Source organism: Monomorium pharaonis, chromosome 6 (assembly GCF_013373865.1).
Source record: "Monomorium pharaonis isolate MP-MQ-018 chromosome 6, ASM1337386v2, whole genome shotgun sequence".
NCBI classification, from domain to species: domain Eukaryota; kingdom Metazoa; phylum Arthropoda; class Insecta; order Hymenoptera; family Formicidae; genus Monomorium; species Monomorium pharaonis.
Window position 1 is genome coordinate 6,899,575 of NC_050472.1, and position 66,714 is coordinate 6,966,288.

Below are 66,714 nucleotides of genomic sequence, written 5' to 3' on the forward strand. Positions count from 1 at the left end.
AATACTCTCGACAATTAGCGCAATGCTCCTTAGACAGTACTTGCTGTCTAAGCAATAATTTACTGACCGATTTACGCCCTCACGCAATCCTCCTTTTCTTTCGATCCAACTACCGAATTATCGGATATATAAACCGGCGAAAGAAGGTGAGGAACGGGTCAATCCAAAGTAGACAAACTAAGATAACACACGACACTCTACTTTGCGGGGTCGTGTATCGCCGATATAAATCATTGTAAATACACAAACACGACACTCTGCTTTGCGGGGTAGTGGACAGCGAGCTCATAGACGCTACACTCTGCCTTGCGGGGTCGCGATCTATTCACTGTAAACGAATACTATAATAAAATTGTTCAAGACGAATAACCGTGTAAGTGACCAAATACCTTCCTCGCGAGATCTCTGGCATCGATCCCCAATCGTACTCACAACGAGGGGTACAACAAAGTTATCTTATTGCGGACTGCCAACAAGAGATGTACTTAATATAATATTTGCAACTATTAATGCAAGTACAACAGTCTCGATTGGATCATAATATTTGTGATATTGCAGCAACATAAATTATTGTATTAAGGAACCTGTTTAAAAGAAGATAAAAAAGATACCAAGTGTGTGTGTGTGTGCGTGCGTGCGTGCGTGCGTGTGTATGTGTGTGTCTAAAAAAAACTATTATATTACGTAAATTGTCTTATTATTTTATTGTATTGTCTTATTGGTTTTTTTTACAAAAGGATTCATATGAAGTAAATGCACCCACTAATGGTAACATGTGCATGGCTGCTATTTACCCACTGTAAATGTACCCGTTGGTTGATTTTAATCATTTAATCATCAAGCCCGTTTAAGCAATTTTTTAATTAAAAAGATGTTTATTAAACTTCTTTAAGTCTTTTAAAATATACTTGGTTTACTGTATTAATCTCAAATTTATTTTGAAAAGCACGCGTTTATGTACTTGGCGTATCTTTTTTACCTTTTTAAGGTTTTTTTAAGGGATTTTACTCCTTTTTGTAAAAATTAAAGAATTACTTCTTTTTTTAATTACATTAAGTTTTATTATACATATTTTTAAATGTTTAGCATTATATGAAATTAAAATTATAAAATATAAAATTATTTGCTTTCTCTCTTTCTTTCTTTCTTTCTTTCTTTGTTGTCCTCTTTCTTTTCTCTTTTCTCTTTTACCCACTTTTTCTCTTCTTCAAAAATTTGTAATTCTATAAATTAAAAAAAAAAATTTTTATTAATATTTTGAATATTTATTACATATATATTATGTATATTATTTGTTTATGTTATTATTATTTATTTATTTTATTTTTATTTATTTTATTAAATTTTTTCGTGTACTAATATTATCACTTACATTATTCACATTCAGACGTTTGTTGTAATTTTATTATTAATTTTTATATTAATATTTTTGACATTTACATATCTATCATGTATTTGTTTATGTTATATATTTATTTTACTTTTGTTAACTTATTATACTTTTCTCGCATACCAAATTCACTATTTATATTATAAAATAATATTTTATATGTTTTAGTTTTATAAAATTATATGTAGGCACATTGTGAAGCCCCTTGAACGACAAACCGGCTTTGCGTGTGTGTGTGTGCATGTACATGTGAATCTGTAGAAAATAACTCAAATAAGCTTTTTCGCGCAAGAAATCTCAAGATCACAGAATTATTAAGTTTATTATATTTTTTCGCGTACCAATATTCACCACTTACATTACAAAATAATTTTATTTTAATTTTATAAAATTGTATGTAGGAACATTGCGAAGCCCTTTGAACGACAAACTGGCTTTACGTGTGTGTGTACATGTGATCTGTGGAAAATATCCAAGTGATCCAAGTGAGCTTTTTCGCGCAAGAGATTACGATAGCTCAGAAATGAGTGTACCAATTTTAATCGGAGTGGTCGCAATCGAAAGCTCACATCAATATTATATAACAAAATTGCCATTAGATTTTTGATTATGATTTTAGTTTCTGAGATATTTTAACTGAAAGTGAATTTGACATCTAAATTCCAGATAAAGCTTAGTAGCGGCGTGACATTTGCGCAGTGAAGTTTGCGTCATTTGCATCATCCAGCAAAATTCTTTATGTATTTGGCGTCGCGCCGCTACCGCGTCGCTTGATGTTTTAATTTTAATATAATTTAAAAGAATCTTTGATATTAATAATTACATTTGGACAAAATTGTTTCTTTTCTTGTATTTTTATTAATTCTTTGTTATTCTATCTTTATCAATCTTTAAAGCTTTTTAATATACTAAAATTTGATTTACTAAATTTCATCATATATGTATTGATTTCAATTTATTAAACAACTAATTCTTAACGGATGTGATCTTACAACTTTTATAATTTACATTTCTCGAGATATCTATCTGTACATCAACGGATGATTTTCGATAACGACATAACACCCATCTGACGATCGTAAAACTTGTTTAGTCACTTTCCGGTCGCATCTATCTCTGACGTTAAATTATCGATCGATCGATCGACGTATGTTCCTATCACGGATATTTTGCATCCGTAAAATACGAATAATTCCCATTTTAATCTTCTAATTCTAATCTTCTAATCTTTATTGGCAGTAACAGTACATAGTTACAGGCTTCAGAGCCTACATGCGGTAGCTCCACGCTTCCTTTGCGAACTGCGTGTGACAATAAACGCGGAATAGAGTTGCGAAACAGTCGCCTATGGAATGTGCGTAAATTATATATATAACGCGAGTTATATATATCAGCAGCAGCGAATTCTACCTTCTTTTTAGCGGCTTTCTTTCCGGGATCCCACACTCAACACCGGGAGATTCCCGTTGCGAAGACCTTTCGTGTCTACGATTTCGTGAGGTGTCCCTGTTTTCTAACGGTGTCGGGACACATCGAGCGAATCCAATCACGAATACCGAAAAGCGCTGCCGCCGCCGCCGTCGACAGTCTCAGCCCAATTTCATTGACCATAAAGGGGGTCGGTCGGTCGGTCGAGCGAGTCGTCGCGTCGTCAGCCTCGCATCGCGGACCCGATCGACGCTCGTGCCATTCGTACAGAGGTACGGCATTCTTTTTCCGAGCGTCCTGGAACGACAGGCATGGAACGCGATTCGCGGCGGCGCGGAACGAATCGTCTTGACTCGAACCGGCAAAAAGTCCTCCTCGCCGCGATAGGAAGCACGCCGACGTCGCTCCTTTCGATTATTCGCGGCTCTCCCCCCATTAGCGAAAGAACGCGCAGACGCGTTCTATCGCGTCCAACGTCCTTCTCGTCTATGTGCCTAGGTGCGCGCGAGCGTGAGAATTCAGGCTTGGCAGGTGGGTATATGGTTTAACGGTGATCGATTGTTATCGGACCGCGATGTTATATTCGATTACTCGATTACGCGGCCAAGGCATCTGGCGGCTCGCAACACTTCCGGGAACACTTCTTGCGGCAACGCTCCTTTTTGCGTCCCGTTTTCTATCAGTCGGCGATGCAGCCTCGCGCCGACCGCGACCGAATTTTGCGCCGCGTGAAAATAAAAAGATTACCTTAATGTTAATTAATTTGTGCAAACTAAGAGATTTTTCTCGGCGCCGAGGCGACCAGTCAAAACGCGAAATAGCCCCCTGAAAATTCAATTATCGCCGTGGTTCCTGTTCTCGTAGCGCGATGATCTAGAAGTGCTCTCTAATAATTCCAAACGCGAACCCGGCGCGCGATAAATCGTATTAGTTAGACCCATTCCAAGGCAGGGCGACTTTATTACCTCGCTAGACACTCTAGTTAATCAGCCGTAACTCCTGATCAGGCTGTGTGCACATCTATCCTGTTATAGACGTCAAGACGATAGAAGGCGCTCGAATGAAGGTATTCGACGGACACCTCATCTAGCTAGAGACGTCTCATTAGATCAGATTGTTCTTTTTTATCAAACTATGATAAATTTAGTTAGCTCGATCTCTTCTTAAGTTTCGGCTGTAGAGGATAAGCGTCAGGCACAGAGAGAATTTCCTTTCAGAATTTCACCATCCGCGCGAGTCATTTAGAACTTTATTATAATTTTGTATCAAACCATACCGAACGTTGTAATAATTTTATAATCCTCTCCGGGAAGAAGTTTCTTACAAGTTTTGCTTTAATTACAGTTGCAAATAAACCAAATGCGCCGGGTTACACTATCATCATTTACTCGATAAACATCTAGTTCGAATTCAAGTTGTATCGCTTCCGTATATCGTTAAACTGCACCGGTATTACCGGTAAGAAGCAGCAGCGGCAACATAAATTGCAAAAAAAAAAAAATGGCGGATAAGAAGCGGATAAGTAGACACAATGAATGTAATAACTCGAGATCACATTCTGCAACCGATGGCCGAGACGTCGCGGGTGAATCTCGCGCCTCGCGGTGCGTGAGTATTTGAGGATTAAAGCGTCTCGCGGATCGCGGAACCGTGACTGAAGGGTCCCTTCGGCTTCTTCGTTTCTTCTTGACTCCTCGCTTCCTCAATGTAGCACGTCGGCCGCGTAACGAACGATCAAGCGAATCAAATGTATATACCCGGAGTTCTAACAACAATGGTGTAACGTCTTCGATCTTAACGAGCGTGGCGGAGATCGGGGCTGTTGCACTCGCGCTACGGTGCACCCGCTCAAGGTGACGCTTCGCGAGTATTATGCAGTTTTTGCCGTAATACGTCTAACGACTGCGGTGCGCCGCTGCCGCGATGAGAGGAGCAACGCGCGTCTCTAATATCTTCTAACGCTAACAACGCGTAAACGTAGTGTTTCGCTTTTGAAGCGGACGCATGTGCGAGGCGAAGGATACAAATGCGTTTGATAGAACGCATCAGTCTACATCCACACACATCTTCACTCCGCGCGATTGCGCAGCGCATAATTAATCGAGGATCGGGGAAACTCGCGGAGGAGGGAAGGTCGCCCCGTCAAGTGCGGTCGCCTGGTAGACAAACGATCGTAAAATCCCGACGGGCACCACAGTTAGGCAGTTAGTTGACCCCGCGACGACCCCCTGCACACACACGCTCCTTTCGTGACCCCCGCACGCCTGATCAGCCGCGTTTTCCACGCCCACGCACACGCGGCAGACTCGTAAAGAGTAATACCCGAACACACGCCACAGTTAGACGCCTCTCTCGGCCTGCCGTTCGCCGATGCGGAATAACTTCGCACGATCGGCACCTCGTCGACACCGCCGAGGGAACGATGCTGAGAAAGACGTAACACGGCCGCCTGATCCCTTTCGCCGAAGTAAATGCGCGTAACACTTTCGCGCGGCTAGATATAATGGTCGCGTGCAGGTAAACGCGGCTTTGTATTCGTATATGGCCGTCTTAAAGATGCAATTGCACAATGAGCTATTAATATAGTTTATCGCTCCGGCCGAAAGGGTCTACTTGCACGCCACCGCGCGAGCATCGAGGGATAAGATAATACCAAGTGCATATACGAGAAAGAGGAGAAAAGAGAGCAATATTCGCTACGATAATTTGTACAAAGAAAATCCTCCGTGTGTTTTCCTTGGAGAAATGCGTGACCCACAACCCTCGTCCTGTGCACCTTTGACACGGATCTCGATGCGGATCTTATGGTTGCATAAAATAGGAAGTTTTAGTTGAGGAACTGCAAACGCTCTCGCGGATTTTGTGCGAAAGGGTAATTTCAGCTACGCTCTAACGGTCGTAGCTTCTTTTGCCCGTTCGAGTCAAACGCCCCTACGACAAGCCACGCACATTCATTACATCGTTAACAACAGTGTTATACATTTTCTCTGTACCGTTGCAATATTTATGGCGCAAGCTTCGCGAAAACGGTAGTCGTAGTTTATTGCATCCCGTAGTTCCGTCGTGATTCCGCGCGCCTCTTCTTCGGCATTTCATTGTCCGATTCCGTACGTGGGGACTAAAACCGCGCCGCGCGAGGAGGTTTTACGATCGCGGCTCGCGAAAATTGTATAGCAAGCTAGAAGAGATATGTGTCTTGCGTCGCCAAAACGCGCTGGGACAGTTAAGTGGCTTATATACGATTATTATCGTAATCAAAAGGCTTGCGTGAGATGACCCATATGCGCATTTACGTCGTTTTAAGTGTTAAGAGATAAAATAGCGAATCGGCGAATCTGAACGCGGAAACGGGCGCATACGCGCCCATTCTTGAGCGGGACTAGCAAACCATAAAGCTCTACAGTTAGACACCTAACTTGATTTATAGGAACGCCCATTTGCATAGTACCATATGGACATCGCCGCTAATGTGCGCATTAGATCACCGAGCATAAAATTCTACAGTTAGGCACTTAGACTGACCAACCTTGCTGCTGATTTCGGTTGTCCGGTGTATTATACGTTTCTCTTCATGGTCGATGCCCGCGCTGGCGGCCGTGTAACTCGTCCTAGGTCGCGCGATTGTCCAGTCGGGCCATCGAGTCGATTTGCATGGATCAAAAAGAGCTTCGCTAAACTTCGTCAAATTGATTATTTCTGTGTTAAATTCAATTTTCCAATTAATTTCGTAACCGAAGTACATCGGAAGCAATTCCCGGATTCCAAGCGTAACGATATGATTTTATCATTTGTACAAATTGCTTTCGACAATGCTCTTTGCCATTTAAGTACATCTCGGGGTATGATCTTCGCTGAGAATCACCGCGAAGACTCGTTAGCGAAGAGAGCCGAGTACGAATACCCGAGAAGAAGAGAAAGGGAATAATACGAAAATCACTACTAGGAAGGGATCAGCCGTAAAGGGATTCTGCCTCTAATGGTTACACAGTCAGCACAGCATCTACTATTATATACCTAGGCCTAAGCGAAAAGAGCCGAGATAGAAACAAAAGAAAGAAGAAACAAACAGAACCTTCTAAGTTGGAAGGCGGGCGGGCGGGCGGACGGACGGACGGACGGACGGACGGGAGGGCGGGCGGCACGGGGGGAAGGGAGAGGACAAAACGAAGAGCCCAGTGACGGTACGCAGAACAGAGACCCGTTGAATAATCAACGATGGTAGCTATCCAAGGTTAGCGGTAACCGCCGTCGGTTGAACCGCCTTGGCTACGTGCTCTTCATTGTAACCCGATTTGTTCGCCGACGAAAGTGCCATTCACTTCTTTTCACACAGTGGCAGTGACGCACTTACATTTCTTTTTTTATGAATGACATGAACTTCACGCGGATCTATTATGGCGGAGGTGCGTTCATCACGTTGCCCCTTTACCTCGCTGCAACGTGTTCATTTCGCGTCCCATGCGATACTTTTCCGCACGGGGAATAAAAGTGAATTGATATTTATCTTGCGTCTTCGTGAGATCTTTTCCTTAAAATCCGCGTCATTAACTTTTTGTCCTGCTTAGGCAATTAGAACGGGCGTCCCGGGTGAATGTGGGGGCCGACCTCCCGTGGAAACGTTGATGAACTCGCGTTTCCCTCGGAGGAGGGAATTTTCCTTTGACAATTCCCGCGCGAACGCCGGTAACGATGCTTGCGTGTGTATAACGACTGGCATTAGAGCGAGAATCTTCAATTTGCTCCTCGGGTTTTTCTTAGAAAAAAAGAATTCTGTGGGCAACGGGGTAACGAGTCTGCGATATTGTTCACAGGGTTTCCTTGTTTTTAACAACATCCTCAAAGCGCACCGCCCCGCAAGTATAGCCACGAGACTATATTTAGCTTCGTCAAACGCATCGTAATTTCGTTCGTCCAATTAATCGATACGTAAGTGAAAATTATTCAATATATACACGCGAGCGTCTACGTTGCATGAACGTTGAAACGTAACGAAGGCTATTTCCTTGCGGATTTCATTGCGGGGAATCCTAAAGACCGAGAATCCTTTACGTGCGCCCCCCGAGATACGACGATTGCATCGTTGTGGAAGTTAATGAGGCTTCAGTTTCAATTAAATTTACCCGGGTTTAATCTTAATCGTAACAACATTGAGCAACAACATATGGCATAGTTTTATGGCGGTATTAGCGGCGAGCGCTTTCTCGATTGATATCAGGCTTCACAGTTATTTCGAGCATGAAATCGACCGCTTTTAACAGCGAGACCGTTCGGAACGATCGTGAGGCGCGCGGCGAAGCGATGCGGTGCTTCCTTTTATTTATAAAAATCGATCTCTTGCGTGTTATTGATATCGCTCATAATGTTCGTAACTCTTGCACGGCGATATAAATATCCGGTTAACGATTGGCTATTTATTCCCGACGATCGGAATGGTGTATGTTCTGGTGAACCAGATGTGTCGCTCAATGATGGCTCGTAAATTCAGATCGTCCTGCTATTAATTAGATCAATGGCATAAACGAGACAATGTTAATCTGAAAGGACAAGCTCGGTTTCTACATATAAATAAATATATAACACGATTTTCTATCTTTTAAATATACATTATTCTTCCACGAATAACCGACACTTAAAGTTACATTCTTAAATGCTAATAATTTGTTTTATGAATATAAATACGTATATTCAATATACAACAGATTATGTACCGTTTGTAAGTTTAGAAGCGCTTGCAATTTTCTAGTATCTCAAAAAACTAGTATTTTCGTAAAAAAAAGTCGTAAGAACATTTATAAAAGAAAAAAGCTAAAATTTTAGATCAGTCTTTTTGTTTTGACCACACGATATTCTGTTTCTAAATTAAAATATAAAATTGAAAATATGGTGTTTTTTTTTACTTTGAAATGTGTAGTTTGATGAAACACTATTTAATAATATATATTATATTTGATTATATAAAAATAACCAAAAAATTATATTAATGTAGGTTTTATAAATGCTTTCTTTAAAAGCTTAATTTCATGATTTTTTGAATTAATAAACAAATTTTTTTTATAAAAGCTAATTATAAAATATTTTTCAACTTTGAAATTATAAAGTTTACAGAAAATAGAGAGAAATTTCCGTTATTACATAAAAGGTTTGATATTATTTTAAAAAATTATAATATTAATTTTTTAAAAAAAGAACTTATAAATGATATAAAGTGTAGATCACAAAAGTTTTATGTCAATCTAACGACAATTTCTAAGAGTGTATGTATATACATACATATATACACTGACGTATTACATAGCTTAGAGTTTGGGAAGTTTATTAGCGAAAATTACGTCGACTCTGAGATTCTGAGAGAATGGATTGTTATGTCGGTCGAATGCTGGCATTCCATCTGAAGCTATTGGCTCCTTCGCATCGCTCAAGTTCGTGGATAACAGTTTCACGGCTGACGGTCCGCGGCGACCGCCATTATGTTTACGGTGCTGCATAGATGCCAAAGTTACGATCTAGCATCTCGATCCTCTCTCTCGTGACGCCTCACAAAAATCGCCGGTTGGTACCCCGTATACTGTCTTGAACTCTGCGTCGCTCTTTAGCTCGATGCTTGAAATTACACGTTTGCGGCACCGACAGTGGCTTACCGGCCACGTTTACGTTTATTTAACGTCGGATTTACATTAATGCGAATCGTTTCTTGTACGCTGCATGTCGTGATTGGAGGTAATGCATGAGATGAGCTATTCGTCGTGTTAAACGTGGCATTAATGAACAATAAAAAGTATTATCATAATTATAAGCAAGTGTCATTATGGCTAATCGATATGTCATCCACGGTGTCATTCAAGCTTTCTGAAAACTGTTCGTCATAATGCACAAACCATTAAGATCCGGCAAACATGCTAACTGCAATATTTATCTCAGGGGGCGGAGACAATTAAAGGGAGAGGCTTTAATTAAATGCAAAACAGGAACAAAGAGGGATAGTTAAACTCTCAGGGTTTAACTTGTTGTTTTAATTCGTTTCTACTTTATCTCCTTTCTATCTTTATTACCCTGAAAAAAAAAATGCGAAGAGCACTTTACCGGCATTATAATTTAAAATCAACTTCGTGTTCGTGTCACACTTCCACTGTCAATACGCTTAATCCATATGCCTGACGCGCAAATTTTTCTTTCTTCGCGTATCGGTCCACCGATAACGAACGATCGAGGGGTAGGGGGAGGAGGGCCTTGGACTACGCGGAACAGGACAGAGCGAGGGGGAAAGGGGGGGAGGGAGAAACGGTAAAATGTCACTGTTCCCTAATTACGCCGGGTAACTAGCCGGGCCGTAGGAAGAGAGACGACGCATGGAAGCATCGCGGCTCTGGCGCGGAGGCAGTCTCGCGATCCCCCGGGACGGAGCCGCTCGGTACCGCTAGTTCCGCGGCCAATCCGCGGGCGCCTTTAACCGGCGTTCTCCAATCGTTCTCCAGTTATAGCCGGCAAGCAGCCGCGACCACCACTCGACCCGCTCGGTTTATAAAGTCAGGCGGATGCGCTGCCTCGAAGACAGAGCCGTGCCGACAGTCCAGCCAACAGGAGCGTCTCTTTTTTTTTTCGCCTTTACGTCGAGTGCTGAAGTCGCGTGTGATCGGCCCGGTGTCGAGAAACTTTGGCGGAGAGATCGCCATCGATTATCGCCGGTATCTCCGCCAACTCTCGCTCGCTCGTGAGAGAGAGAGAAAGAGAGAAAGAGACAGAGGGACACTTGAATTTCCGCGGGCCAAGTTCTTGGAAAAAAAACAAACCGGTACCAGTGATTAGAACTATCGAGTGATTAGAGACCGGGGTGAAGTCTAGGGATCGAAGTGGATAGCCAGCTAAGGTACGTGGGATTTTGCAGTGCTAACACTGGTGTTCCGACACTGGTGCGAAAAGTGTCGCGTCTCGTTCGTCGCGCGGAAGGCACGGCCGATGAGAGGCACCTCGACGTACGTGAGTAAAAAGTGTCAACGACCAAACCGGGTTCGTTGGATGCGAGACGTCTTTGCGAAGGATCGCCGCTGCAGAGGATCGCTTAACGATTCCATCTACCTATCTATCTATCTCTTTCTCTCTTTCTTTCTTTCTCGGTCCCGCGGGATATCGAAAGGTGATCGAAAAGGCGCGCGTGCTGCTGAGAAAGAGAGAGAGAGAGATAAAGATAGAGAGAGAGAGAGAGAGAGAGAAAGAGAGAGAACGTGCAGAAGTTCACGGCGAAGGTCCTCCTCGGCGGTGCCTTAGGTGAACGTTCGTCGAGTCGATCGACCTCGAATTGCGCGATGCGGCGTACCGATATATCCCGTATATAGCAGTCAGTGGAGAATTATCTTACGCTCTCGCAGTGCATTGGAAAAGAGAGGAGGGAAGAGCAGTAACGCGTAACTTGCGCTCGACGAAAGTAGGACTGCCCTTTGCAGACAATATCGGAAGTAAAACGTTTCGCTTCTGACGCGGGTATGAGAGCCTCTCGTCTATGTAAAATATGAGTTCCTCGTCGATCGCCGGCGCTTCTCGGCAGCCGCCATTCCCACGGTGAGAGAGAGAGAGAGAGAGAGAGAGAGAGAAAGAGTGAACTCCTCGGTTCAAAGTCAGGGCCGTAGCTGTTGAGCAACCGCGCGGACGTAATAGCATGCGGACGTTACAAAAGCGCACGAGCTACGCCCTGAGAGAGAAAGAGAGAAGGTCCTCTCGTGTCTCTCAAGGATGAGGTGATTAATCCTCTTGTGCAAAGATGCATCCTCCATCGCCGGGCTCGCGTATATCTTAATGATAATCGCTGAAATCTCTCTTAACATTCGATAACAGACGCGTTTTCTGCGACGCTTCGCACTTGTATTTCCTAGCGGAAAGGAGTACTGTTAATTTTTATTAGTGTCCCTTGTAGGCGTCTACGAGATGCGGTTATACGATGTGACCACAGCGCTTCAAAGGGTTATTGTTACATACCAGCCATACACGTTAGGTTTCTTTAAAATGCCAGACGAAGTGCGCGCTGCAGCTGGGGGCGCGAAAACGAAACTCATTTCTCTTAAGCGGCGTGTGACGCGTACGCGCCGCTCAATTCTCGGTCTCGTTCGTGGCGTTGATTTGCCTCGCGCGTTCATGGATTAACCCCGCGCTCGCGTAACGAATGAGAGAGGGGGGAGAAAGAGAGAGAGAGAGAGAGAGAGAGAGAGAGAGAGAGAGAGAGAGAGGGAGGGAGAGAGAGTTTGATGCCGCGAATGGAATAGCCCTTCAAGGTCGAAGAGATTATTCTTAGTTGATCGCGAGGAAAAATGGACGCCTATAACAGGAGACTTTGATGCCGCAATACGATCGTTTCTACGTCGGGCCTCATCTGCAATTTTATTCAACATTTTTCAATGCTCTTCCGAACCTTACGATCTAACAAAGCCGTGCGATGTCTGCGCTCAGCAGGGAATAAGCGTAGTTTAAAAAAAAAAACGAACTTTCAAGATAAGCGTCCAATTTCGTTCTACGTGTCTCGAATGTTCATGCTGGTACCTTTGGTTACTCATTCGGGTATCGGGCCAGACCATCGACCTCCAACTTGAGTCGGACACTTGCTTGCAGAATCGAGAACGTAACGTTTTTTATGTAGATTATTAAAAGGTACTTCGGGTACTTAAAACATTACTACAAATGAATTTCTATGATTTGTGATCGAGAAAATAAAGCGTATGAATAAATAAATCTGAAACGTTATAGCTGGATATAGCAACAGTTAGTAAAATCTCGTTAAACTCTACTTATTTGTTTGCTGAGCAATTGTGCCGCGAGAATTTTATCGTCAGCTGTACTCTTAGCGACGACGCAGTTCTCGATCCGGAGAGTTCAACGCCAGGGAAGCGTAACGTCTTCCGATACCCACCGCGCTACAGAGAGATTCTTCCACGAAGTTTATGAATCATTGGTTTCTGGAAGTAGTACAGCGCTCTCTTTAGTATCATTTATATTTATATTTATAACATTGTTTAATGAGGTCTCTCTTTTATAATTCCAAGTATATGGATGTACGCTTTCATTTTTTCCCTCTATTTAATATTGCCAAAAGAATGTGAAGATGAAGACATTTGTCATATAATACGTATAGATTTAACATTTACTATTTTCAAAGTAGTTGTAACATTCGCTCAAGAATCACACACGTGGGCTGGGAATCCGATGAATTATGCAGACGTTTATGTTACACGTGTGCGAGCGACGTGACGAGAGTATCTAAATTTTGCTGCTTTGCACCGCTCCGGCATTCCATGCGAAGGAAGAAGTTGTGAGATTTTTTTGTGGCTCACGCGGAGAAAAAATTAATATCAAATTATAATTAACATGTTTTATTTTACAATTATTGTTTTAATTACTTGTCAGCAATTTAATTCTTCAAAGAATTCGATAATCTTGAACTTACAATATATTATATTTTTATTATTTTAATATTATAATAGTTATCAAAGGAGCACAATATAATTTTTGATAATAACTTTCTTCTCTCAATTTATAAAAATTATTGAATATATTTTTTGGATGAAACTGTGTATATAAAATTTCTTCATGCAAGAAAATATTTAACATAATTCTTTTTTTATATTTTAATAGTTTTGAAAATAATGGTATTCTCAGAACAAAAATGTTTTTTTTTTCAGAGTAATCTTTAAGAGCTAATAATAGAAGTTAATAGGAACGTCCAGCATAATTAATAAGACTAGTTGTAGCCACATTTTTATTTTTTTATACTGTTTGTAATATATACATATAGTAATAAGTTTATGATGAATAATATATTCAGCAGAAAGAACAATTTTATTGGAACAATCTGAGATTAAAATTATATACAATAGAACGATGTGTGAACTTGGGCCACTTGTAATTATAAATTTACTCTCATTGCGTAGTTTTATGTAGCTGCAGCTACTTATGAAATGTGCTTTAATTACTCACGAAATGCGTTTTAATTATCCACGCGTAGTATATTCGCAGCTTGTGATTAAATCTCTAGGGGAGGATGAAAATTGCTAGACACATTTTCCAACTAGTCTCGTTACGCGTAGCAATTTTGATCGCGTACCACATTCACTTCTCACATTTTGCTGCCGGGTTATCGTCAAATGCTTTGCAAGTTACTGATTAAAAAACTGTTATTATGCTGGTATATGTAATTACTAGGTTCACTAATTAGTAACTTCTTACAACGCAGTGTTTTCTTATATAATTTAGATTCTACTAGTGACTCCAACCATAAAATTCATGCTTAACTACTCAGCGCGAAATATCGCTCGTGAAATTAAAAATGGACGACGATAGAAGATAAATGTCTAGTTGTGTACACGCTAATTTATTCCATATTTATAATATACATAAATCAATGTCCTGTCGCTGTATCCAGATTTTCATCACTACGCTCTTTCGAAAAGTAACTCCTATCATCGTAGCGTATATTTATATTAAGTTGATTCAGCTCCCCTTTAATTATTAGCGCATCGTAATTCGTGCAATATAACTACTCCCTTTTATTCCGCAACCATCTTATTGATACTTGGATCTTTCGCGTTCTCCCCCGTGGTTTCTTCTTTTTTTTCGCTACCGTGCGCTTATTAGTACGCCTCAATTTACTCCGGTTATTACGCTTTGCTCCGCGATCGTATAACGTCTTTAGAGAACCCCATTTGCCTCGCAATAGTAGCGCTCGGTTTTATTGGCCGACTGCCCCGAATGATTCCCTGCAATTCCGTCCAATGTTGCACCGCGAGCGACCTTCGCGTAGTGCGCGCGCTTGAGCGATGCGATCGCTGGCCGTTCGATGCACTTGCACGGTATCGGTTTCACGGAACATCGCCGTGTACATCGCCACGTGGGGGCACCCAGTATCAAAATCCCATTAGCGTACACGAGAGATCGCGACAATAGACAATTTAAACGAGGAAAGGGAGGATCCTCTGGGACAAACTACCTCGTCCCCCCCTTCCCCCCCAGGTGCAAAATCACCGCGGCGTGACCAGCTCGCTCCTCTTTTCCTCGTCATCGTCGTCGCTTGAACGACGCTTCGATCAGAGCGCCAACCACCGATCGGTTTTTGCCTTATCGCCGCGGCGAGATTCATAACTGCGTTCGGCCTTAAGTATTAAGGAGAGACGAGGATATCCCTTTAATCCTTGCGCGCGTATAACATCTTTCCCCGCGCTTTGATGACGCTCGCAAAAGGGATTTTTTTTTAATCAGCTTTACGATGAGTCGACGACGATCGTTCGTCCAACAAAGTCGCATCTTTATGGGGTGATACCGGCCGTGGAAGGGGGAAACGTGAGTCTTGCGATTAAAGGCTCTCAAAGATGTCATTACGCCGGCAATGAAACGGCGGATTAAATGAGAGGAAGTGGGTTACGGGCGAAGCCCGTGAGTTTTCACTTGTTGCGATTTCGTTTACATATCAGTTGAGAAATACGAAACAACGGTGCCTAGGGGGAACTTGTTTTTTTTCCTCGGAATTTATCCTCGAAATTATATAGCGGTCGCGAAACCACGTGACATTTCGCGAAAATTTTGTAAAATTTAAGCAAACACATTTTATACTTTATCGCGATGGATGTTAATAAATCAAAGGAGATTACGTATGCGAGAGAAAATTCTCTTCGCGCATGGGAAGAAACAGTAGGTCCGTTCTATTCAGCTGGATGACTTGCGTGGTTACGTCTCTCCTCTTTTTCTCTTCAACGCGTGAAAAAAATTCGCGTCAAAAAGAACAGAGGCTTAATATTCGCAAATGAAGTACACGCGGAACCGCGCGCGCAAATGCGACAATAATAATAATAATAATCCTCCTCCACGCCGGGATGCAAATATACACGGACGTCATTACGCCACGTCGCGCGGAAGATTAATTTCGCAGGCTTTGCTCACGCGCGTTTGAGGTCTATTCGCGAATCGTTTATCTCGTCAAGGAGGATTTCGCTCGGGAGACGCGTCTCCGAAGGGGGCGGCAAGAACGGTTTCTCGCGCATCCGAGTGTGTTTTTCGTTCGCCTCCCTCTATATACCATACCTTCGTTTTCCTTTTTCCCCCCTCCCCTCCCCCCCCCCGACGTCGTTGCAAGCGCGACCTGCCCCACTATCTCTCGCGCTCGAGCTCGACGTGGAGGATCCTCGCCAGGCGCCGCCTGGCCGTTGACCCCGGGCTGCCAACGGCCCTGACCAAGACTCCGTTTAGCTCGCACACGCTCCTTCCCCGTCTCCAGCCGCCACTCTCGCGCAAACAGAACGATACGCGGCCGAGCGTACGCCGTGTGTGATTTCATATGATTTTTCACTCCCCCCCCCCCTCTCCCCCGTTACCTCTCCTCTCGAGGTGGTGGCGAGTCAAAGCGGCCGTGCTCCACCTTGTAGCGTGATCGCGCGCGATTCCGAGCTCTCGCTCAAAAAGACGACTTTGCGTTATCGGCGGAAGGAAATCGCCGTTTACTTCTTGCCTACATCTTGTTGCACCTTGAAGAAGAGATATCCTGTCTTATTAAGGAAATTACAGGTATAGGCGCCGGAGCGCCTCTTTCTTTCCTTATTCATAATTTTGAGATTTCCTGGCGTGTATTTTTGACTCCTCGCCGGCAAAAAGACGAGGGGGAAGGGCTTCTCTCACACGTGCTCAACCTCACGTGCTCCTCACGGGCAGGCCCGTGGAATGGGACCAATAACCGTAAAAAGAAGCGCGCCCGGAACGCACCGGCCGGCGGCGAGGCGTTGCGTCGTTCGAGCAGGTTACATCTCGGTTGACTACCTACGTCTCTCTACGCAGGTGCTCGTCCATCTGGCTCTGCAGGAAGTATCGCATATAGATACCCGAGCGTAGCTTGAAATTAGCTCCCCGCAGTGGCACGCGAAACGTATTGGGAATAATAAACTATCGCGGGAATGATCGCACCACACTCGTTTCCGGACGAGTAATTCCGACAGAAGTGGAATATGGACCCAACGACTGGGATTTCAATGCGATACTCTTATCTCGGCAATCTTGTATTAGGAGACCTCGATCTTCCGCGCGTGACGAGAGCATCAACATCATCATCATCATCATCATCATCATCATCCTCGGATTTATCGGTAATCCGTAAATGGCTCTGCCCACTCTCTCGGCTTATTGCTTTATGAAAATTCAATCTCGGAGACAATCGCACCCGCGCCCCTCGCACCGTTAATCTTAATCGGCTTAAACGCTTCGCCTCGCGTCGGAGGCAGATATGTCATCCCTGGTCCCGCGGTGATGATGCATCGCGCGGATGCGGCGGCGTCGTCCTTTTCTAAGGAGTTGGCATAACGGTTGGCGCAAATGAATTCGCGAGTGAATTCCCTTCTCTTCCCTCCCTCCGTCCGCTTAACAATGACGGCGGCGGTGGCGCGATGGTAATCCCGCGCGGATCGTGAACCTCGAGCGCGCACATGCGAGGCCGGTGTGTGTCGGGTCAAGGCTCTCCCGCGTAAGACGGTGCGAACGAACCCGAACAGTGTACGGCGACAGTTCGACGCTCGTTATTAAAGCGCTCAGCACGTTTCAGAGTCACTTCCTGGCGAGATACCCGACGCAACGCAACGCAACGCAATGCACCGCTTACATATGTGTCTGCCTGTGTGTGTGTGTGTGTGTGTGTGTGTGTGGGTATCCCGTAGAATTAACTCGGACCGTAATAATTTCGTCTTATCTCTGGCCGTTTCTTCTCACTGGCCGATGCGCTTTTCGCTTAAATACTAATTGCCCTCGCGCGCTTTAAAAATAACACACGCGACTGTTCCGCGTAGCGCAAAGTGCAATTCGACGTATACGCCGGTTGGTGTGCTACTGAAAACGGAAACGGACACGCACGAGAACCTCGGGGGGCCGATGTCGGACTTCTCGTTCGTTGCACGGGCCGTCGTCGTCGTCGTCGTCGTCATCGTCATTCCGCTCACCGTAAAGTCCGCCGGCCAAACTGGCGAATGCTAATTTATCCGGTTAATTCATCCGGCTATTCCTTCGCCGTTCGTATTACTCCTGAAACGAATTACTTTACGCGTAAAACTCTTAAAGCTCCTCCGTGTCCATTGTCCATATCTCCGGTGTTACGGTGCTCTATCGCTCCACCAGTCTGTAAAATGCCTGCTTCACACACACACACGCACACACATGCATGCATACAAATAAACGCAAATCACACGTACAATACGTGCGCGCGCGCGAAGGATGCATATGGCACACCACGCGGCTCGTGGAAACGTCATTTGGTCGACTCGCCAAAGGAACTAATCGCCGCTGCGCCTCGTAGCGGATAATAAACCGTGCTAGTGGGTCATCAATATCGAACCCTCGCTCGCTCGCTCGGGGCTATTAGGCGGACACGTAATAATCAGCGGGCCCCGCGCGCACGCGGGATCAGGTCGTGCAATCTGGCAAGCCAGACAACGTGCCCGGCTACACGGCGGCGCAGGAGAGAGAGAGAGAGAAAGAGATAGAAGCGCCGATCGAAACGTGCGCTTTGCAAATTGATCGATTAACGGTACGGGGGAACGAGACACACGACGTGAAAGGGGGTCATCGACGCCGCGGTGGAGATATATTATCGGGATGCGCGTGAAACGCGGGGACAGGAATCTCATTCCGAATGGTCGGTTCGGGTCGACTGATTTTTCAGGGCTACAAATAAAAGAAGGGACGCCCTCCTTCTTTCCCTCCCTCCCCCCCCCCTTTCCCCTGCCTCGGACACGGACACTCGCGACTCTCTCACGAATTACGTCAAGACGTAACTCCGGGAAAAATGGACGCGTCTTTAACGCACATCCGGGAACGTTGCTGAACTAATCCGCGCCGACAGCCGCGACGGAGAGGCCCATAAATTATATCGTACAAGATCGGGGAGTCTCGCTCGGTCGCGAATCCTGATATCTGAAATGCGATTTGCGATAAGCGATCCGCGTTTACGGCTCGTCGAGGATAATCGATTCCGGCAACTACGGACGTGGCACGAATCACGTTATGCCCGTTGACTACAGGTCGGTGTGTGATACGATAAGGATACCCGATACCCGCCGATCTCGGTGAGACGGCCGCACCGGAAAAGTGTGGAATGATCCGCTCGCTGGTGATATTGCATACCGCGCAAGGATCAGCACACACACACACACACACAATATAATTATAATTATATTATTGTGCTAGTTTTATACATTTTGGATTAACAAACATCTTTACTGTAGGTACAGTTTAAACATTCAGAGGTTTGTAACTTTATTAATTTTTTATATTAAAAATATTTTTGACATTTATTTACATGTACATTATGTATATTATTTGTTTATGTTATTTATTTTATTTTTATTATATTTTTTTGCGTGCCAATATTCCCTTACATTACTTTAGTTCTTTAAAATTGTATGTAGGCACATTGTGTGCGTGTATGTGTATCGCTTTTAGAATTAGGCCTCATCACTTTCTGAATCTATATCCCTTGCATTTTTTGAAAGTAAAATGCTGTCGAGACTTGACTCGTACCAGACTTTTGTATGAAAAAGTTCTTTAGTGAGAAGTAAGGCATTACACGTTACAACTTCGAGCTTGTTTTGAATCATTGTTTTGTTATCAAATGTAATTGGAAAAAAATCCGTTCAGCTGCTATGCTACTGTGAGGCAAACACGCGATATCTTTTATAAACCGATGTAAAGTCGGAAACATTACATTTCCTGTCTGATTCTTTATGTCGCCAAGCCAATTGATGAATTCTTCAAAACTAAGGTTGATGTTTGGGTAGTTGGTTATTTTGGGTAGTAATTTCCATTCCGCATTCAGTTTTTCGAGTGTATTTTCACGAACAAGATTTGGAAAGCAGTACGTCAGCCATCTTATTGACTTAGTACCAGAAAGTGCAGTTTTAGGATTTAAAACTGATAATGCTGGCAGTACTGGATCATTAAATTCAATACGACGTCTTATTTCTTTGCAAAGCTCTATGTAGAAATTACGAGCTTTCACTTTAAAAAATATAACATCGTCAGAAGACAAAATAGTTAGTTTCTCCGAAGTCTGATCTCCGAAGTTTAATTGCTCAATGGGCTTGTACTCTTGCTTATTCTCGGGATCAATCAAGTGTGTTCGTGTGTTTGAAACATATTCATTATTTAAATAACTTTTCAGTAATTTTTTATATACATTAGTTACTCGTTCGAGCATAGAGTAGAACAACGTTTCCCTATTTTGAGATTCACATTGATTGAGTGAATTTAACAAACCAAGAATGTAAGAGAGGAGCTGTAGATATAATTGGTTAATTGGATTTTGCAACGCTTTAAGAATCACAGTCGCAGACTGCAAATTGTCTTTGTTCGAGTCAATTTCGAAAAATTGAATTAAAGCTTTCCATTGTATTAACATTGTATTAAAGACAGATTCCAACGATAACCATCGTGTTTGACTCGGATGCAGCAATCGATGGGGTACAAGATTCGCAATTTTTTGATACTCAGCAAATTGTTCTAAACGCTTACAACTGTGAGAGAAATATGAATAGATCTCTTGCACAAGATCCTTAATGTTTTCCGGTAGCTTTGAATAAGCTGCAGATGCACACAAGTAAAAAGAGTGACATGTACAACCTATCACAAATAAGTACGGTAATACTTCTCTGAATTTTGTTTGCACTTTGCTTAAATTTCCCATCATAACCGATACATTATCGGCTGCTAACCCAATCATATTTTTTTGCGGAATATTGTTCAACGTGAGAAATTTAATTATGGATGTATACAATGCAGCAGCTGTACAAGTGGATACTTTTGATAATCCCAAGAACTGCTCTTGTACTTTGCTTGTGTCGTCGTCAAAATATCGGCCAATAATCACTAAACATTTGCTAGTGTTGATAATTGTCTCATCAATTATTAATGAAAATTTTGCAGTCTTTAGTTTTTCAACTGTTTTATTTAGACTTTTAGCCTCTAAATTATCAATAAACTCTTGTCCCATTGCTCTACTCCAAGTAATCTGCTTGGAATTTTTTGAATCTGAACAGACTGAGGACAATAATTCTATCAAATGTTCTAATAATGTAAATGGCAGATCATGTTCGACTAAAAACTCCAGCAATTTTAAAAGAATTGAATTTTTGGCTTCTGTCTTTATTTTCGAGCTATGTTTTGTCACAATGTTTGGAGCTTCAGTTGGAAAACCAAGTCTTTTTTTATGTAACTTTCCATCCTCATGTCGTTTTAAATGTATTCGTCCTTCTACTTTAAAAGATTTTTGGCAAATTTTACAAAAAAATATATCACTCTTGATTGCCAGCCATGAAAATTCTTGCTGCCATATTTTTCGTTTTATCATGTTTTTTACTGTAGGCTCTTTCTTTCTTTTTTCCGTTGTTTTTATTTTTGATAATAATTGGTCGCTAGAATCCAGAGAAATACACTTTTCACTGATTTCCATGTTTCTATTACCGGATCCTGTTTCCTCTAATTTAGGCTTAATGGATCTAAAAACGAAAAGATGGTTTAATTATACTTTGTATCATATTCTATTATAGATGAGAAGATAAATTAATATGCAAATCGTGAATTAATATGCAAATCATCGTTAGTGTTATGAAATATTTTATTATACGCGTTATTGAAAAACGAAATAAATAAGATTTTGCGAAATAGTGCTATCAAAATGGTGTGAAACATTAATTATATAAAAGTTTATACACAAAAATATGAGTTTTAAATATATATTAGCTAAAACATTTTACGTAACTTTTATAAATGTACATACGTATAACGTTTCGAATAAATCAAACGAATGAAATCGTCTTGATATTTTGAAACAGCATTGTATTGATTACTAAAATTCAAATAGATATATAATAAAAGTCTATTCTTCAAAACTTACCGATTTTTCTCGTTTGCCATAACACTTGGTTTCACAGTTTTATTTGTATTAACTTGTGAAGTACTCGGTTCTTGAAAGCTCGAAACTTCTTGACTTTTGGGAAACTAGAAATATTTGTAATATTATCATGAAAATTAGATTCAGTGAACTAATTGCAAATTGTGTAGAACAAATTTTTTTGTTGGTATCTTAAGCAATCTCTGTTCATTAAACCAAAATGTTAATACTCAAGGAAAAATGGACTTATGCAATAATACTTATATCTCTTTTAATATAAATATAATATCTCTTCTATCTTTAATATTTACTTCTATCTTAAAAAAATTCTTACCTTTTGTATATAATTTAAAATTTTTACTCTTTTTCCCAGAGATGACGGTATTAAAGTTCGAAGATCTGATTCTGTGAGAAGCATAAAAGCTTCATAATCAATATCATTGTCTAAAAAATCGAAAATTACACATAAATAAAAATATAACAGCTACCTTGTGCTTATTTATCAAATAATAATTATAAAAAATATTAAACATATCAATAAATTAAGTAGATCGTCCAACGGTCTACATCGGATCTTAGTAATGAATGTAATTTTTCTATTAATTTAATTCTTAGCTCATATAAATTGCGCACATAGGTTTGTGATTATGAAAATGTACACAATAGTCTCAATTATAAGAAATGTTTATATACAATATAAAAGGAAAAAGATTACCTTCAAAAACGTGGATTATATCCCCGCACTGGAGTGTTATTAGTATTTCGCGTACATGTAGATCTATCATTATTATGTAAGTACTATAACACAGTGCAGCAGTGGTCGCGCATTTATATTGTCGGCCAAGTGGAAACCAGCCTGAACTATATACACTTTGATTCAAGCAACAAACACAAATATTGGAGTAGGAGTTTAACAAAAATATTTATTTCGGAAATTTTTTAAATTTAAAAGTTTACACACATAGAAAGAGATACGTATATACGCACAAACATTATTAGATATGTAAATTATTAATTTGATGCTTTTTGACATACCTCTTCTAAAATTTAAGTATTTATCTTCCGTCTCCTTTTATTTTTATTCTTTTTATTCTTATTTGTATTCACTTTTTATGTACAGGAACGATTCAGTACGGAATCCTTCAACTATAAAAGAGTTAGCGTATAAAAATGTATGATCAAACTAAACTAGAATCCAAATAAAAAGGCGGTTGATTGTGTCACTATCTTCAAAAATATCAGTGCGAAATGTGTTTATGTACGCACACGTCTGTCAAAAGATTTTTCATTTTCCTTTTATATATAGCAATTAAAGATAATAATTATCTAAATAATATCATGATACAGATAAGATATTGATAAGAGTAGTTATAGGGCTCTATAATTTCAAAAATATTTAAAAAAATATATTGCCAATAAGAGTCAGTACTAGGTATAACTGTGCAACTAAAAATAAGATATTGTTGCCGTAAAAAACTAGCATAGACAGTGCCCGCTCATTGCAGAGTGCACTATCTAGGGCAACACACATAACACATCAAGAGACACGCACACACGGACACACACACACACAGACTCAACAGATAAGGGAAAGAAGGGGGGTAAAATGACGAAGTGAGTAAGATGACAAATCGCTTATTTTTCTAAACTAATAACAGATATCGACGCGATGTTGAACTGATTAAAGGCTTTAGATAATAGTAGTTTTAGTTTGGTTTCAATCGATTCACAAAAGTGATAATATAATAATAATGTGTTTTAGATACACCCGTGCGTCACTTTTTGGCACTCTTTTATTATAAGGAATGACGTAATTATCGTAAATACTTTTGGTTTTTAAATAAAATCATAATATAGAGCGCGCCGAGGAAAGCGCTAACTCTTATTCGTACAATTAAAAAAAATAATATCTCGACTATCATTGAAGATATTCCAAAATTATGGTGGACTTTTACGTTCCATCTATCTTTCCATGAATACGTTCAAACTACTCGGATTCACCTTGTGTGTATATATATATATATATATATATATATATATATATATATATATATATATATATATACACACACACAAGGTGTGTTATATATATGTATATACACACGTTACATGCCTTTGACCCGGTTAGACGGCAATCTCTCGCGGAGTTTCCAGCCGAATGACTGCCCACACGTTCGTCCGCCTTGTGCTTAGCGGTCCTCGAGACCACAGAATCTTTTTTTTTTATCTCGCGAATCACGCGAGTCGTTTGCTCGACGGTGAAACTGGCCGTCCGTCGTCACGATTTCAGCTCATCCGCCACGACCCAGGTAGAGGAATTCTTTGCTGCGTCTTCTTATTGATATTGAGAGAGAGAGAGAGAGAGAGAGATGACGGGCGTGCGGCGTACTCTGCATTCCTCTCCTGGCGAGAATAATGAACGCGGAAGATGGGGAACAGCTGGGCTGTTGTGAATAGATTATGGTCGGGACTCGATCGGTGACAAAGACGACTCGCGCTTGAACGCGCTGAAACGATGGCCGCGAATCGACCACAGATATCAGTCTACAGCCTCTTGATTATCACCCTGATCGCTGATATTTGAGCAAATTGGCGGAAGCGCAGTCGTCCGGAGCAACAGGTTGTTTCGAAGGAATTCGCAAGTACTCATTTTGCGTATATACCTTAAACATTTCTGCAAGAATGATTGATCTTCATAGATCTTCGTCCATTTGAGTTGAACAAACCTACCTGAGAATAATCTAGTTGCACATTAATTGAAAATCTGATAGATTCAATGAGAAACATATAAATTTATTAAAACATTCTACTTTATTCAGATAATCAGAAATTTAATCGATATAATTGGGAATTTTTATCAATATGTTACATATATTTTATGCAATTTCTAATATAATTAAAACATTTTTGTCAATGTATGAATCCCAGCTTAATGCTCTGGTGACACATTTATACATCTGCATGTACAACCATATTCACACGTTTCTGTGAATAATAATGTAATAGATGTTTAAAGAAAAGTGCAACAGTGTTGAGAAAAATGTTCTGATTATACCAACAAAAGATGTCTGTGTTGGAAAGCGTTTTAACGATACCAAATAGAATTTTTTGTTATAATTAAATTCGATATTTTATAGTTAAAATGCTACAACCTTCATTAAGGAATTAATCATCTCGTAATTGTTTTAGAAGAATTTTGACTTGCTCATTTTTCAGCTAAAGAAATTGAACATATATTTCAGATTTATGTAACGTACGGATTTTTTTTAATGAGAGTACAACTTTCCTTTTCAGAATAAGAACGAGAAAAAAAGTATATAAAATCCATTTATATATTTAATACACAAAGAGTACGATAGCGAAAGCTGAAACTCATTTTTATTCATATATCTTAATTGAAAAGATAAAAAGTGTTTTTACTTAAAAAAATAAAATATTTAGGTTATTTTAACAAGAAATACATACAAAATCCATTTTAATCATATCAATCAAAAATTTTTTTATTTTAATATTTTTTAGTTTACAACATTGATAGATTCAATCATAAGTAGCACCTTTCCACAGATGAACCTACAGATTTCCAATTTATTCCTAATTTATTAATCAGATATTTCCACGCGTTAGATGCAGATGAAACCAACGGGTCGGCAAACACTTCGACATGGCAAATACAGCAAATTATGATGTAGCTTGATATTGGATTTGTACGTTTTTGAAATTCGATACCGTTATATAAGAATTCACGCGTGGATTTCTTGTATTTCGTATCTCGTATCCGCATGAATAATGAATCTCCTATAGCGTGCCCGTGAATTCCGATTAGAAAATCGCTTCGGTCTCGTCGTTCGGGCATTCGCGTCACGTCTACGACGTTTATAATGAAACGTTGACTCATCGCCGTTTCATTTTCTAAATCCGAGTACCGCAGCGGGTAGTAGTTTAATTTAAAACCTCGATTCGCGTCAGGCCTCCGTTGCGAGGCGAGTGTCCCGCGTTACCTGACACCCGATAATCGCCCACGGCGTGGCAGGCGGCGTTAATTCGGCATCCGCACGATCGTTCAGCCGGATAACAGAGAGGGTTCGGATTCAACGGAAGAAATAGTCTTGGATAACAGCTTGATTCACGCTAATTCGCGGCGATCAAATTGGCTAAACGGCAAGTCGGACTTTCTCTCTTCGAGTTTCAAGGGACGAGACGAGAGCTTGCGCAACCACGGAAATGTAAAAAAGTGGACGCCGCCGTTCATTTTTGACGCGTCGTGCGCGAGTTAACGGCTTCGGGACTCCGCGCTAAGTGGCGTTATCGCACACGAGAAGGAAGCGGGGGAGGGGGGGGAGCGATGCCACATGAGATAGCACGTTGCGCATCGCGGAGTCCGAGTGAGAAATATCCCATTCCCCGGAATTTGTGGCACGGCCAACGGTATCCGCGTAACGCCGACGAACAGAGGGAATATTCACCGAATCCAATCGGTGGGAGGGGAGGGAGAGGGGGCGGTCCTCTCTCGCGCTCCCATCTCTCGTAACTCGCGAGAACTGTGCACGCGTGCGTCGATTCCGGACATCGCGCGCGGTTCACAGAGCATAATGAGAGAGCTACATTCGAACAAGAAAAAGAGGAAATGTGCCGTGTGAGTCCTAGTAGCAAAATACATTGGCAATGTATTGGCTAATATTGGCTAAATATTGGTTATATTGGGAACGAATTGGTCAATGTTTTTCCAATGTTTCCCAATGTAACGCCAACATTGGTCATAAAATATTGGCCCCAAATTAGAATGCAATTAATGTCCAATATGAAAAATCGATTGGTTCAATATTGGCCCGATGCTGAATCAATATTGAACCAATATTGCCGCTTAGACAAATCGGCTGAATAGGACGAAGCGTACACTTTACAATATTGGTCCAATATTGACAATAACGTCTTTCTTTTACTTCTCAATGTTGCGCCGATGTTTTTTGCTACTAGGAAGTATGCAAACGTGTCACGTGTGTATTTTACGTTCAATTGCCCCGCAGATTGTAACTCGCGAAGCAGCGGCGGCGGCAACAGCGGTCGCTGTATCCTGTCCAGTGCGAACCATATGGCGGAGGACGTATAGATTATCGAAGATGGGGAGGGGACTTTTTCTTCGCGCGCTTCCCATTGAAAATGTCCTCGTTTTCCCCCGCGATCGCGCACTTGACCCAATTAAATAGCGCGCATTCATCTCGAGTCGCGCGCACGGCCGCTCATATAATAGGAATTCTGTTATTCGACCCGGCGTGCCTCTATTATCCCCCGACGAATGGAGCTTTACTGTACTCTCTCGTGATGAGCAGCCGTGTACAAGCTGTATTCAGATCATCAGCGGCAGCCGTTCGTGTGCGGTCACGATGGCGCGTAACGAAGGCGGACACAGACAAAGGAACGAGAACGGGCGATGGAAAGCAAACATACGGCCGCGCGGGGCACACGACTTCTCCGCCGCCGTCGAGAAAGAGAGAAAGAGAGACTCCGGAGGCGCGCATGGAGATATCTGGCCGGGGCTCCCCGAGAGAGTTTGTGGATCGCGCAACGGTAACCGCTCGTCTTCGATTCTCGCTGTTGCATTCGAAGACCGTTACACTCCTCCAGTCAGTCGTCACCGTTGGAGGTCCACGGTGGCTCCGCTGACGATCCGCGCTTTACTTTCCGGACGAATCCGTGGCGCCACGCTCGCGCATCTCCTTCCCCCCCCCCTCCCCTCTCTCTCTCTCTCTCTCTTTCTGATGCCCGGAAACTGTGCTTTACTCGGATTAAGATGAATGTCGAATGTAGACAGTAGTTTAATGAGCGTATTGCAAACAGCAATTACCGGCGCGTTTAACGGGACGTCGCTCGCCTAACGAGCGTCCGGACGGGTTTCAGCCCGCGATTAAAACACGCGTCCATTACGAAACGATAACCGTTTGCTCTTAATTCCGTATTTGCTCTTAATGCGTATCAGTCGAATTAAAAACCTCGATGCGAGTTATCGAGCGTTTCGCGTATGTACTGCACCGTTATCGCCGTCGCGCGATTTGCGGTCTCTCTCTCTCTCTCTTTCTCTCTCCCTCTCATTTCCGCGGGGAGTCGGAATTGTAATTTCGCGGACGCGTTATAATGGACAGCTGGCGGAGCGAGATCCCGCAAAGATTCGTGCTTCACGACGGTTAAAACACTACTCGCCGCGTACGACCATCACTTTCAATTAAATCGCTCGTCCCGGCGGCGGCCGGCGAAAAGTTTCGCGATTAAGCGCGCGCGAACGCGCCGAGCGTCGAGGCCCGCGCGAGAAACATCTCGCGAGTAATTCAATCGAATTGACGCGGCTTTTCCTTCCTCCACTCCCCCCCTCCCGCTCTTCTTCCCGAACCCGCCGGTTTACTGCCCGCGGAGTACCCGCTTCCGGGACGAGCCCGGGATTGCCCGGAGGATAAAAAAACCGCGCTCGTTTCAATCCACTCCAATTAGCATCATCACCGATACGACGAGCGGGCGCCCATTTTAGTCCCCCCGATGTCGAGGAGATAGAAACCCGCTAGTCACGATTTTAATGGTAACGTCCGCGAGAGAGTCTCGTTATTCCAGCTGTCGGAGGGACAGGACGTGAGGGAACCCCATCTCTCTCGCGTAGTCCAGCGCGCGCGCGCGCGCACGAGTCGGTAGTCCTTATTCCGAATGATATCATCACAGCTGGACGCCAATTTAGCGCGACGCGCGAGATTGCGAGACGTTGAAACCCGTGACGTATAAGAAAGAAAGGAGGAGAGGGAGAAGGAGAGAGGCAGATATAGGTAGATGTAGATAGACATAGAAGTGGAGCGTTTATTACCGTTCCATGGGAAATCTCCCGAGGAAAAGAAATAGCAATAAAAAAAGAGCAGTAAAATAAGTCACAGAAAATATGTATAAAAAGAGAGAGAGAGAGAGACACTTTACAGCTGGATGTGACACGCAATCCCCACGATCCGGAAATCTAGGTGATCCACTTTCATCGGAAAGGACACAAGATTACCCGTAATTTGCGATGTTCGCCTATGGATTTTATCGCCCCTGAATCGGACGAGGGTCCGGCTAATGAAAAATCACGATATCGAGAATACTTCGCTTCCTCGATCCATCCCCAGCGAGAAACGATAATGAATTCGTCGTCGAATCGACATTGAAATGATGATTTTCGACGTTGAATCGATATTTCTCACTGGATCGTGAATCCTCGAAACGCATCGTTTATGAGATACGTTTCGTATCGGTCACTGGCGCTTCCCGCTTCACATGACGATCCCACATGGCTACCGCCTTCGGTACCCAGACGACCTTGTTCTTCATACTCCTTTAGGAGGATCGTTACGCGCCGCTACATATCGCATTAGACTTCCCGGTGAAACGGAACTCTGCGAGAGCCGCAAAAAGAACGCTCTTAAAAAGAAAAAAGAGAGAGAGAGAGAGAAACATTATCTCCTATTGATGTCGAATTAACGAGCGAATTTCAACGCGATATATAATAGTTAGCATAACAGTTATGGATAATATAATATCCTGTAGCTCGTTCTCGTTCGATAATCTGGTTCGATTGATCATTCTTAATCCCGCAATCGTCACGATCGAGTCGCGGTATCGAGGGGATATTACGGTTTAAAAGCACGAGACATCTGTGACACACGCGAGCCTACTTATTCATACATACGCGGTCAAGCTAGATTAGAGTTATTTACGTAGCGCAGCGAACGGCATTCATTAAGCGATTAATTCAAATCGCCGGTTGTTGTTCGACCGAACGAGATGATTAAGGGGGAAAGATTAACTTGTCGAGCGGTTGACGCTCGAATTTACCTGACACGACGACCGGTCGATGACGTTCGATGACGATCACGATGTTGGTAAACGCTCTGTCGTTTCGCGCCGTCGAGTGGACGCTGGCTGAGTTTAGCGCCCGAGTCCGCTTTAACGGCGGATTCCACTCGAGGCGCTTGCCACGACTTCCTGGACGTTTCGCGAAAGCTTCCTGGTCTGGATTCCAGGGCGGTGGAACGTGGAAATATAAATAATATGGGCGCGGCGTCTTCCACGCTTTTCCCCCCGCTGATACGTGATAATCCCAACGCGAAATTGCCGGCGAGAGAGGTGGATGTGGGAGCTAAAACATGCGTGATCTTGCGTTACGCGTGACCGCCGACCGTGGATTGCAGCGCACACCCGGGTGGGAGAGCAGCACCGATCGTGCAACTGCTGCACGATTCCGACTCCTATTAAATTAATTAACCGGCACTGATTCTTATTATACCGCCTGTTTAAGCGTGCACGCTGCTTTCTGCTTTTATTCGACGGACGTCTAGTTGCGATTTACGTTATACGTTCCAGTTCCACGTGAAAAATGAAGCGCAAGAGATTCTTCGTGAAAATCAGCGCACGTTGGTTTTAACATTTGGAGAAAAGGAAATTCTCGAGATTTCTCAAAGTTACATTAACTAAGATATTGAAATAAGATATAAGTTGAATAAGATCCGATCTTTTGGTTTATTTTTTCAAAGCTATTAAACGAAGCTTTAGAAAAAAAAAGGTAGAATTTAAAAAAATTGACTTGCGAGTTTTTAAAAATGAAAATAAACTCTTATTCAGTTCAGGCATCTTATAATGATGTTTACAGAAATAAACACTAATGAGCGGCGCTGTCAATGCGGATAAAGCAGATCATTCAGCACTGATATAGCGGTCAATGCTGGGAGCAGTTTGCAATTTACGTTTACGTGCGAGACCGTTACCGTCATTTCCGCGATGAATTTTACACCGAGATCGGCAATTTAACGCGGCAGGCGGCGGGCCAGGTGAGAATCGGCGATCTGGATTCCGACACAATGTATATATGTAGGTAACTGTAAGTCGTAACTGCGGAAAGCGAACAATCGGTGCTAAGTTTAACGCGACTTTAACGACGACGTCGACGCCCCGACGGCGTTAATAACCGGCGGTTGAGGTTTCTTGTGAATCCGCGTTCCCCAGGATCCCATTGTTCCTCCCCGGCAACTTACTTACTTCGCATCGGCGGCTTTAACGAATTCAACGAGCGCGTCAATTTTTTTCAATTGTGTTTCGTCCGCGAGCATCTCAAGTCAAAAATCTCCGCGTGATTATATTCACGTGCGCGTACGTGCGCCATTATAAAATGCACCTTTAAAAATTCGCAAGATTCTCTCCTGTGTGATTTATCGTCTTACAGGTCGGCGCGTTCAGCACAGCCCTTCCTTCCTTCCGTCCTCCCTTCCTCGCCGCGGGCCTCCCCAAAGGTTTAGGCATTTTTCAATTTCTTTTTCTTCGCCTCTGTATCGTACCGTCCATCCGTCCGTCGGCTTCAGCCTCTTTATCTTCTCTCTCCCTTATTACTTATAATTCTTATTTTCATTAGCTACGAGAGAACGATGGACCCCCGACATCGAAGGGTATAATTTAAGGACGATTGAATTTGTAGAACATAGGCCGTTGCGTGCCGCGCGTTTCGAAAATATTTTTCCCGTGCGTTTTGCCGGTAAATTATCTTTACCTGTCGTCTGTAGACACGTGTTTTAATCGTGCAAATTTTTTTTTCTTTTTTTCTTATACTAAATTTGGCATAGTTAAAACCTGCGAATTTTAAGTAAATACGGATTATAGTTGATGAACGACTATTGTCTTTGTATTAAAGTTGATTATTTTTAATATTGTCTAAATATATTCGATTACTTAAACACGGAGAGAATTTTGTTTTAAAATTTACTCTTAAAATCATAGTAACGTAAACCTCGAAGAATTTTACTGTAATTTTAATAAAATTTATTTTAATATAATTTACGATATGAAATAGTTTGATTTTATTAAATTTAATTAAATTTTGCTAACATTATAATAAAATTCTCAAACAAGTATCCAATCATTGAAGCAATAATTGATAATGCAGTGCCTATCTATGATTTAATCGAGAAATAGTGAAAAATAATAGAAACAAATATTATTTTCAATATTTTCTACAAAAGATGAAAATTATAATCTGTATCAAGAGATACGGTAGTGTCTCGCGCCAAGTAAACGCGCAGCGCGAGACTGCCCCGTGTATTATACGCGAGTATGCGACTTGCGAGCACCTGAGATTATCAGATCTCAATAACAAACTCAATACTGAACCGATCGAGTTCTAACAAGGCTCAATCAAAATTTTGGGTTTGATTTTTATAAGAAAACTGTTTTTATTTTTACTCTACGTGCTCTACGAGTGGAGATATTTTGCAAAAACCAAATTTAAAATTTTTCATTTAAGATTTAGTACGTATGTCATGGTCGTTGATGTCCAGTACATGAGTTCAACACTAGTATTAAGATTTATCTGTGACTAGAGATCTATGACTATATAGAGAGAGAGAGAAAGGAGAGACTGGCATAAGTTCTAGTTGGATAGAAAATGGCGGACGTGACTAATCTGAAAAGTGAAGTGTCCAATTAGTCAAAAATGTCAGAATACGCTGAGTAAGCTAAGGGCACATTAAATACCCTTCAAAAAATAAATGTAATGAAGAAAAAAGAATTTTCTGCTAGCTATAAAAATAAAGGTATAAGAATAAAATCAGTTTTATAATTCTAGTTACATAATAAATAACCTAATAATAACAATAAATAATCTAATATCTTATAGAAAATGACAGGCTGTTGTATTTTAAGTTGTAACAACAAAAGTAAGAAAGGATATGTCATAAAGCGTTTTTCATTAATCTACTAATAAAAAAAGTATGGTTGGAAACTAAAATTTGTTTTATTAATTTATTAAATTTAAAATTAAAACAAGTTGTCGTTTAGAACGATTGTGGCTATGCATTCAATATACATAATATTTTATTTTATTAATAAGTGTCTAGACATAGTCTTGCTATTATATATCGTTACGTATATTTTACTTTGCCATAAGTGCGTATATATTTAAGTACAAAACTAATTTTGTTTGCATATGTTTATTTTTTTATATTTTATTATTTTTTGTTTATATATATATATATGTTTATCATTTTATATTTTATTATTTTTTATGTTTATGTTTACTTATGGCCAGTTTATTTATATCTATAATGTTTATTCAATATTGTGATTAAATAAAACTGTGATGTTAAACTGTAATTTGCTTTTATTTCTTAAATTTCTATTCAAATTTTTCGCGTTTTCATTTATCATTGATTGGCTCCGCCATTCCGTATCAAGCCATTCAAAAGTTGGCCCACTTATGCCAGTCTCCCTTTTCAGGGTTCCATCTGTGACTAGAGTGGGTATAACACGCAAGCGTGACCGAACCGCACCGTTATTTGGGCATAGCAAACCTATACGAACTCGAGCTCATTGCAATGCGGACAAACACATTCACATAAATATATACACATACGCTCACCCATTACTAACCCATCTACATATATACGACACATACACATACACATATCTACATACGCTAAATACAGAAGTGAAAGCCACAATAGTGATACAATTAACAGTGTCAGATATCCCCAACGGATGTGACATATTAAATTTACAAAAGAAAAAAAAGAGTAGGTATAAGAGGAGTGGAGCCAATAAGCCAAAAGTCGCCATTATACGATTGACAGCGGAACTGAGGCGCGTAAATTTGAACTACGTAAATGAATAATTTATCCTTCAATCTGCTCGACATTTTCTAATTTTCGAATTCTTAAGAGATAATTAAAACATTTTAAGTGTTTAAAAATTGGTATTTTAGTAATTATGACATACAAACAATAACTTACCACTTGACTTTACACGAATACAAAAAGTTATATGTATGTCAGTTACTCAAACCGTTCAGGCAACCTGGTTGGCTGGCTGACGGAACAGATCGTAAAATGGCGGGACCAATCAGGGAAAAGAACCAGCATTGGCTCTACTCCCTTTATACCCACTCTACCTGTGACAGGCCTCTTATAAAGTGTTGATGTATACTACATATATGATGATAAATCGCTGTTATTCACTTTACGAGAGTAAAAAATAAATAAATATTAAGTAATACGTCTATAAATCGTACGATTAATAATAATAATTTTTATAAAAAGAGTCGTGTAGATCCGAAAAGTGCATGTTTTGTCATCGCTTTTCCACGTAAATAATTATAAGTGCTAAGGTGTTATCAAAGTGTAACATATTTTGCACAAAGTACACTGCTGTCGTCGCGTTTTCAGTTATTTATTAGGCACGACTGCGTGCAAATGAGTTTCGTATTAATCAAAATTTTAAATATTGCTGACGTAATCGACTGCCCATTTTTACCTATTTTTATATAGTAAACGAGTGGATAATAAAGTGGAGGCTAAGGAGTGGAGGATAAAGTAAACGAGAACTATTAACCATATTATTATAATATGACAATAGTAAAGTAATAATAAAATAAAATAAAAATTATATTTTATTTTATTGTTTAATTTATTTTATTGTTTATTTCATTTTATTCTATTTTTATTAACAAAATTGGTCATATAACACCATTAAAATTATTTAAAGTTGTACTTTTATATTAGCTAGAGAAATGTAGACTTGGGCACAATTAATAATACATTTATTAAAAATGATATAAATGTGCTATAAAAGTAGTTCGGAATAGTATTCTTGCGATAAAATTTTATACACTTATGCATGCAATGCCTGGTGGTTTGTGTTTAAAAGTATGAATAAAAGTGCGTTCAGAATATGGTCACTTTTATAGTACTTTTATCAGCACTTTTATCGCTAAAAGTGAACTCGGAATACGAGTCAAGATCTTTCTCGATGCGCCGATGCAACAAGTTGAAGTAAGGTAAATATATTGTTTCTCATTTTAACTTACTGCAGTTACTAAGCAGAAACCTGTTGGCACCCAGTTTAAAATAAAGCTAAGAAATTTAATTTACTAAAAGAATTATATTCATTACTAAGTTTCAATTGCAAACTGATAGGCGATCCACAGTTCATTGATATATTCAAACATACTTTGGTTGATATAATTAATGTACTAATATATATATTGTGTTTATATATTATAATATTTTGATATAATATTACTTTTAAGGATTAAAATTTTTAACCGGTGTTTTATTAAAACAATTATATTGTGCTTTTTAGATGACTATTATGTAAAATATTATAATAAAAAATATTAAATTTACTAAAAAAATAATCAATTTTTTAAAAAAGATTAAATTATATAAGCAAGATAATTATTGTTTCACGCATAAGTCAAAACGAGTGAATGCAACGTATTAAAAAGAGAAAGAGTTGGAATGATATATGGATGTGCGGTCGGAGACATCGCGAACGGACGAAAAAGAGAGTAACGCAGAGAGATTTGCAAGAGGGAAAAAGCAATTATAAAAATTTATCCATAATTTTGTAATTAGTTTCCTTTATTATTCTCTTGCTGACAAAATGATGTGATTTTTACTCTCACTTAGCTGTTCCCAATTTTATTGATAGTTTTATCAATACATTTTTTAAATTTTATAATTAATCAATTTCATAACCAATATATTACATTCATTATTAAACGGTTTAATACTCGACATTTTTTGTGCGGTCTATGCGTTTAATTGTACTGTGACGGTGATTGTAGAAGTAAGGCTAGAAGTAAGATTGTACAGATAAAAATGCTTCTCATATTTCTTCTCATCTTACTTTTGACCCATATTATTTTTCTATAATGGTTTTTCATTGATAAATCGTACAGTTATTGCACATCATAATGCGATCTGCTCTTTAGCGTTAGTATCTCATTGACTATAACACATCAGGCTTATAAAAAAATGCCAACGGAATTTTATATTTATTCAAATATGAAACGCGTACGTATTTTATATTTTATATATATTACATATGTATTATACATAAACTTATTAGAATAGACTGCTCATGAAGGTAGTGGGGGTATCCGTCACTGAGAAAAAGATAACTGACTTTAACTTGAATTGTTATTTCTTTTTAATGCAAAATAGTGGGGAAGCATAATAGCGACCAATAACGGTGTCAGAGTATGCACGCTACGCATACTATGATAACACGCTCACGCTCTGACACCATTATTGGTCACTATACTTCCCCATTATTTTGCATTAGAAAGAAATAGCAACCCAAGTTAACGACAGTTATCCTTTTCTCAGTTACGGATACCTCTATTACCATTTTTTCACCTCATAAGTCTATTCTAGTAAGTCTATAGTATTACATGTGTATTTTTATATGTATGTGTATTCTGACAGTTGTGTAATATCATGCTCCCGCGCTTACAAGTACCTTCCTTGCAACCCGCTTTCTACTCGGAGCTCCGTAGTTAGAATTTCTTCTTATTTCTATTGTTTTAGGAGTAGTTTTAGGAATAATTCTAGAAGCAGTTTTAAGAGCAGTTTAGGAGTTTTAAGAAGCAGTTTTAGATGTGGATGCAACGGCAGTTTCAGATGTGGATGCAACGGCAGTTTCAGATGTGGATGCAGCGAGAGCTATACGAGCTTCTTTTTCTTTCTTAAGTTCCGCTTCTTCTTCCGCTGTACACTTTATTAGTTTTACGCCTTCCAAGGTTGGAAACATAGTAAGTATATGAGGTTCTGCAGTTTTTTCGCCCTTTTTATTCTCATGATGTCTTAAAAAAATTTGGACAGATACGATATTTTTTAATCCATTTTTTTTTTCTCCTCTATACCAATATGTTCCTTTAGGAAATGTGGCATGTGGGTCTTTTATGTCTTCAGTTTTTACAATTAATTCAATTTGATTGGATCTGTTAAGTTTATGTAGTGCTTCTTGACCCGGGTCTGATATCAATGCCCTATGAAGGACATAGTCTTGATCTTCTTCTGTCTGAAAAGCAGATCTTCCTTCACATGGAACTTTTCTAGTATAAGCTTCGACACCTCCATTTTTTCTTTCTACTACATGCCTCTCTCTGCTATGCCCCCTTCTAGTTTCTTGATCTATTTCTATAGGATTATGTGGATTAATTTCGCATAATGCACCCTCTGATTTATTTAGAATCGTTTGAGCGTGTTTTATGTTGTTGCTTGTTGGGTACCTGGATTTTGTCTCAGGCATTTCTGGACATTTTTCCGTTATTTTTATATCTTTATAAAAGATTGGGTAAACACGTAATATAAATGGGGCCGCAAATACATCTCTTTCTTTACCTGCAAAATGTCTTAAATGTAATCCGACAGATTTGATTTCTAATGGACCATCTATTTTTTTTCCATTTTTCCAAGTGCTTCCTTTAGGAAATGTGATACCTCGTTCTATTAATTCTTTAAAATGTATCTTCATATCTTTGTATGACATTCCGTAAAGGTTATTCAATCCTTCTTGACCCGTTTTTGATAGCAATGCCCTATGAGTGACATAATCTTGGTCGTCTTCTGTCTGAAAAGCACACATTGTCTTACATGGATATTTCTTAGTCCAAGCTTTGACACCTCCATTTTTGCCATTTACAACATGCCTTATTCTAGACTGGCCTTGTTCACCAAACTCGTTTTTTAACTTGTGTGAATCATCCAGAATTTGTTTAGCGTCTGATACCTTGTTGCTTGATGGGTATCTTTTTATTACTTCTTTACATTTTTTTTCTTCAAAATTTTTAAAGACTGGGATAATACTAGCTATAAAAGGTTTTGCACTTTTGACATATCGTTGACCCTTATGATGTCTTAAAGTTAATATGACAGCTTCGATTTCTAATGAACCTCTTATTTTATTTCCATTATGCCAATGGCTTCCTCTAGGAAATACGCGACCTTCTTCTACTAATTCTGAAACAGGTATTGTTATTGCATATTCATTGGCATTGTCAAGTTCATGTAATGCTTTTTGACCCGATTTTGATAGCAATGCCCTATGAGTGACATAGTCTTGGTGGTCTTCTGTTTCAAAAGCAGACACTCCATTACAGCGATGTTTCTTAGTATAAGCTCTGGCACCTACACGTCTTGGAGGTCCCCTGACCATTACGACATGCTTCTGTCTAGATTCGCCTATATTAATAGGGAATTCACCTTCACTTTGCCTGCCCTCTGAATCATCCAGAATTTTTCTAGCGTCTCGTTTCTGGCTGTCTGCTGGGTACCTTTCTGAGTACCTTATTTCTTCGGGACTTGTTCTCGGACTTTCGGGTCCACGTCCGTTTACTCCGCCAATCATAAAGAATACTCCTGCACTCCCCTTCCACTGAATTTTGTTTAACCATTTAGCCAAATTCTGAGAACTTTTTTTTAGTTTTAACACAGTCCATTTACGAAGATTTAATGGATCTTGTTCGATTTGAGAACCGATCACCGAAAAAAGGCAGCTGTTTAAATCAATAATGACGTTATCGGGATCTTTGCTACTTCTTAGGGTCCAGTGACCTAGAAAAGGATTTAGAACAATTTAGATAAAAATTAAAATCCATTCAAGACTTTACGTGTAAAAAGTCGACTTAAAAAAATTTAGTAAATGTAAATGTCACTATTCCCGACCATGTTTCCTTTATTGACCACTTTGATGTGAAACGTTATTTACGAGGCTACCAATTTATCAACACTTTTATTAGTAGCAGTACAAAAAGATTATAACTTGCAGAGTAAATACAATAACTACATATATTTATTTTACATTTTCTGCCGCACGTCACCATCCACGCGTATTCTTAAAAGGGAGGTTAAGAATTGTTGGTCTCCTAAATAATCCATATTTCGTTCAAAATCCGTTGTAAGGAATAATTTAAGATTATTCCTTAAATCAGCTAAAATAGTTTGTTACAATTTGCCATACCTATTTGGAAACAAAAGTCAGTCAGAAATTGTTTTTTTTTATTTATTTATTTGATGCTCAAGATTAAGCATAGCAAAACGCTTGCATATCCCTATTACCGTACACGTAAACGTCAATTTGTAAAAGTAATAAAAATTTTGTAAATTTAAAAATAAAATTTTAAAAATATTATAAATTTTATTGTTTGATCATAGATTACGTTAAGTTAAGCTAATATTGATTGTTTGATATTATTGAATTAAAATAAAATACCTATTTTCATGATTTATGTATATTTTTTATGTTTATCATTGATTTATGTTCATTTTTATGTTCATTTTTTTGTTTGAAACCTTTACCTTGCATGCTCTGAAAAAAGGTGGTCAATAATGGGAGCATGCCTGGTCGAAATTAGGCACAGCTGGTTGGTAGATAATGCACACACTAGTGCGCTTTTATTCCTCTCTACCTTCAAAATTACATGACGGAATAGATTGAGTCTGCGATTTTTGGAATGTGCATGGATGAAGATATCTACCAGTATGAAACTTTTTATCAAATTTATTTTAGTCGCGCTTGACAAAGCTATTCCTTTGTTTTGTCGGCCTCATAGGATCGGGAATAGGGACACTTATCTTAAGATAAATGTAAGAGAAAAAAAAGCTAAAATACTTCGTAAAACTGCCAATTTTTTATAATTAATTATATTACATAAGAATAAGGATCACATTACATAACGATAAGGATACCAAATATGAGATACTCTGTTATTTTACGAACACGAATACTTTTTCTTTATAAATATTACTCTCGTGTTAATAATCGAAAAGTGCGCAATCTTGTGTAAGGTACGCACGTAGCATACACGTATGGCTATGTGTACAAAAATTTTGTTTGCGTCACTTAGCGAAATGTTTAATGTGCTTCTTAAAAGTTCTATAAATAACACAACCTTTGTTTTTGTTTGAATAAGGTAAAATTTGTCATTAAGTTTGTATGAAAGAGTAGAGTGAGTTTTTGCGAAACTAAGCGAAAAAAAGGTATGCGTATGCAGGTCAGAAAGGAGATAAAATGGGAAGGGAGTAAATGAAGGGATTAAAGAAAAGTTACGGACAGGTTGTGGAGAAGTTAAGTAGACAGGTGTAGAAGTTAGGTTGTTGGGGAAAGTGCAGTAGACGGTTGAAAAAGCGGGAACAGAAAAAACACAGACATGAAGTGTGAATTGGAATAGAGAAATGGCGAGTAAGGAAAGTAGAAAAGCGGACATAAAATAAGTAGTACAGTGAAAGAATATGTAGGAGGAAGATTTGGTAGAGGAAAATGCTTTAAGTAGAAGATAGTGTAGAAGAACATATAAAAAAAGTAATGTTAGAGAAGTATTCGTTAAAAAGAGAGAGTGGGTTAGTAGATATATTTTTAAAAAAGAATAAGAAATTGACAAGGTCGCTGAAGGGGAAAAGGAAAGACAGAAAAATTTTGATAAAAAAGGTAAAAGAAAAATTTGGAGATAGGTTGGGAAAATTGAGTACAGAAATGAGAAAGGTGGCAAAAGAAATATAGAGTAAAAAAAGAAAAGATAAAGAATGAGTTAAGGAAAACGGAGAAAGTTTGACAAAAGGAGAGAGAGGAGATAAGAAAGACGATTTAAAGTTTAGAACATAAAGTAGAAGGATTGAGGAAAGGTAGAACGTATGCAGTGGGAGACGGAAAAATAAAGAGGAAAGAAAAAAAAAAGCTGAAGGAAGGAAAGGAGGTTTAAGGATGGAAAACAAAAATTGAGAAATTAAAAAGAAGGTATAAGATGAAAAGGAACAAAAAAAGGAGGAGGAATATTCTAGTCATAGGCATGAGAAACGGGGAATAAACAGAAGTAAACAGAGAGAAAGAGAAAAAAATTTTGAAAGATAAGTAGAAATTAAAGGGAAAAGAAATATAGTTAGATGATGACTTGACATGTTATGTTTAAGAAAATAGAATTGGAATGGAATGTGAAACGAGGAATAGCGTAAGCGTGGTATTCTGGAATGTGGCGGGTCTAAAAGATTAAAAAAAAACGTGAATTTTACAAAGAGCTAGAGAAATAGGATAACGTAATGGTTAATAGAGACTATGTGAAAAAAAATTGAAAAGAGTTGAGAATCAGATTTTCAAAGTTACGATTAGAGTGTACAAGGGGCATTCAGAAAGCATAAGAAGGGAAGAACAAGCGGGGATATAGTTGTAGAGATTAGAAAGGAACTAACATTAAAGAAGAAGAAGGAACGAACAGAGAAGAAGAATTACGGATAGAAAGATAAGATGGCGTAAGGATATACTAACGAGTAACACTATCCAACTGTCAGAAACCGTCTTTTCTGAAACTTTGCATAAAGTTAAAATAAGCAATATACTACTAGTGACTATTTAAATTGATCCGTTTTTTATTTAAACAATTTTTTAAACAAATTATATATAAAAATAACATAAATTTTTCTAGTAAATACTGAGTCCAGAATAAATTTTCCATATGTTTTGCGGGTCGTTAAATTCGGTTTTGGCAACAAAGTTGTTTTATAAAATAAAAATTGTTATCATTAATAAATAAATTAATAAAGTAATCGTTAATTAATCAATAAATAAAATAATAATTAAGAACATATATATGTATATATATATATATATAAAGAGAGAGAGAAAGGGAGAGAAAGAGAGAGGGAGGATTAATTAACACTGATTATTGTAGAATAACGTTAGCAGTTTACGCGTAAAATACAAATAATCAAAATTCCGTGTAAAAAACTTTAAACTGTAATATATAAAATGCCATTTATAAATACTAAAACAGAAGTTTTGAGTAATAGGTGATAAAGAGAGTTAAAAGTTAATAAATTTTAAATTTAATTTTTATAAATTTAAATAATTTTTTATAAAAATTATATATTAATTTAATAGTATCATACGTATTCCCGTATGTGTTTAGTATTTGATGTTTAGTATTTGATGAATATAAAAAGTATTTGATGCTGTGTGTGTGTGTGTGTGTGTGTGTGTGTGTGTGTGTGTGTGTGTGTGTGTGTGTGTGTGTTAGATAAAAGAAGCTTAATAGTATTTATAATACGATAATATTAAGTTAATCTTTGACCGATAAATGTTTTAAACATAATATAAAATGTTAAGATTGTTTATTCGGTTTGCAGCGGATCTTGGTGCTGAATATAAGTTTTCTATTAATTTATTCTTAACTCATATAAACTGCGGACCGACAATTTTGTGAAGCTTGAATTTTATTATAAATTAAAAATAAATTATTTGAAATATTTACATATTTAGCACCAAGATCCGCTACAGACCGAACAGGCAATCACAGCTTATGAATATCATGTTTAAAATATTTATCGGTCAATGTTTAACTTACTTATTATTATTGTATTATAGTTATTACTGTTAAACTTGTTTTATTTAACGCACACACACTCATACATCAAATACTTTTTATATTACAAACCATACACATACGAATATATTATACAATTAAACTAACATATAATTTTTATAAAATATTGTTTAAATTTATATTACAAAATTTAAATTATTTATATTTTACGCGTAAACTTATAACTCTTTTCTACAACAATTAGTGTTGATTTATTAGTGTGTGTGTGCACGCGCGCATGTGTGTGTGTGTGTGTGTGTGTGTGTGTGTGTGTGTGTGTGTGTGTATTATTTATTTAATCTTCTATCTTTAATTGATTTAAATTTTAATTTTAAAATTTAATTACTTTTTTCCGTATTGTTGGTTGAGTATTATTATTCAATTTTTAGTAATTTTAATGTTTCTATAATCTATTTGAAAAAAATTTGCGTAAACATCTTTTAACAGTAATATATAAAATCATTGTAAACATAAAATCGAAATATAGCATATCGTTGATTGTGGATGTAACACGAATGCAAACCAGAAATAGCGTATTATTTTCTCAAAAAGTGGATATGGCTACGTAGTTCCATGATGTAATATAAGGTGAAACACTGCGCATAATAGCAGGAAGAACTAATCAAAAATTAAATACAAAATTTTCGCTAAATTCGATTGGTTCGCCATTAATTTGAACGAGTGCGCATCCACGATTCTACGGGGATGTTTCACCTTATATCTTTACACCATGCGTAGTTCTACGTGTATGAAAAATAGATGTGATGCGAATTCGCACGATTTTCTTAATCACTAGTGTAATCGCTCTCATTTTTCTCCCTGATTGCAACATTGCTGCAATGTGGTTACTATGTTCTCTGCTGTATGGGACTCAATTGGTGACTAATTTTGAATAATAAATTAGTATAAATTTTGTCTTTTTCCAAAATAACCAAACATCTTTTGATAGTTTAAAAATATGTTTACGAATATTTAGAGATTTTTTAAATCACTATAAATAAATTAACACTGAGACATTGTTTAATTACTATAAATAAATAAAAAATGAGACACGAGTAACCCAAGTTTGTACAGATAATGTGTTATTTTTTACATAATTATTAATGTGAAAAAAAGGCTTGTGGTAAAAGTTTGTTTTTAGATAAAAGATACATTATTTTTTCGATTTTATTTTAATTAGATTAAAACGTAACTGTTTGAAATTAAAATTTCTTTAAATTCAGTCATAAAATTTTATAAATCAGAACAACTTTATCATTTTTTTTTGTAGTTATTTAATTAATAACTTACCGATTTGTTCAGAATTGTTTGCGTGATATTCAATATCTATAGATGGTCCCAATTTTTTCCTTCCGATGATTTTATTTAAATTACCATTAGCGTTCCATATATTAATGCGTCTTTTAAGTATGTTACTTAGAATAGCAATGTGTATTAAACTAGCTGGTCCATAGTTTTCCAGATCTTGTATAATGTCTTTTACATATTTAATTTTGTGCATTTTGTTTTTATTTTTATAATTACGATAGTCATTGATTAGTTGAATTATATGCATCTCTCTATTGCGTTTTTTTAACTTTATTAGTTATTTCTGATTATTTAATATTAAAATTTAAAGAATCATGTGTCCATTGTTGAATTATAGTTTTTCTTCACTTTTAATGTTTATTTTGTCTACATTAAGTATCAACTTCTATATATCTAGAATTGATTAATATAAAATTTACTCTATAAACATTAAAAATTTTTTTCTAAACATATTGAAAAAATCTAAAATCTTGAAAGAAATGCAAAAATATAAATAAAATGCATAAATATAAAAAAACTAAGTAAATAATGCTAGTTATAAAATAATAAAACATTATATTGTAAAAAGAAATAGATTTTAGAAGAAAGTTACCAAAGTAAAAAAGAATTGTGTTATTAAAATAGTCAATTATTTTTAAATAAATCTTTGATTAAACGATTAAAGATTAGTAGTAAAGAACGACTATTTCTTATAATATTGATAAGACTTATAAGTTTGTATCATTTTGTTGCAATAAATTCATCTGTGATTTACATTGTTAAAATTTGTTGCTGATAGTCTAAAATTTAAAATAATTTGGTTTTAAATGATCAATAATTTAAGAGAGAGAGAGAGGAAGAAAGGAAGAGATGGAGAGAATGAGATAAAGAGAGAGAGGGGGGGAGAGACGGACAGACATGCAAAATTTAAATTATAAAAATATAAAAAATCAAGATAACATTAAAATACCTGATCGGTAGCTTGTACAAAATCTATTACGTTATCTTATAATTTCAACGAAGATTTGAATTAGTAGTAATATCCATTTCTAATTATGGAAATGGATTACTTTACATTTTGTTTATCTAGATGACATAATGAGATATCTACCACAAATTTTGTTGCTTTATAATTGTTTTTCTGACATTTGCTACAAATATGATTTTTCGTTGCTCATTTTATAATCGATTTTTCATAAAAAGTCGATACATTTAATATCAATTTTTTTCAAGTTGAATTTCAAGTTTAATTGTTTCTTACCGTTAGAATTTTATAATAAAATTAAAATTAATTAACAATTAAATATTAATTAAAAGTAATACTTTGATAGGTATGTAAGTGCTAGTGTACATTAATTATTTGACAAAAAATTTGTAAAGTAAAAGGTGAAAAAAGGCACCCAGTGTGTGTGTGTGTGTGTGTGTGTGTGTCTTTAAGAGAAAAAACTATTATATTAGGTAAATTGTCCTTTTACTCTATTGTCTTGTCTTATTGCTTTTTTCTACAAAAAGAATTATATGAAGGAAATGCACCCACTATGCGCCAACATTGAAACGGAAAAAAGGTAGACCAAGTACATAAACGCGTGCTTTCAAAAATAAATTTAAGATCAATACAATTAGCCAAATATATTTAAAAAATATATTAAATAATTAAATTATCAAATGATTAAAATCAATCAACGGGCTTATAGTGAAGCAAAAATTTGGCGTGCCTGATTTGCATTTTTTCTATATTTCCAAGACTCTGGTATTAATATCAATAAAAATACATACACAAAAATTCGATTAATGTCGCTTGGGTATTGTTTTACTATCTATCAGTTTTTGCTTCATTATCTGTTATTATTCGTAACATTTCCAATTTTTAAATAATTTTTTTTAGATTTTATAGAATTTTCTTAAGTCTTTTTTCCGAATTTACTTGGCTAATTGTATTAATCTCGTATTATTATTGAATACGTACTTTTTTATGTACTTAAAATATCTTTTTTATCTTTGTAAAATTTTTGATGGGTTATTATTTTTTCATTATTTTATTTGTACAAATAATTTGTATAACATTGATGGATAATTACGATTTAACGACTCGGGCACGTCAAGTTTTCGCTTCACTATAATCCCGTTGGTTGATTTTAATCATTTAATTATTTAATGTTTTTTTTAAATATACTTGGCTAATTTAGAAATAACACAGTAAGCATAAAGTATTCCAACTTCTTCATCTTTAACACAGAACTTGTCAATTTCCTGAAGTTGTCTCGACTGTTACGCTCGACCTTTCAATTGCACTTAAGATAATGATAATTTCATGCCGACAAGGACTTCCTCGATAGCTATACATTTGTTGCATTCTACCAACGCATGTAATCGAGTTCACGCATGAATTCTATAACAAGCGTTGACCATAAAAGCCCCCGATAGCGCGATGCACGAAACGACCATAAATGCCGCAGGTAGGCTGTGGCATGCAGGCATGTGTGTGTGGCAGCTGCGCGCAAAAAGAATTATCTAATCCCGTTAAATCCGCGCATGTACATACATACTCTCGATTCCGCGTTCTCATTCTTTTTTCTCCTGTTAATGAAACATGCATTAAATCAAGCGCAGGAAGCACTTTTGTGTGAGAAGGTTTATTTTCATACATTTTATTTTTTGCCACGCGTGATTGTTATTGTATCTCCAACGAATTCGAAAAAAAAAAAAGAAATCCAATTAGCGGCGTGCGAATACGTGAGCGTCTCTCTCTTCGGGAAGGATTGATCGAGAGGAACGGCAGGACCGATCCTATAGCCGATCGTCCCGTATCAACCGTGGCTGCTCTTAGCCACCAAGCACGTCTGCGATTAAATAAGCATAGCGACGTAATAGCTACCTTCGCGAGTCACGATATACTTGCGCGTGACGGCACGTCGGTCGCGCCACGGGATTCTCATCGCAGAAACGATTCATTAATTGCACCCCGGGTTATTTTGCATCCCGGTGACACGCACCGGGATCGACGTGAGACGATCGTCGACGCTTTTGACAGGTCTAATCGTATTGCTTCCCAGATTGGCAACACGCACACGGTGGAGATACTTTTTTCAGCCGCGCTCGATACATTTCACGGTATTTAACGATGAGACGAAACAAGGCCAGTTACTTTTTTTTCCAGCTACTCTCGAAGCGTTTCAGTTTATCAACATTAATGATTGTTAAATTATACCACTGGTTTTCGATTTTTCAAGCGATATATTACCTTGAGTTGAGAAACGACAGGAAAAAGTGGAAGAAAGTTCAAAAGAGGTGCCGTCTCGTAAATAGAACGGTGAGAGGGAACGGATTAGTAGTTCCGAAAGAAACGATTTTTCACGTACGTAAACGTCACTTTCTGGGTCAACCTGCCGTGCGCGTTTTGCGCGACGAAAACGATCCGTCGACACGGCGTCATACGTCATTGTTTAATTCTCGTTGGAATAAAAGAACGAGCGGGTTGATTTAGCGCGCTGTTCCACCGCGGAATGCGGCGCAGTATATATAATCCGATGATTCACCACGAGGGAGGGGGGGGGGGAGAGGAGGGGACGAAGAAAAAAAAAGGAGCATTTCGCCCCGCGAGCGCCCGCAGTCACGAGACCCGTATCTGGGCGACGACGGAGTTCCGGAATCGGAATTTTTTCGACGTCGAAAGCCGCAGAGAGTCGCGACTGCGAGAAGCCTCGTCGCGATGAACCGTTCTCCGTAACCACCGAGTGGGCGGACAAAGCGTAGGAGGAGGAGAAGAAGAAGGTGAAAAGAGAAAGAGAGAGGAAAAGGTGGTAGAGGAGGAGGAAAGTTAAATAAAGAAAAAAAAAACCGATCTCCAAAGGAGAAAGAGGCGTGCTCGCGCGCAGGTCTACCGTTTTTCCTCCTCCTTTTCGCGGTCGTCTCTTGCGTAACGGTATACCGCCCGGCTTCGGGAAGCCGAGGCGAAATCTGACGCGTTCGAAAACTCGACGCGTAGTCGCGCGACTTGATTAATCGTTTCGTTGCAAAACGCATCTGAAGAGCTCGAAAGAGGCAGAGAGGCGCGCTTAAAACGCGGCGCGGGCGCGGGCGTTTCGGCCCTTTGCGCGTGTATATACCGTTATACGCGTATCTCGCAATGGGACGGACCCCCGTCCCCCTCTCTCGCGGTCGTCTTGTTTCCCGCGGCCCCGCGAACAAGGGGCCGGGGTAATTTGTATTCTCCCGTGCGCGGTCTTCATTCAGTCGTCTCTGCCTCGAGAAACGGCAGTCGGCCTCGGTGTATGTACCTCTGCGCGCGAGATGTTCGACGGCAATTCGCCGATGACCGGCGATTATTCACGGGTAATTATTCACGGGGCGGGGGGGAAGAGGGGAGGACGCAAAGTGCACGCAAGGGCGTTAAGCCAATTATCGAACGCCGTAGTAAAAACGCGCGGGCGGTGGGGAGGGAGGGGCGCAAAAAAGAAAAAAGATCGGTGCGTCGCTCTCGATGAGATGAAATGCCGCGCTCAACGCCCGCGTGAACCGCTACCCATAAGAAAGCGCTACTTAGAGGGGTATGTCGTTAGTCCGTGGCAAGAAGCACGCAGCGGCAGTCATCCCGCGGATTGATTGCACGCCATTGCGAGCGCCCAGTGTACACGTACTATACAATCCCGATCGTCCTGGGAAATATATGGCCCTAGATTGCATTTAATCCGCCATTTTTTCACGGTACACCTTGCCTCCCGACGGTGTGTAACGTTTATACACCGCGCGTGAGATATAATACATACCGTAAGAGCATCCGGCATGTATAGGCTTGCTACGGGCAAGAGGGAGGTAGGAAGATACGTACGTAGCAGGCGCCGTTCACACGAAGCTGCAGGCATCTCTCTCTTTCTCTCCCGGCTACTTTAATCTACCGCGAGCGGTTATTAGCTCTGACAAGGGAATTGCCCATTAAGATAATTAGAATAGCATTCCAATAATTACGTAATTGGATAATTGGAGTAATGTGATAGTAATTCGAAATCGGGAAACTTTGATACACCGGCGGAGGAAAAGAGACGGTACGAAAGATTCATTGGGGCAATCGTTATAGAGGCCGTTTGAGAGTGAACATCTGCAGCTTCGTCTATGTACTCCCTTTTTTTTATTTACGTACAGCCGTGTTAACCTTCTGTCTCGAGACGGGCGTTAGAATAATTTATTATCTAAGTTTCTTTAGAATTTTTTACGTATACTTTTTTAAATAATTTCTTTATGCATTTCAGAATTTTTCAAAATTCTTGTACAATTTTATAATTTTTTAGAAATTTCTTACGTTTCTTTACGAATTGAGTCAAGTCTACACCTTTTTCCGAAACCTTTGTATATAAGAATTCCAAAATTCTTAGATTTCTAAGATTTAAAATAAAATTTGTTATTCTATAATTTTTAAAGAAAATTTATAAAATCTGAAAAAATTTTTAAGGTTTTTTTTCATAAAAAACCTTTATGCACAGAGAGAAAGATTTCTTTAAATTTAATAAACAGTTTTGTTCAATTATTCCAAAGCATATATTTCTTTGTTTCAAAAGAAATGTGTATAAAATTTATGAAAACCAAAGAAGTATATGCTTTGGAATGGTCGAGCAAAGCTATTTATTAAATTTAAGAAATCTCTCTTTCTCTGTGTGTAGATATAAAATGTGATAAATTGTTTAAAACGTTACGAAATATTATGAAAATTCGTTCACTACACTGAGAAAACCAATTTTGTTAATTTGATTAATTTTTTAACTGAATTAAGTTTTGTCTATTTAAGTATTTATAAATTTCAATTAACTATATAAATACTTTAATTGAAATTTGTGCATTTAAATTAAATGCACCCAACAAAATTATCTTTTTAAAAAAAATAAAAAAAAGCGCCAAGTGTTTGGTTTTTCCTTTAAACAAAAAGTTTATTGGATGGTTTAACCTAAGTAATATAAGAAAAAATTAACTTATTCAAGATAAAACTTTTAATCAAATTCAACCTAAGTGGTATATACTTTTGGATGGTTCAACCTAAGTATTATATACTAAGGGTGTCAAATTTAACCTAAGTAATATATATTCCTGAAATTTTTTAAGTTTATACTCACACACACAAATTAACTTTTCTACAAAAATAGTGATATCTAAATATTTTGCGCCAGTTATAAAAACAAATATTTTTATAGAAACTAAAACATTATTACTATTCTTTAGCTAGTTTTTATAATACAAAACAATTATTTAGATTTGACACTATAAAATGAGAGTATTTTAACGATAAACTTAAAAAAATTTTTAAATATAAGCTAGATTAAACTATAAATATTAGCTTTTTGTATTAAATTATTGGCTGCTGTGCGCCTGCAAAGAACAATTATCAGAAAGCATATTGGTAAGAAATAAAGGAAATAATATTGAGCTGGAAAATAAGTTTTAATACAAATAAATTATAAATATTACAAATAAATACTTTAATACAAATAAATATTTTACTACAAAAACTTGGCGCTGCTAAACCGAATAATTTGCCAGCTCTTTTTTTTCCTTTTGTATGTGCATTATTATTTTATTATCACACAGATGTATTAATGAAACATTTAACTGAGCTATGCTACTTTTTGATGAATTTTTAATTTTACACTGGCGTCGATGAGACAGATAAGATGTGTGCCTCAGTTAAATGTTGCTGTAATTATTAAATAAACCAAATGAAATATTTACAACTTTTATTTAATCTACGTAACACTTCATTTATTTATTTAATCATCAACACCAATGTCAAAATAAACATTAATCAGTGAGTAACAAGCTCAGATTTTACACTGATGTCGAAGAGATGTGTGATGTAGAGATGTGGGTCAGTTAAATGTTGCTGTGGTAATTATAGAGAAAAGGAACTTTCGCTCCGATTTGGCTGTAATTTCACTATTTTGTGTATTTCGGTGCGTAGAACACGAATCTGCAAGAAAAAAGTGTCGCTCTGCCCCGCAAGACGAGATATTAATTGTTAAAGTTCACTATTTGACAGGTTATGAAATCTGTCATATTGACGAAATGTTACGACTAAACATGGTCCCGTGGCCATATATTTTGATTGAAACAGAATTAATATATTCTCAGAAAACGCGTGGGCGGGGGAGGGGCTCCGCCCATGTGAAAACGTTGAAAAGAGAGGGACTGGGTACATTTCCTCGTCTTGCCTCTCGCCCCTTTAGATGACAACAAGGTTGACGACGACGACCACGACGATGTATCTTAAATGAAATTTTTGACATTTAGACTTTGCGTCGTAATCTTCCCATAGATTACGTAGGGAAAAATAAAAACATACAAATCGACCCCAAGCTTTCGATTGAGCCTAGTTAGAACTCGATCGGTTTAGCCGTTTCTGAGATCCGATAATCTCGGGTGCTCACACGTCGCGTACTCGCGTATTATACACGGGGCGGTTTCGCGCCAAGTGAGAGCGCAGCGAGACCGACCGTGTTCTTTTACGCTAGGCTCAATCAAAAGTTTGGATTTGATTTATGTCAGAAAACTTTTTATTTTTATTCTAGAAAGGTAGCCTTAGGCACAATTAATAATACATTTATTAAAAATGATATAAATGTGCTATAAAAGTAATTCGGAATAATATTCTTGCGATAAAATTTTATGCACTTTTATGCAATGCCTGGTGGTTCGTGTTTAAAAGTATGAATAAAAGTGCGTTCAGAATATGGTCACCTTTATAGTACTTTTATCGGCACTTTTATCGCTAAAAGTGAGTTCAGAATACGGGCCAAGATCTTTCTCGATGCGACGATGCAACAAGTTGAAGTAAGGTAAATATATTGTTTCTCATTTTAACTTACTGCAGTTACTAAGCAGAAACCTGTTGGCGCACAGTTTAAAATAAAGCTAAGAAATTTAATTTACTAAAAGAATTATATTCATTACTAAGTTTCAATTGCAAACTGATAGGCGATCCACAGTTCATTGATATGTTCAAACATACTTCGGTTGATATAATTAATGTACTAATGATGTTTATTCATTATAATATTTTGATATAATATTACTTTTAAGGATTAAAATTTTTAACCGTTGTTTTATTAAAACGATCATATTGTGCTTTTTAGATGACTATTATGTAAAATATTATAATAAAAAATATTAAATTTACTAGAAAAATAATCAATTTTTTAAAAAAGATTAAATTATATAAGCAAGATAATTATTGTTTCACGCATAAGTCAAAAGGAATGAATGCAACGTATTAAAAAGAGAAAGAGTTGGAATGATATATGGATGTGCGGTCGGAGACATCGCGAACGGACGAAAAAGAGAGTAACGCAGAGAGATTTGCAAGAGGGAAAAAGCAATTATAAAAATTTATCCATAATTTTGTAATTAGTTTCCTTTATTATTCTCTTGCTGACAAAATTGTGTGATTTTTTCTTTCACTCAGCTGTTTCCAATTTTATTGCTTGTTTTATCAATACATTTTTTTAATTTTATAATTAATCAATTTTATAATCAATAAATTACATTCATTATTAAACGGTTTAATATTCGACATTTTTTGTGCGACCTATGCGTTTAATTGTACTGTGACGGCGGTTGTAGAGGAAAGCTAGAAGCAAGATTGTACAAATAAAAATGCATCTCATATGTCTTCTCACCTTACTTCTGACCCGTATTATTTTTCTATAATGGTTTTTCATTGATAAATTGTACAATTATTGCACATCATAATGCGGTCTGCTCTTTAGCGTTAGTATCTCATTGACTATAACACATCAGGCTTATAAAAAAATGCCAACGGAATTTTATATTTATTCAAATATGAAATGCGTACGTATTTTATATTTTATATGTATTACATATGTATTATACTATAATAATATAATACTATTAATTGATTAACTATTAATAGTATAATGTATTATACTATAATAACATAAACATATGTATTATACTATAATAATAATATACTATTATAATATATAAACTTATTAGAATAGACTGCTCATGAAGGTAGTGAAGGTATCCGTCACTGAGAAAAAGATAACTGACTTGAACTTAGGTTACTTCTTTTTAATGCAGAATAGTGAGGAAGCATAGCGACCAATAACGGTGTCAGAGTATGCACCCTATGCATACTATGATAACACGCTCACGCTCTGACACCAGTATTGGTCACTATACTTCACCATTATTTTGCATTAGAAAGAAATAGCAACCCAAGTTAACGACAGTTATCCTTTTCTCAGTTACGGATACCTCTATTACCATTTTTTCACCTCATAAGCAGTCTATTCTAGTAAGTCTGTAGTATTACATGTGTATTTTTATATGTATGTGTATTCTGACAGTTGTGTAATATCATGCTCCCGCGCTTACAAGTACCTTCCTTGCAACCCGCTTCCTACTCGGAGCTCCGTAGTTAGAATTTCTTCTTATTTCTATTGTTTTAGGAGTAGTTTTAGGAATAATTCTAGAAGCAGTTTTAAGAGCAGTTTAGGAGTTTTAAGAAGCAGTTTTAGATGTGGATGCAACGGCAGTTTCAGATGTGGATGCAACGGCAGTTTCAGATGTGGATGCAACGGCAGTTTCAGATGTGGATGCAGCGAGAGCTATACGAGCTCGTTTTTCTCTCATAAGTTTCGCTTTTTCTTCCGCTGTACACTTTATTGGTTCTATGCCTTCCAAGATTGGGAACATAGTAAGTATATGAGGTTCTGCAGTTTTTTCGCCTTTTTTATTCTGATGATGTCTTAAATAAATTTGGACAGATGTGATATTTTTTAATCCATTTTTTTGTTCTCCTGCATGCCAATATGTTCCTTTAGGAAATGTGCCATGTCGTACTTTTATCTCTTCAGTTTTTACAATTAATTCAATTTGATTGGATCTGTTAAGTTTATGTAGTGCTTCTTGACCCGAGTCTGATACCAATGCCCTATGAAGGACATAGTTTTGATCTTCTTCTGTCTGAAAAGCAGTTCTTCCTTCACATGGAAACTTTCTAGTATAAGCTTCGACACCTCCATTTCTTCCTTTTACGACATGCCTCTCTCTACTATGCCCCTTTCTACTTTCTGGATCCAGGTCCGAAAACATATGTGGATTAATTTCGCATTCTTTACCCTCTGAATTATCCAGAATCTTTTGAGCGTTTTTTATATTGTTGTTTGTTGGGTACCTGGATTGTGTCTTAGGCATTTCCGGACATTCTATCGTTGTTGTTATTTTTTTAAAGTTTGGGTAAACACATAATATAAAAGGCGCTGCATATACATCTCTTTCTTTACCTGCAAAATGTCCTAAAACTATTCCGACAGATTGTATGTCTAATAAACCATTTATTTGACTTCCATTTTTCCAAAGGCTTCCTTTAGGAAATGTTCTATTTCGTTCTATTAATTCTGAAATAGGTATGTTCTGCATATCCTTGTATGACACTCCAGCCAATCGATGTAGTGCTCCTTGAACCGATCGTGATAGCAATGTCCTATGAGTGACATAGTCTTGATCTTCTTCTGTCTGAAAAGCACCCTTTTCCTCACATCGATTTTTCCTAGTCCAAGCTCTGACACCTCCATTTTTGCCATGTACAACATGCCTTATTCTGGACTGGCCTTTTTTACCAAACTCGTTTCTTAAACGGTGTGAATCATCCAGAATTTGTTTAGCGTGTCTTATATCGTTGTTTAATGGATATCTTGTTTCTTCACATCTACGTTCTTCAAAATGTTGTAAGATTGGGATAATACTAGCTATAAAAGGTTTTGCACTTTTGACATTTCGTTGACCCTTTTGATGTCTTAAAGTTAATATGACAGCTTCGATTTTTGCATCAATTTTTATTTTATATCCATTATGCCAATGGCTTCCTGTAGGAAATCGTTTACCTTGTTCTACTAATTCTGAAAAAGGTATTTTTTGTGTATATTGAATGGCATTGTCAAGTTTATGTAGTGCTTTTTGACCCGATTTTGATAGCAATGCCCTATGAGTGACATAGTTTTGGTCGTTTTCTGTCCAAAGAGCAGATATTCCATTACATGGATTTGCTTTAGTATAAGCTCCGACACCTCCATTTCTTCCTTTTACGACATACATCACTCTAGATTGGCCGATTACTTCTGGGCCTTCACCTTCAACTTCGCTTGGTTCACCCTCTGAATCATCCAGAATTTTTTTAGCGTCTTCTACCTGGCTGTCTGCTGGGTACCTTTCTGAGTACCTTATTTCTTCGGGACTTGTTCTCGGACTTTCGGGTCCACGTCCGTTTACTCCGCCAATCATAAAGAATACTCCTGCACTCCCCTTCCACTGAATTTTGTTTAACCATTTAGCCAAATTCTGAGAACTTTTTTTTAGTTTTAACACAGTCCATTTACGAAGATTTAATGGATCTTGTTCGATTTGAGAACCGATCACCGAAAAAAGGCAGCTGTTTAAATCAATAATGACGTTATCGGGATCTTTGCTACCTCTTAGGGTCCAGTGACCTAGAAAAGCATTTAGAACAATTTAGATAAAAATTAAAATCCATTCAAGACTTTACGTGTCAAAAGTCGACTTAAAAAAATTTAGTAAAAGTAAATGTCACTATTCCCGACCATGTTTCCTTTATTGACCACTTTGATGTGAAACGTTATTTACGAGGCTACCAATTTATCAACACTTTTATTAGTAGAGTGAAAAACTTCCAGAATTTGTGCAGTACAAAAAGATTATAACTTGCAGAGTAAATACAATAACTACATATATTTATTTTGCATTTTTTGCCGCACGTCACCATCGACGCGTATTCTTAAAAGGGAGGTTAAGAATTGTTGGTCTCCTAAATAATCCATATTTCGTTCAAAATCCGTTGTAAAGAATAATTTAAGATTATTCCTTAAATCAGCTAAAATAGTTTGTTACAATTTGCCATACCTATCTGGAAACAAAAGTCAGTCAGAAATTGTTTTTTTTTATTTATTTATTTGATGCTCAAGATTAGGCATAGCAAAACGCCTGCATATCCTTATTACCGTACACGTAAACGTCAATTTGTAAAAGTAATAAAAATTTTGTAAATTTAAAAATAAAATTTTAAAAATATTATAAATTTTATTGTTTGATCACAAATTACGTTAAGTTAAGCTAATATTGATTGTTTGATATCATTGAATTAAAATAAAATACATATTTTCATGATTTATGTACCTTTTTTATGTTTATCATTGATTTATGTTCATTTTTTGTTTGAAACCTTTACCTTGCATGCTCTGAAAAAAGGTGGTCAATAATGGGAGCATGCCCGGTCGAAATTAGGCACAACTGGTTGGTAGAGAATGCACGCACTAGTGCGCTTTTAATTCCTCTCTACCTTCAAAATTACATAACGGAATGGATTGAGTCTGCGATTTTTGGAATGTGCATGAATGAAGATATCTACCAGTATGAAACTCTTTATCGAATTTATTTTAGTCGCGCTTGACAAAGCTATTTCTTTGTTTTGTCGGCCTCATAGGGTCGGGAATAGGGACACTTATCTTAAGATAAATGTAAGAGAAAAAAAGCTAAAATACTTTGTAAAACTGACAATTTTTTATAATTAATTATATTACATAAGAATAAGGATCACATAACATAACGATAAGAATACCAAATATGAGATACTTTGTTATTTTACAAACACAAACACTTTTTCTTTATAAATATTATTCTCATGTTAATAATCGATAAGTGCGCAATCTTGTGTAAGGTACGCACGTAGCATACACGTATGGCTATGTGTACAAAAATATTATTTGCGTCATTTAGCAAAATGTTTAATGTGCTTCTTAAAAGTTCTATAAATAACACAACCTTTGTTTTCGTTTGAATAAGGTAAAATTTGTCATTAAGTTTGTATGAAAGAGTAGAGTGAGTTTTTGCGAAACTAAGCGAAAAAAAGGTATGCGTGTGCAGAAGGTCAGAAAGGAGATAAAATGGGAAGGGAGTAAATGAAGGGATTAAAGAAAAGTTACGGACAGGTTGTGGAGAAGTTAAGTAGACAGGTGTAGAAGTTAGGTGGTTGGGGAAAGTGCAGTAGACGGTTGAAAAAGCGGGAACAGAAAAAACACAGATATGAGATGTGAATTGGAATAGAGAAATGGCGAGTAAGGAAACTAGAAAAGCGGACATAAAATAAGTAGTACAGAGAAAGAATATGTAGGAGGAAGGTTGGGTAGAAAAAAATGCTTTAAGTAGGAGATAGTGTAGAAGAACATATAAAAAAAATAATGTTAGAAAAGTATTTGTTAAAAAGAGAGAGTGGGTTAGTAGATATATTTAAAAAAAAAAAATAAGAAATTGACAAGGTCGCTAAAGGGGAAAAGGAAAGACAGAAAAATTTTGATAAAAAAGGTAAAAGAAAAATTTGGAGAAAAGTTGGGAAAATTGAGTACAGAAATGAGAAAAGTGGCAAAGGAAATGTAGAGTAAAAAAAGAAAAGATAAAGAATGAGTTAAAGAAAAGGGAGGATGTTTGACGAAAGGAGAGAGAGGAGATAAGAAAAACGATTTAAAGTTTAGAACATAAAGTAGAAGGATTGAGAAAAGGTTGAACGTATGCAGTGGGAGACGGAAAAATAAAGACGATAGAAAGAAAATGCTGAAAGAAGAGAAGGAGGTTTAAGGATGGAAAACAAAAATTGAGAAATTAAAAATAAGGTATAAGATGAAAAGGAACAAAAAAAGGAGGAGAAATATTCTAGTCATAGGCATGAAAAACGGGGAATAAACAGAGGTAAATAGAGAGAAAGAGAAAAAGATTTTGAAAGATAAGTGAAAATTAAAGGGGAAAGAAATATAGTTAGATGATGACTTGACATGTTATGTTTAAGAAAATAGAAATGGAATGGAATATGAAACGAGGAATAGCGTAAGCGTGGTATTCTGGAATGTGGCGGGTCTAAAAGATAAAAGAGACGTGAATTTTACAAAGAGCTAGAGAAATAGGACGTAATGGTTAATAGAGACTATGTGAAAAAAAATTGAAAAGAGTTGAGAATCAGATTTCCAAAGTCACGATTAGAGTGTACAAGGGGCATTTAGAAAGCATAGGAAGGGAAGAACAAGCGGGGATATAGTTGTAGAGATTAGAAAAAAACTAACATTAAAGAAGAAGAGGGAACGAACAGAGAAGAAGAATTACGGATAGAAAGATAAGATGCCGTAAGGATATACTAACGAGTAACACTATCCAACTGTCAGAAGCCGTCTTTTCTGAAATTTTGCATAAAGTTAAAATAAGCAATAATGTACTACTAGTGACTATTTAAATCAATCCGTTTTTTATTTAAACAGTCTTTTAAACAAATTATATATAAAAATAACATAAATTTTTCTAGTAATTACTGAGTCCAGAATAAATTTTCCATATGTTTTACGGGTCGTTAAATTCGGTTTCGGCAACAAAGTTGTTATAAAATAAAAATTGTTATCATTAATAAATAAATTAATAAAGTAATTGGTAATTAATTAATAAATAAGATAATAATTCAGAACATATATATATAAAAGTTAATAAATTTTAAATTCAATTTTTATAAATTTAAGTAATTTTTTATAAAAATTATATATTAATTTAATAGTATCATACATATTCCCGTATGTGTTTAGTATTTGATGTTTAGTATTTGATGAATATAAAAAGTATTTGATGTCTGTGTGTGTGTGTGTGTGTGTGTGTGTGTGTGTGTGTGTGTGTGTGTGTGTGTGTGTGTGTGTGTGTGTGTGTGTGTGTGTGTGTGTGTGCGTGTTAGATAAAAGAAGCTTAATAGTATTTATAATACGATAATATTAAGTTAATCTTTGACCGATAAATGTTTTAAACATAATATAAATAAGTTAAGATTGTTTATTCGGTTTGCAGCGGATCTTGGTGCTGAATATAATTTTTCTATTAATTTATCCTTAACTCATATAAACTGCGGACCGACAATTTTGTCAAGCTTGAATTTTATTATAAATTAAAAATAAATTATTTGAAATATTTACATATTTAGCACCAAGATCCGCTACAGACCGAACAGGCAATCACAGCTTATGAATATCATGTTTAAAACATTTATCGGTCAAGGTTTAACTTACTTATTATTATTGTATTATAGTTATTACTGTCAAACTTGTTTTATTTAACGCACACACTCATACATCAAATACTTTTTATATTACAAACCACACACATACGAATATATTATACAATTAAATTAACATATAATTTTTAAAAAATATTGTTTAAATTTATATTACAAAATTTAAATTATTTATATTATACGCGTAAACTTACACCTCTTTTCTACAACAATTAGTGTTGATTTATTAGTGTGTGTGTGCACGCGCGCGCGTGTGTGTGTGTGTGTGTGTATTATTTATTTAATTTTTTATCTTTAATTGATTTAAATTTTAATTTTAAAATTTAATTACTTTTTCCGTATTGTTGGTTGAATATTAGTATTCAATTTTTAGTAATTTTAATGTTTCTATGATCTATTTGAAAAAAATTTGCGTAAACATCTTTTAACAGTAATATATAAAATCATTGTAAACATAAAATCGAAATATAGCATATCGTTGATTGTGGATGTAACACGAATGCAAACCAGAAATAGCGTATTATTTTCTCAAAAAGTGGATATGGCTACGTAGTTCCATGATGTAATATAAGGTGAAGCACTGCGCATAATAGCAGGAAAAACCAATCAAAAATTAAATACAAAATTTTCGCTAAATTCGATTGGTTCGCCATTAATTTGAACGAGTGCGCATCCACGATTCTACGGGGATGTTTCACCTTATATCTTTACACCATGCGTAGTTCTACGTGTATGAAAAATAGATGTGATGCGAATTCGCACGATTTTCTTAATCACTAGTGTAATCGCTCTCATTTTTCTTCCTGATTACAACATTGCTGCAATGTGGTTACTATGTTCTCTGCTGTATGGGACTCAATTGGTGACTAATTTTGAATAATAAATTAGTATAAATTTTGTCTTTTTCCAAAATAACCAAACATCTTTTGATAGTTTAAAAATATGTACGAATATTTAGAGATTTTTTAAATCACTATAAATAAATTAACATTTAGACATTGTTTAATTACTATAAATAAATAAAAAATGAGACACGAGTAACCCAAGTTTGTACAGATAATGTGTTATTTTTTACATAATTATTAATGTGAAAAAAAGGCTTGTGGTAAAAGTTTGTTTTCAGATAGAAGATAAATTATTTTTTCAATTTTATTTTAATTAGATTAAAACGTAACTGTTTGAAATTAAAATCTCTTTTAATTCAGTCATAAAATTTTATAAATCAGAACAACTTTATCAATTTTTTTTGTAGTTATTTAATTAATAACTTACCAATTTGTTCAGAATTGTTTGCGTGATATTCAATATCTATAGATGGTCCCAATTTTTTCCTTCCGATGATCTTATTTAAATTACCATTAGCATTCCATATATTAATGCGTTTTTTAAGTATGTTACTCAGAATAGCAATGTGTATTAAACTAGCTGGTCCATAGTTTTCCAGATCTTGTATAATGTCTTTTACATATTTAATTTTGTGCATTTTGTTCTTATTTTTATAATTACGATAGTCGTTGATTAATTGAATTATAGGCATCTCTCTATTGCGTTTTCTTAACTTTATTAGTTATTTCTGATTATTTAATATTAAAATTTAAAGAATTATGTGTCCATTGTTGAATTATAGTTTTTCTTCACTTTTAATGTTTATTTTGTCTACATTAAGTATCAACTTCTATATATCTGGAATAGATTAATATAAAATTTACTCTATAAACATTCAAAATTTTTTTCTGAACATCTTGAAAGAATCTAAAATCTTGAAAGAAATGCAAAAATATAAATAAAATGCATAAATATAAAAAAACTAAGTAAATAATGCTAGTTATAAAATAATAAAACATTATATTGTAAAAAGAAATAGATTTTAGAAGAAAGTTACCAAAGTAAGAAAGAATTGTGTTATTAAAATAGTCAATTATTTTTAAATAAATCTTTGATTAAACAATTAAAGATTAGTAGTAAAAAACGACTATTTCTTATAATATTGATAAGACTTATAAGTTTGTATCATTTTGTTGCAATAAATTCATCTGTGATTTACGTTGTTAAAATTTGTTGCTGATAGTCTAAAATTTAAAATAATTTTTCGTTTTAAATGATCAATAATTTAAGAGAGAGAGAGAGAGGAAGAAAGGAAGAGAGGGAGAGAATGAGATAAAGAGTGAGAGAGAGAGGGGGGGAGGAGAGACGGACAGACATGCAAAATTTAAATTATAAAAATATAAAAAATCAAGATAACATTAAAATACCTGATCGGTAGCTTGTACAAAATTTATTACGTTATCTTATAATTTTAACGAAGATTTGAATTAGTAGTATTATCCATTTCTAATTATGGAAATGGATTACTTTAAATTTTGTTTATCTAGATGACATAATAATGAGATATCTACAACAAATTTTGTTGCTTTATAATTGTTTTTCTGACATTTGCTACAAATATGATTTTTCGTTGCTCATTTTATAATCGATTTTTTATAAAAAGTCGATGTATTTAATATCAATTTTTTTAAAAGTTGAATTCCAAGTTCGTTCTTACCGTTAGAATTTTATAATAAAATAAAAATTAATTAATAATTGAATAGTAATTAATAGTAATACTTTGATAGGCATGTAAGTGCTAGTGTACATCGATTATTTGATAAAAATGTGTAAAATTAGGCCTTGTCTTGTCTTTTTCTGTTCTTTGCCTCAACTGAGAAAATAAGTAAATTAATGATTTAACAAATTGTCTTATTGCGGGCTGCCAACAAGAGATGTACTTAATATAATATTTGCAACTATTAATGCAAGTACAACAGTCTCGATTGGATCATAATATTTGTGATATTGCAGCAACATAAATTATTGTATTAAGACACCTGTTTAAAAGAAGATAAAGAAAGATACCAAGTGCGTGTTTGTGTGTGTGTGTGTGTGTGTGTGTGTGTGTGTGTGTGTGTGTGTGTGTGTGTGTGTGTGTGTGTGTGTGTGTGTGTGTGTGTGTCTAAGGAAAAAAACTATTATATTACGTAAATTGTCTTATTATCCTATTGTATTGTCTTATTGATTTTTTCTACAAAAGGATTGATATAAAGTAAATGCACCCACTATGCGCTAACTTTGAAACGGAAAAAAGATAGACCAAGTACATAAACGCGTACTTTCAACAATACATTTATCCAAACGTATTAAAAAAAAAAATTAAAAAATTAAATAATTAAAATCAACCAACGGGATTAAAGTGAACCAAAAACTTGGCGTGCCCCGTTTGCATTTTTTCTGTAATTCCAAGACTCTATGTTATTGACATCAATAAATATGCACACAAGAACGCGATTAATGTCGCTTGGGTATTGTTTTACTATCTATCAGTTTTTGTTTCATTATCTGTTATTATTCGTAACATTTCCATTTTTTAAATAATCTTTTTTAGATTTTATAGAATTTTCTTAAGTTTTTTTTCCGAATTTACTTGGCTAATTGTATTAATCTCGTATTATTATTAAATACGTTTATGTACTTGAAATATCTTTTTTATCTTTGTAAAATTTTCGATGGGTTATTATTTTTTCATTATTTTATTTGTATAAATAATTTGTATAACATTGATGGATAATTACGTTTTAACGACTCGGGCACGTCAAGTTTTCGCTTCACTATAATCCCGTTGGTTGACTTTAATTATTTAATTATTTAATGTTTTTTTTTAATATACTTGGCTAATTTAGAAATAACACAGTAAGCATAAAGTTTTCCAACTTCTTCATCTTTAACACAGAACTTGTCAATTTCCCGAAGTTGTCTCGACTGTTACGCTCGACCCTTCAATTGCACTTAAGATAATGATAATTTCATGCCGACAAGGACTTTCTCGATAGCTATGCATTTGTTGCATTCTACCATCGCATGTTATCGAGTTCACGCATGAATTCCATAACAAGCGTTGACCATAAAAGTATTTTTTACGAATTGAGTCAAGTCTACACCTTTTCTCAAAACCTTTGTATATAAGAATTTCAAAATTTTGAGATTTCTAAGATTTAAAATAAAATTTGTCATTTTATAATTTTTAAAGAAAATTTATAGAAACTAAAAAAATTTTTAAGGTTTTTTTTTCATAAAAAACCTTTATGCACAGAGAGAAAGATTTCTTTAAATTTAATAAACAGTTTTGTTTAATTACTCCAAAGCATATATTTCTTTGTTTCTAAAGAAATGTGTATAAAATTTATGAAAACCAAAGAAGTATATGCTTTGGAATGGTCGAGCAAAACTATTTATTAAATCTAAAGAAATCTCTCTTTCTCTGTGTGTAGATACAAAATATGATAAATTTTTTTAAATGTTACGAAATATTATGAAAATTTGTTCAGTACACTGAGAAAAAAAAATTTTTTTAATTTGATTAAATTTTCCAACTATATTAAGTTTTGTCTATTTAAGTATTTATACATTTTAATTAACTATATAAATACTTTAATTGAAATTTGTGCATTTAAGTTAAATGCATAAATTCTTCAACTGACAAAATTTTAACTTAGTTGAAAAATTTTTTTAAATCAACATTATTTTTTTTTAGTATAGAGTCTTTGAAAGTTTTTATTTAAATCTGAATTTAATCTTATACTTATTTATATAATCAGTTATTAATTTCTTATTATTTCCGTCTCTTTGTTCCTTCTCTTTTTTTCTCTATCTCTATCTCGTGACGGTATTTCTGAGAGCACTGTCGCGCCCAGAGGCTATTAGTTGCAGCGAATCGGGAAGCGCGCGCCTACGGACTGATTACACAGTATGCAGCTCTTGTTGATGCAAGCCGGTGTATCCGGCGCAATGACGACGTGGCGGGTGCAATGAATGCAATTCCGGGGAATAGCAGTCGTGCCGGCAGCGGCGACGGTGGCGGCGAATCGTGCAGGAAGGCGCAATATCCTCTCTCGTCCTCTCTCTCTCTCTCTTCCTTTCTTTCTTCTACGTGGAAAACTTATTCAAAAGGGACTTTTCCGGGCTCTGCCCATGCTGATTTCTCGCGCGCGGCTCGTCTCTGTAATTCCGCCGCGGATGCCGGGGTATTCGCGCGGATACCCGCCTAGGTCAATTCAATTCCGTTCGTGAGATGGTAACGCCGTGTAAAACAACTCGAGATCGAAATCAATCAAATAAGAAATGAACGCCGGGCCCGGTAGGCTGGCAAATTGATTTGAAGCTGTACAATGTATTATTCATCGCCTCTGGCTGAATGATATAACCGACTTCGCTCGCGCGCGGAGTCGCCCGCGATTTCCTCGATGTGTTGATCGACCGTGTAATTCCCCAACACCCCTCTTGCGTTTTCATTTTACATCATTATCCTTACGTTATGCCCGTATATATAAGATCTCGTTGCTTTTTACCGCGAATTGAATTCCGTTGATTGCGGCTGCCGCCGATGATTGTATATCACGGTTGTTTTGATACACCGCGGCGATATACAGACGGAAGAATGCGGGATAAAACGCGGCACGCGATTGCAACGACTTCTTTTTCCTTTAAACTAAACCGAGAAACGCGCGTCGGTCCCCATTAAGAGGAAAGAAAAGGCACATTATCTTATGCCATTTTAACGAGGCGTTGTTCGAGAAAACTTTTACGCCTCGCGCGTGAGTTTTATTTGCGCGCCCGCTTCGGCACGGAGCGAACTGGCGCGTTGTACACGCTCGCGTTGTTCCTGCCCTCATCCTTGACTATCTCTCGTGAACTCGAATTAAAAGTATATAGGGTAGACATGCAACGGGGGAGGGGAAGGGGAGGATTACTCGCGCGTCCAATTATCCTCGCGAGTGATCGCGGACTCCCGACTTCGCCGCGGACGTCTCTCTCTCTCCCTCCGTAAAAACGGCGGCCGTCACTTTCGCCGCGCTACCGGTAGCGGTGCGACGGTGGCAAATCAGCGCCAAAACCGGTCACAGGTGAGCACCAGCGGCAGCGGCTCCCTGCCCAAGGTCGTTCCGAGCGCCGAGCTCGCGCGTGTGTACACGCGCGCCGAAGACGCTCCGGCTGTTGCTGCTCATCTCCCCGGAACGGGCCGGCCGCGCGCGCTCACATCTCTCTCGAATTATACGTACGGTGCAAACACTTGATTTCGCGCTGCCGGTGCTGCAACGCGCGCGTCACGCCGCGTCGACCCGGTAACTGGCCTCGCGCGCGCGTGCGTGCGTTCGTCAACCGAGAGTAACTCATTAACTCGGGATCATTTCTCATTACGCGCCGCGGCGGTTCGTTTCTCCAGCTCACCGCTGGGCGGCTCTCTCGCACGATCGCTCGCGGATTGCACCTAAACACCGCCGCTACGTCGCTAGAGTTTCTTCTCCTATTCCGAGGGAGCGCAATCGCGTTTTCCTCGTCCGGAAGTCCCCCGAAGGTCGGGGTCTCGTCCGTGAGGTCCCGAGGCGGCTCCTACGTGCCAGCTCCGACGGCTGATTCGCACACCGGTGCGCGCCATTGTTCCCCCCCTCCCTCCTCGCGACTATTGCATTACGTAAGCGGCGCGAGAAGATCAAGATCACCTCGAACTTGAGGGAGGAAGCACGGTGAAAGTGGTCCCTCCGCCCGCGACACTGACCCGCATTTTAAACGAGACGCTTTGCGTCACGCAAATCTCCCCCCCCCCCCCCTCCCCCGTGTTGAGATCAACAAATCGCGTACGCTCGACGGCGCTTCACTTTAAGTCGTCGCTTTTTCGAATCGAGCTTATAATTGCGAGCTACACATAGGGCGTATCTCGTGGCCGCGCTCGCTTCGAGCACGCGTGATTATTATTCGTTCCATTAACATGCAAATTACGTAGTCGCGCGCGCGGGTTCGAACGTCCGACCTGGCGAACGTCCAGCGTGAATCGCAATCGCAATTGCACCGCTGGTAATTAGATTCATCGCGTAATCCCCGGATAATTTATTGCGCTTAGGCGCGCCCGGGGGGCGCGCGGCGCGATAGAAAAATGTCCAACCGGGACGGGATCGCGCACCAGGTTCAAACCCGATGATCGCTTCCCCCCCCCCCTCCCCGTCCTCCTCCTTCCCTTATCCCTTTCTAGGTATCTCTCTCGCCTATCAGCGGTTACGGCTTTTCCAGCGATGCAAATCGCGATACCACGCGCGAAAAGTGCGCCGCGTATAGAGCGAAGCAGGTACTTATCCGAGCGGGACGCTAAATCACGCCCGGTCCGTTCTAAATAGCCATTAGTCGCCCGGCGAATCCGTAATTACCGCGAGGGACTAACGCCTGGCGGAGTGAGGAGAATCGTAGACGCGTAATTTATCGAGCGGTTCGTTGAACCTGCGAACGCGCCGGTCGTTTGCCGTCGAGGAAAGCGATATACGTCGATCCAGAAGCTGGGCTCCTCCGTACGTCGCGCTCGACACGAGCTGATATTACCGCGATCCAGTCAGTATGCCGCGATGGAAACGAGAGAGGAAAAAAGAAACTCCGGTTGGGTATTAATTTCGAAAGAGGAAAGATAAAAAGACCCCCCCCCTCTCTCTCTCTCTCTAACTCTATCGGCGGGTAGGAGCGCAGATTAGTAGCCGCGGCGAGAGGAAGAATCGTCTCTTTGCCAGGACGATTAACGCGGATTAAGCGGAACTACCGCGATATCCTGCGGTACGAAGAGGGCCTCGGCTCGTCCTCGTAGGGCCTTCATTACGCTTAACCTTCTGTGGTGCGCGTAAGAGCGTCGTCTCGAAATCGCGAAACCGCACGGCGCGCACCACCGGGAGCGAGCTGCACTCGCTGGAGCCGGCCCGACGACGACGCCCGAGACCAGAAGAGGGACACGGGATGGAAATTATCCTAAGTGCTGCCGTCGGCGAAGCCGCCCCCGAGAGCATTAATTTATCGCATCCACACCGGGCGATCCCGAGAGACGATATAGAGAGAACGAACCGCCTTCTCCTTCTCCTCCTCCTCCTCCTCCTCCTCTTCCTTCTTCTTCTCCCCTGCCTCCTCCCTACCGTCGCCAAGCTCCGCATTCTGTCTTCCTAGCAACCGGTAAACCACTCCGAGCTTCTCCGATGGCAGCAACCACCGCGGTTAAATCGAGAAAAGTTTCACGAACGAGCGGTTTCGTGTAACCGTGGACGCGCGAGCGCACCAGGATCTGCGAATATTTCTCCTCTCCTAGTCGTAGACTTGTTCTTTTTCTACCTCCTCTTCTTCTTCTTTCCCGACCGCTTCTTCTATCGCTTGTCACGGAGTCTGCTTTCGTGGTGGATCGTGTCCTTGAGCAGTACAGCGAGGTCCCTCCTGGAGATCGTTTTGTCTCGCCGTCCTGCCTCGCTGGTTTTGCTCCGAGCTCCTATTCCCGGTCGTTCCATTTGCATCGGAGCCGACCGGAGGAGCCGGATGAACGTGATGAGGAGATAGATAAAGAGAGAGAAAAAAACGGCGAGGGAGATTAG

At 37.9% G+C, this 66,714-nt stretch overlaps 3 protein-coding genes across 5 annotated transcripts; all 3 read right to left on the minus strand.

Annotated features, from left to right (window-relative positions):
* Positions 1-19,048: 19,048 nt before the first annotated feature.
* LOC105830195 lies at positions 19,049-23,523 on the minus strand. Of its 2 annotated transcripts, none has more exons than XM_036288375.1 (5): positions 22,746-23,523; positions 22,426-22,571; positions 22,045-22,154; positions 21,714-21,817; positions 19,049-21,315 (listed from the first exon to the last, which is right to left on the minus strand). In XM_036288375.1, the coding sequence occupies exons 2-5, from the start codon at positions 22,493-22,495 to the stop codon at positions 19,416-19,418; spliced, it is 2,184 nt and encodes a 727-aa protein (XP_036144268.1). In that variant the 5' UTR covers positions 22,496-22,571; positions 22,746-23,523; the 3' UTR covers positions 19,049-19,415. The 2 variants fall into 2 exon arrangements, with proteins under 2 accessions (XP_036144268.1, XP_012524830.1); XM_012669376.3 differs by having other exon boundaries at positions 22,426-22,580.
* Positions 23,524-34,840: 11,317 nt separating this feature from the next.
* Positions 34,841-44,802, minus strand: LOC114254053. 2 transcript variants are annotated; one of them, XM_036288464.1, is made up of 4 exons: positions 44,153-44,799; positions 43,186-43,596; positions 36,775-38,098; positions 36,579-36,682 (listed from the first exon to the last, which is right to left on the minus strand). In XM_036288464.1, the coding sequence occupies exons 2-4, from the start codon at positions 43,448-43,450 to the stop codon at positions 36,664-36,666; spliced, it is 1,608 nt and encodes a 535-aa protein (XP_036144357.1). In that variant the 5' UTR covers positions 43,451-43,596; positions 44,153-44,799; the 3' UTR covers positions 36,579-36,663. The 2 variants fall into 2 exon arrangements, with proteins under 2 accessions (XP_036144356.1, XP_036144357.1); XM_036288463.1 differs by having other exon boundaries at positions 34,841-38,098; positions 44,153-44,802.
* A 6,757-nt stretch (positions 44,803-51,559) lies between these two features.
* On the minus strand, positions 51,560-60,569 carry LOC118646179. Its single transcript, XM_036288537.1, has 3 exons — positions 60,547-60,569; positions 59,567-59,977; positions 51,560-54,674 (listed from the first exon to the last, which is right to left on the minus strand). Exons 2-3 carry the CDS (start codon positions 59,829-59,831, stop codon positions 52,687-52,689), a joined length of 2,253 nt encoding a protein of 750 aa, XP_036144430.1. The 5' UTR covers positions 59,832-59,977; positions 60,547-60,569; the 3' UTR covers positions 51,560-52,686.
* Positions 60,570-66,714: the final 6,145 nt, after the last annotated feature.

Excerpts from the sequence above, each read along its gene's own strand:
- LOC105830195 (XM_036288375.1), bottom strand. The coding sequence starts at position 22,495 with ATGATAGATCTACATGTACGCGAAATACTAATAACACTCCAGTGCGGG. Across the intron at positions 22,155-22,425 it reads TATAATCCACGTTTTTGAAG|ACAATGATATTGATTATGAA; the intron begins GTAATCTTTTTC and ends TCGATTTTTTAG. Across the intron at positions 21,316-21,713 it reads ATGGCAAACGAGAAAAATCG|ATCCATTAAGCCTAAATTAG; the intron begins GTAAGTTTTGAA and ends TTTCGTTTTTAG.
- LOC114254053 (XM_036288463.1), bottom strand. The coding sequence starts at position 43,450 with ATGCATATAATTCAACTAATCAATGACTATCGTAATTATAAAAATAAA. Across the intron at positions 38,099-43,185 it reads AAACAATTCTGAACAAATCG|GTCACTGGACCCTAAGAAGT; the intron begins GTAAGTTATTAA and ends ATCCTTTTCTAG.
- LOC118646179 (XM_036288537.1), bottom strand. The coding sequence starts at position 59,831 with ATGCCTATAATTCAATTAATCAACGACTATCGTAATTATAAAAATAAG. Across the intron at positions 54,675-59,566 it reads AAACAATTCTGAACAAATTG|GTCACTGGACCCTAAGAGGT; the intron begins GTAAGTTATTAA and ends ATGCTTTTCTAG.